At 42.9% G+C, this 69005-nt stretch overlaps 7 protein-coding genes across 8 annotated transcripts in view; 3 read left to right on the plus strand and 4 right to left on the minus strand.

The window, feature by feature from the left end:
- Positions 1-2902: 2902 nt before the first annotated feature.
- gatd3l (glutamine amidotransferase class 1 domain containing 3, like) lies at positions 2903-5688 on the minus strand (the record flags this gene model as incomplete). The annotated part of the gene is made up of 7 exons (XM_080499200.1): positions 2903-3089; positions 3123-3302; positions 4728-4820; positions 4908-5039; positions 5251-5364; positions 5440-5492; positions 5572-5688. 7 exons carry the CDS (start codon positions 5686-5688, stop codon positions 2903-2905), a joined length of 876 nt encoding a protein of 291 aa, XP_080355326.1.
- Positions 5689-7068: 1380 nt separating this feature from the next.
- tmem127 (transmembrane protein 127) lies at positions 7069-10047 on the minus strand. Its single transcript, XM_080499628.1, has 3 exons — positions 9348-10047; positions 8055-8219; positions 7069-7953 (listed from the first exon to the last, which is right to left on the minus strand). Exons 1-3 carry the CDS (start codon positions 9589-9591, stop codon positions 7643-7645), a joined length of 720 nt encoding a protein of 239 aa, XP_080355754.1. The 5' UTR covers positions 9592-10047; the 3' UTR covers positions 7069-7642.
- Positions 10048-11175: 1128 nt separating this feature from the next.
- On the plus strand, positions 11176-13886 carry ciao1 (cytosolic iron-sulfur assembly component 1). Its single transcript, XM_080499777.1, has 8 exons — positions 11176-11182; positions 11279-11569; positions 11977-12125; positions 12213-12324; positions 12414-12502; positions 12677-12878; positions 12966-13035; positions 13459-13886. The coding sequence occupies exons 2-8, from the start codon at positions 11431-11433 to the stop codon at positions 13691-13693; spliced, it is 996 nt and encodes a 331-aa protein (XP_080355903.1). The 5' UTR covers positions 11176-11182; positions 11279-11430; the 3' UTR covers positions 13694-13886.
- Positions 13887-13888: 2 nt separating this feature from the next.
- snrnp200 (small nuclear ribonucleoprotein 200 (U5)) lies at positions 13889-25808 on the minus strand. The gene is made up of 44 exons (XM_080499774.1): positions 25561-25808; positions 25195-25358; positions 24683-24854; positions 24386-24578; positions 24227-24282; positions 24007-24105; positions 23736-23888; positions 23556-23655; positions 23316-23452; positions 23146-23223; positions 22838-23011; positions 22572-22709; positions 22322-22477; positions 22040-22210; positions 21749-21942; positions 21512-21635; positions 21238-21387; positions 20906-21148; positions 20623-20811; positions 20337-20534; positions 20087-20239; positions 19896-19976; positions 19560-19643; positions 19172-19278; positions 18969-19087; positions 18721-18875; positions 18447-18636; positions 18187-18360; positions 17936-18096; positions 17550-17777; positions 17265-17456; positions 16950-17128; positions 16692-16843; positions 16485-16593; positions 16281-16389; positions 16013-16202; positions 15765-15929; positions 15554-15675; positions 15319-15462; positions 15046-15222; positions 14794-14954; positions 14533-14614; positions 14347-14439; positions 13889-14259 (listed from the first exon to the last, which is right to left on the minus strand). Exons 1-44 carry the CDS (start codon positions 25603-25605, stop codon positions 14110-14112), a joined length of 6411 nt encoding a protein of 2136 aa, XP_080355900.1. The 5' UTR covers positions 25606-25808; the 3' UTR covers positions 13889-14109.
- Positions 25809-31117: 5309 nt separating this feature from the next.
- zfand5a (zinc finger, AN1-type domain 5a) lies at positions 31118-39052 on the minus strand. 2 transcript variants are annotated; one of them, XM_080499518.1, is made up of 6 exons: positions 38852-39052; positions 35478-35639; positions 34673-34775; positions 34449-34534; positions 33830-33958; positions 31118-33141 (listed from the first exon to the last, which is right to left on the minus strand). In XM_080499518.1, exons 2-6 carry the CDS (start codon positions 35635-35637, stop codon positions 32993-32995), a joined length of 627 nt encoding a protein of 208 aa, XP_080355644.1. In that variant the 5' UTR covers positions 35638-35639; positions 38852-39052; the 3' UTR covers positions 31118-32992. The 2 variants fall into 2 exon arrangements, with proteins under 2 accessions (XP_080355644.1, XP_080355645.1); XM_080499519.1 differs by having other exon boundaries at positions 38780-39052.
- A 9318-nt stretch (positions 39053-48370) lies between these two features.
- tmc1 (transmembrane channel-like 1) lies at positions 48371-61662 on the plus strand (the record flags this gene model as incomplete). The annotated part of the gene is made up of 23 exons (XM_080499202.1): positions 48371-48430; positions 48498-48558; positions 49827-49888; positions 50313-50384; positions 50591-50772; positions 50850-51038; positions 51140-51230; positions 51331-51412; positions 51525-51631; positions 51725-51823; positions 51916-52058; positions 52144-52288; positions 52471-52665; positions 53144-53323; positions 53401-53553; positions 54240-54368; positions 54496-54563; positions 54686-54925; positions 55000-55125; positions 55272-55350; positions 55783-55906; positions 56119-56229; positions 61526-61662. 23 exons carry the CDS (start codon positions 48371-48373, stop codon positions 61660-61662), a joined length of 2835 nt encoding a protein of 944 aa, XP_080355328.1.
- Positions 61663-61795: 133 nt separating this feature from the next.
- The window catches only part of tmc2b (transmembrane channel-like 2b), a gene marked incomplete at both ends in the record, with an annotated part of 8868 nt that continues 1658 nt past the window's right edge, over positions 61796-69005 (plus strand). Inside the window, 15 exons of the mRNA XM_080500065.1 lie at positions 61796-61832; positions 62053-62446; positions 63814-63963; positions 65013-65103; positions 65193-65274; positions 65361-65467; positions 65540-65638; positions 65944-66086; positions 66165-66312; positions 66653-66847; positions 66953-67132; positions 67664-67822; positions 67912-68040; positions 68475-68542; positions 68752-68991. Coding sequence (XP_080356191.1) covers positions 61796-61832; positions 62053-62446; positions 63814-63963; positions 65013-65103; positions 65193-65274; positions 65361-65467; positions 65540-65638; positions 65944-66086; positions 66165-66312; positions 66653-66847; positions 66953-67132; positions 67664-67822; positions 67912-68040; positions 68475-68542; positions 68752-68991 — 2222 coding nt within the window. The remainder of the gene's footprint in view (positions 61833-62052; positions 62447-63813; positions 63964-65012; positions 65104-65192; positions 65275-65360; positions 65468-65539; positions 65639-65943; positions 66087-66164; positions 66313-66652; positions 66848-66952; positions 67133-67663; positions 67823-67911; positions 68041-68474; positions 68543-68751; positions 68992-69005) is intronic.

Genomic DNA, 69005 nt, shown 5'->3' on the forward strand with positions numbered 1-69005 from the left:
TGCGTCTGGTTTTAACAGCCTAAAATTGTAATTACTATTTAAATGAAGCATTTATTCACCTGCTGTTTGCCTGAAGTCTGTTTCATACCAGTTATCTGACCCATTAAGTCCGTCTCAGTTGAGGCTTTTTCTCTTTCCCAGTATTTGTTCAAAGTGTATAAATGTTCATATATAGTCTAATGTGAATGACTCCTGCTGTCGTATTGTATATTCTTCATTTGTTCATCAAAAGACGCGAGGCTACTTCACTCCACCTCTGTGATTAAACACTGTAAAACCTGGTGAGAAAAACAGGGAACGACGATTCTGCCTTATCTTTGGTCACATTTTGTTCATGTTCTGTGCAAAACGGCTCGAGAAGCGATCAACAAAAGTGAAGCAATGAATTCAAAGATACTGAACTCCTCTCTTCTTTTTTTTTGGCTGACATGAGTTTTTCTGTGTATTTATTGAGGCGAGTTACGATATGCAACAATGTTTACAATCACGTCGCTGATGTGAAGGCAACACTGTGAATTTTTCATCGACTTCTGATTCTGTACTTGAATCACAAGAAGTTTCGTTTTGTGCCCATTAGCCTGCTTGTTCATGTTTGTTTTTGTTTTCTACTGAATTACAAATACAGCGTTTTTTTGTTTTTTTTAACATCACAGAGATCTAAAGAAAATCTTTGTAGATTCACTTTACGAAGAGTCAACGTTTGTATTATATTTACTTAAAAAAAAAAAAGAACTGATGAAAAATCCTCATGTGGAGTGAGTATGCATTTCTGATGATGGCTTTGGAAGCTTTGTACAAACTGGAAAATTTTTATATCTTGACACATGGTTGTTTTTGTCATTTTTATATGTTTGTAATGAATAAACTGTTTTATTCTCAAAGTTGAAGAATGAATGCGTGATGATTGTTTTAGGGCTCAAAGGAGAGAACAGTTAACAAGACATACAGTTTTATCCTCCATAAAGTGATTTTACACATTTAATTCATGTGACTATGTACATGTTTCAAATGAGTGTGATACTTTTTTATTATTTTGGTTATTGTTAGGCAAGTAGTTACAGCTTGATTTAAAGTGTTCGTCTTTGTAAGTTCAAGTAATTCGCCATTTATTATCCCCCGCCGTGGCTGATAGGCCCCGAAGGGGGATCTTGAAACAGTCTCCGTACGTACGTACGTACGTCCGTCCGTTCGAACGTTTCTACCTATATCTCGGCAACCCCTGGGCCCACAGTGACCAAACTTCACATGTGGATACATCTCAGAGGGGGAAGGGATACTATGGTGACCTTGACCTAGTTTGCATATTAAGTAGGTCACAGGGTCACGAAGTGCTTAAAACACATTTTGGGCTCTGGAGGCCTAGGTTTTTGAGCTGGGCTCTGAAATTTTATACACACATGATGCACACTCCAGGGATAACCTCCAGTACACCAAGTGACCTGACCTTGACCTTGAAGATTGGTAGGGTCTGAAGTTTGCTCGTCATGGTTGCACAATACATGTATTTTCATCTAAACATTTCTCCTCATTTCTCAGCAGTTCCTGGGCCCACAGTCACCAAACTTCACACATGGACACTCCACCTGGGGAGAAGGGGCACCATGGTGACCATGACCTAATTTGCATATCAGGTCACAGGATCACTAAGTGCATAAAAACACCTTTTGGGCTCTGGAGACGTATTTTGACATAGCTTATGAAGAAGACCTTTCAGATTCTACATAATTATCTACTAGGACCCATGGAACACCCTCTAGTGTACCAAGTGTGCTGCCTTAGAGCTGGCTTTGTGAGAAAATATAAAGCCCTCCGACGGGGGATTAGCCGAGCAACGGCCTTCTTGTTATAATTGTATATAGTATAAGTGGAGATGCACGACAAGCAGTTTGTTGTCCTGTCATCCACAATATTTCTATCCTAGTTAATCTTATTGGTCATGTCATCATCAATGATGAATTCTCCATTGTGGAGCAAAAAGAGTTGTGAGGTTTCCAATATGTCCTCATATGTCACTCAGAAGTTGCATAATGCAGGATCCTGCAGTTCTCACGTTACCTGCTGTCTGAAACAAGCTGTTTAACTTTCCAGCTCTTCCACGAACAGCCGGTTTCTTGTAAATAACCCACTTTCATCTTTTTTGAATTGCAATGATTTCCACAATTTACCACATTTCAGTGCTTGTTATTTCACACCAGCCACTTAATGTAGAGTCACCAAATACTCTAATTTAACGTGTGTCTTTGGAGTTTTGAAGGAAGCTGGATCTTTGCACTCTGTGAGGCGAGTGAGCAAAACCACTAGATTGCCGACTGACAAAAACAGTATCTTTGAAATACATTTGCACAACTGTAGAATCTAAAAACACCCGGGTTGCTTTTGGGGCTGATCGCTGTCATGAGTCTGCTCATCATGCTCATCCCTCCCAGGTTCGTCTCTTTTCTTCAGCGCAAAGGACAAACACTGAACACAAGTAGCTTTTAGATTCCACTTTATTTCAAACAAATAACATGATTCGCTGTACGCCTAAGCACAAAGTGTAGCTCCTCGCTGACTCAACCTGTCAGGGGCCAAAGACTCGTTGTGTTGTATTATTAGCTTTGTGGTGATGAACTGTGTCTGTGCTTCACTTCAGCGGCACAACTACGACATAAGCAGTCATCAACCCACGTTGGCTATTCGTTAGTGTTTTTGTGGATGAACCTTTCCCGGCAGCCGGTCATAAAAACATGAGACATGGTAGATTGAAACGGAATCTTTTTTTTAGATATTATCTGGACTCACCGATAATTCCACTCACCTACAGTCGTATCCAGATAAACCATCAAGTACGTTTCACAAACCTTCTGCTCTTTAACTAAAATCACTGACATTACTTCACGTACATCTGGCCCGTCTCTACGTCTCACTTGGTAGACATACGCATGACATGCTTGACCATGTTTCCGATGCCATCGAAGATGTAGTGATAGTGCTGCTCCGTCTCCCACATGAAGGTGGGAGTGCTCACCACTTTGTTCTTCTCGTCCACATGGGCCTCGTGAGGGAGGGAGTGAGAGTCAAGGTCGAAGCAGGAGATGTCCCAGAACAAACTCAACACACTCACATTGGACTAACTGGGTGACCCGAGAAAGGATATGTATGGCTCACGGACAGTGTGGCGTGCGCCCATGCTCTTCACGGCCTGCACCAAGCTGGTCTGAGGCCAGTTCCCCCAGCGGGTGTTGTCGTCCCGCTCGTAGCCCACGGTCACCTCGATGCCGGGCAGCACGCGGCAGGCCAGCAGAGGAGCCATGCTGGCCAGTCTGAAACGTGACATTCACATATGAGGAATCAAAACAGCAAACGTGATCCATTTTGCTTTTTTTTTTTTTTTTTTTGCATAGAAATGTACATATAAAACATTAATTATGAGATTTGTTCAACAATGAGCAGCTGCACAAAAGCTCAGGGATCAGTTATTACCCTACTAATCACATGACACATACAAAGACATCTGTCATGTTGAAATTGTTATTTAGAGGCAGAACATACTTCTAATATTTCGGAAAAAACAAACAAAAAAAAACAACCTGTTTTTAAATTGGTTGAAATTGCAGGTCTCTATGTTTTTAAGCATCCTTCTGTGGGGAAACTTGACTCACATTTGAGCCACATTCTAAGTGTTTCAACCTCTGGTTTGACGTTGAAAAATGAAATCCTGCTTTTTGACACTGAGTTGTCCTCGAATCCTGCACAGCCTCCTCAGACTGCAGCTCTTTGACCTCTGTAATCCTGCAGGTCACATCAGACACCTGACCGGCACCTTCCTGATGAACTGCTGCTGGGAGGACCATCACTGCCCGGTGCCAGCATGGCTGGAGCCTCCCCACCGTCTCCCAGCAGGCCGTTACTGTAACGCTGCCAGAGTGTTGGAGTGTCGCCTCCGTCTCGCCCCGTCTGACTGACCCACCAGCACTTGTCTGTTCTGGCTGTCTTCACTCTGCACCTGCTCCTCCTGCTGTCTGCTCCCGGGGGCAGGAGCCAAAATGGAGGCTTCAGCAAGCCAGTTTCTCACGTCAAAGAATTTTTTTTTCTTCTTCTTCAAAACTTGCTAGTTTTACTAATTCTACTTTTCCAATACTTCTGTCTAATTGTTGTTATTATATAAACTCTGGGGTTCATTTCATGAGGTCATCATTGTCAATATTACAATGATTGTCGCAGCGCCGCCAAAAATTCGTCATATCCATAAAGTAACATGCAATGTTTGCTTTAACTTGAAACAAGAAGATTTGATTTAACTGCTGTTGTATTTCTGTGTGGCGCCGGACTGCTTCACGATGAGATGTGTCCCGTATATTCTGTTTGTTAACGACACTCAATGTAGAGCTTCCATGTTTTTATCAAGTTTCGGCCGGACAACAGAAAATGTGACCACACCACTGGCAACAAAAACGTTCGTCAAATCCACATTCCTGTTGTATTTCCATCTAATTTATTCCTCTTCACGTCTAATCAGCTGAATTGTCGGACGTTTCCCCCTCTACAGCTGCTCCGCCGTCCTAATTCCATTACAGGGATCGTTTAAATCTGTTATCTAGTTTAATGTAATCTGATTCAAACCTCTGGTGCAACTCCGGGAGAATCTGAAACGTGGACTCACAGTTTGAATTCAAAACCCAGATTGGAGGTGACTTCTGAGCGTGGCGCCGGCAGCGCGTCAACGCCGGTCACCCAGTCATACGTACCCAATGGGCTTACGTGAACGGTGGAAATCTTTAAGCACCCTCTCAACATCGTTGTGCAGCTTGCAGTCCTTTCCGTCCTTCACGAAGGAAGATCTAAAGAGGGGAGACATGAGCCGAGGTTAGTGTTTTTTTTTTTCCTTTATTAGATGTGGGATTACGTCACGCTGCGTTTCTCCTCACAGGTTCTTGGTGACGCCGTGGCCTCCGGGAAAGATGACGGCGTCATAGCTGTTGGCATCCAGCTTAGACAGGTCCTGCATTTGTGTCATCCCCTGGCCGTGGCTGAAGCGAGCCGACTCGATCATCAGGTTCCTGTACGACGGCCAGGAATAATCAGAAATGCGACCTTGTGAAATTAGTCGAGTGGGCAGGAAAACGAGACAGTCGATTCACTGTGAGATCAGACTTTTAATCGATTCTTTGACAAAGTGGGCTCCCAGGTCCTCTCCTCTAATGCCTAAACCACCACTGCTTTGTAAAGAGAAGAGATAGAAGGAGTGAGAGTGGTCCCTGGTGCTCCCACCTGTTCTCCCCAGACGACGGCTGCCTCTTCATGTGATCCATCACCTGCATCTGCTGCTGGTTGGGAGCGAACATGTGAAAGCGGGCGCCGTTACGGCTCAGGTGGTACATGGTGCTGCGGACAGAGGTTCGTTATGAAACGTCTCCATAAGCGGAAAAGGCCGACGCGACGACGCAGGGCTATACTTACTACACCCCCTCGTGGACATCGGTCCCATCCCACCATCCACATCCTGAGAAAACCTGGAAAAAACATGGAGCATCACACAGTGACCAGCAGTTACCTCTCCCTGGTCCCAGTTTCACAACTCCACACACTCACCACTGCAACGTTGGTGTTCCCCCAGTTGCCATAATCACCGTGGTGAGCGAAGCAGGCGGGCTGACGGAACAGAGCGGCCATGATCGGTTTAGACAGCAGGGTCCTGGTGGCCATCATGATTTCGCTTGAGTGTCACTTTCCGCAGCGAAGGAAACGCAAGTTGAGTCTGAGGAGACGCGAGCCGGACGGGATCTCACGCTGGACGTGTGTATATATATATATAGGGGCAGTGTGTGTGTGTGTGTGGCCACGGTGACGTCGCTACGTAAGCTGTGTTTTCTGAGAACAGCCATCTCTTCCTGACCCGACTCACCTATTCCCCTCCAGAACACACCCTGCCCATTAATACCTTGTTGATTCATCTGATTAACTTAAGTCATTTGGCCCGAGGCGACGCCGCAGCTTTGGAGAGCAATCTAAACATCTCAGCCATCAAACACGTCGACTCCTTCCCAGGTTCCTCCCAGACAGGGAAGGCCATGCATGTTGGGAACTTTAAAAAGCACAAATTGAAATAAGTGAGTGAGTCATAGTTCCATGTTTATTTTTGCACAACGCTTTTGGTTCCATGTGCAGTTAATGTAAAATGAAAATGTATATAGCATTTCCCCTGTAAGCCAGCAGTGTAATCAATGCCCTTTAAAGTCCATTAGGTAGTAAGGCTCTTACTCTCTGTAATGCCATGTTGCGTCTGCAGCGTCTAGACGGTAAAGCCAGAAATACCCTGCGCAGACGGAAATAATGTCAAACTCAATGTACCATTCAATCAAAACTGCAGCGTTTGCCTATAAGCAGCGCTCGGTGGGGACACACACACACACACACACACACACACACACACACACACACACACACACACACACACACACTCCATTCAACTTCAATTAACCAACAGGAGGCAAAATATGGCATTTAACTTTAATGTCACCATGTTTTTTTTTTATTTTTTATATATAAACAATCAATATTTACATACTGGTGGCGAAAGCATAGTGAAAAGTTTGGGGGAACAAAATGCAGAAAATGGCATCAACAGAACAATTTACATCCACCGAGAATCACGTCAGTCAGTTTCAGACCTCAGCCTGACGGCTTGAGAGGATCTGAAGACTAAAAGAACCCATGCATAAGAAACACATACTGAAACTGTCACGCATGTAATCACAAAGTACAAAGAAGGTTTTCGTTCTTTAAAAGAAAAACTCAAATTTGCGTGACACCGAATGTCACCCTCATTGTAAAATGCCTCCATTTCTCTGTGGCCAGAGTCGAAACACACAACATTCGCCACAAGCCTTTTTTTTTTCTTCTTTTCTTTTTAAAAACACCACAAAGACCTGCCTCACATTTTTGACAATTTTATCGCTATTTCAAGTACAGAAGTGAACAAAGAAGACTATACCAGTGACAAATGCATACAAAGCAAAAGAAACAAAACAAAAAAAATAACAAAAAAAACCAGACAGCACAGACAATAAATAAGGTCCATTTTGATCTTTCTTTTTTTTTTTTTATAAAATAGAAAAACAAAAAACAATCTTGTTAGTGTATTTTTTGCATCTATAATGTATCAGTGAATCAAATCAAGACACGTGGCAAGCACATCAAATTAAATCCAAACGCTGCTTAACAGAAGCTCCATCCACGTTCAATCAAGAGCAACACGACGGCTGACGGCTGACGACCTGCCGACGACCCGGCGTCAACAACCGATCCGCCTGTGGCCGTTTTCATCAGTTAGAGGTGACGAGCCGTGCTGCGCACTCTCTGTTCTTTAGGTTTTCTTTACATGTAAGGACCGAACCCTAAAAGCCATTTACATGCAAATCACTAACCACTTCGGCGGCGAACGTAAGAATTGCCTCCTAAATTTCTGTCGCCACTAGAGAAAGCTTTCATGCACCCGAGCACCGTCGTTCAAGGAATCTGTGCACCGGCGGCGCACACACGCCGCCAAGAGTATTTGCAAAGGTATCCGTTTTTTTGAGAGAGTGGGGGACTTCGCTCATCAAGCTAAGAGTTGTGCTGAGAGACAGAAATGAGTTTCGCAAGGCCGGCCGGCCTGGCGGCGTTAGGGCGTGTAGGCGGGCGGAGGTTGAAACTGGTTGGCGATGTCATAGTCGGCGGGGAAAGTCTCGCTGCTGTCCTCCATCTCCGAGAGCAGCTCCAGGGCCTGCTCCTCCTCCTCGGTGGGGTAGTGGCGCAGGAGGTTGGCGGCCGTGGCGAGGATTGACGCTCCGCCCGCTCCGGCCACCAGGTAGAAGCTGATGGCGAAGGTGACGTATATGAGGGAGCCGTGGTACTTTTTGTGCTGCTGCTGGAGGGACAAGATGAGCTCCGAGGCCCAGTAGCAGAACCCGATGACGGTGGCACACTGCAACACTGAAAGGAGACGGAGGCGCCAGTCAGACGGGGAGGACGGCACTTTACAACTGATTGGGGGGGGGGGGACAAAATAAACTACAAACTTTAAAGACTAATACCTGTGAGAATGTGTGCAAATGCATATCTGCGTGTGATCTTCAGGGCCGGGTGTTTGGGTCCGAACACGTCCAGGAGGAAAGCCGTCAGGCTGCACAGGATGCCCAGGAAACAGAAAGCAGCGATGACCCTCAGCAGCAGTATGGTCTGAGGGTTCACACAGTAATCTGGGGGGGAACAACACACACACAGCTCAGAGCATTCATGGTGAATAACCACATTAAATTTCTACTGAAGATGATGTTAACGTCTAGTTTGCAGTTTCCAATTCTGCAGTTCAAGAGGAAGTCGAGAGAAAAGTTGAATCACAGCCGATGTCACTGATCCTGAGCTTTTGTAGCCCTTACGTTGGGAAACGTGGATATTTAATGTAAGTTCTTAATTAAATGAAAGAAAGCATATAATATGCAAACCATTCATTTACTGGCAAACTCTTTAGTCTTATTTTATTTTTTTAAAATAAGGCCCCCCACTGTACTGGGTCCTGAATCAAAATCATTGTGACAACTTGTGAAAGCTTGATTGTGACAATAAAAAAAAGCCATCGTATGCACGTGGAGCGAGGACAAGCTGTTAGTCCACACAATGTGGTCCTACAGCTTTTATGGTAGTAATGTAACCCCAACCATCACACAACAGTGACGCACAAACCAGACGATCACACAGTCAAAAAGACGCCATATTTCCCATGGAGTGGGAAGTTTACATTTTTTTGTAACCTAATATACACAAGTGTCTGAATATCATTGATTCCATCATTTTATACATGTTCACATATAAACTGTATTTAACGGATTTATGATTTGCCTTGCTGTAATAATCTAATTGATATCAGGCCTGCATATCTTGCTTTTTAATGTGGACATTATCATTTATAAGCAACTATGATGGTTTGTCAGTGTTTGATCGAAAAATCAACAGGAGTAACTTCTGCAGAGGTGGCACAGTGGTGTTATTGGTATATATTCACAATATCATTTTCTGCATCTTGGCGTGCCACCTGGCTTTCCTCTGGTTTAATAGACCTAAAGATGAAGCTTGTCAGGTACAACAATGACTCTATATTGGCTCTTTCCCGACAGTGTTCACTGGGACGAGCGCCAGCATCCTATATTTAGCCTTATTCATCTGGACCTGACTGGGAGAGAAGCTCCAGGTGCAGATTATAGTGGACACGTCACAGAATTAACCTGCAGAAGAGCCAGAATCTGTCACTTCACAATAGGAGTCAACTTTCTCCAGCTCTGCTGCACTGGAGACTGACATCAGGGGAGGGGGCTTGTGTTGGTTCTTACCATCGAGAAGTTTGGGATCAATGTAGCCCAGGACATCTGCCACCCCCAGCTCCTGTCTGGAGCAGGTGCCTCCGTGAACCCGCAGCCAGGCGGGCTCCGCCAGAGCCGTGCACAGCGCCGTGATGGACAGAGCCCCGGGCAGAGCCGACACCAGGCTCCGCTCCGGCTGCTTGGGTAGGGAGGTGTTCCCTCTCCTCCTCCGGCCTCCGGGGACGGTGGAACTCGGCGGGGCGTACATGCTCATCCAATGTCCAGCGAGTTAGTTCGTTTTAGACGGAGGTTAGTCAAATCAGACCAGGCCAATGTAACCGGTGAGCCGGCGAAGCTGGCGCTCAAGAAGAGAAAACGCGATGACAGCCGCGTTGAAGTATTGATTATTGTCGTCCTCGATGTCTCCGGCCGACGTCCAGGCAGAAAAGGTCCGCCAATAGACCCAGGATGAGTTAAAGAAAGAAGGGAACACAATGGACAGGCGGCCTTCAGGCCTGTTAGCTCTGTTGTTAGCTTCGCAGGCTAAACCGCAGTTAACGCCAAATATCGACAACGTTTCCTGGAAAAATAAACTTCATAGAAACAAACTAAACCAACTACGACCTACCAAATCAATTATTGTACTATACAAATAAAAACAACCCTCAAAGTGGCACATAAAAACAAAGAGAAAACAAAACAAAAGGCAGCTTACGCTGGCTTCCTCTAAAACATCCACTTCCTTGTTAACAACATTCTTCTTCGTGGTTTGTGTAACACTGTTGACTAATACTCCCACCTAGCGGTGAGTTATAGAAACGCTAAATTAAAACAACACAAAACAATGTGACAAGAACGGCAACGGATGAACAGAAAAAGACACAGAACTGCCACAAAGAAATACAAAATCAACAATGAGGATACTTAAAATGCCAATAGGGTCACAAGTAATGAAAAAGTTAAAGAAAAATGTTCCACCGTTCTCCCCCTGTATTTCCATGTATGCATATATATTTAACTATGTATTAAATATTAAGATAATAGACTATGTATATATTATATACATAGTCCATTCTCTTGTGTGGAACTACCCTGTCTGTCTTTAAGTATTTGTGCAATGTTGAGCTGCTGTGATGACTCAATTTGTCATGTGAGATGAATAAAGTCCGATCTTATCCAACCTTAACTTAAATGGTCGTTAAGACATAAAATGACAATGATTCATGAAACAGCTGTCAAGGCACTGAAAGTGACGATGTCAACAAATATGCAAAAAACAGAAAAGGACACAAAACTACAGCAAACAGACATTAAACCACAATTAGGCAGTCACGATGTCAATCATTGCCTGAGTGAAAATCACCCAACGTTGATGCTCTACAGTTTAAAAATACTAACCTTGCTGCTTCGTTGTCAGCAGGTGCTACGTCGTTGTACTTGTCACAATATCCAAATTAGAGTAATCTTGAAGCAAATCAAATACCCAGAGGTCAGCACTGTTTTTATATTGTAACTGAGAAACCAAAATTGACAGAGAGCAAAGAATTGGACAAAATGAGGATGGATAGATGATTAGAATAGAAATGAAATAGAATAGAAGAGAAATGTATTAATCTGAGAGGGAACTTCTTGTAATCGCTCCACACAGAAAAGAACACAGAATGAATAGAATGGGAAATGTTGATATTATTTAATCAAAAATACATCGTGGTGTCATACACAAAGAAAAAAATCTTCATATTTTGTCTTTTTGCACTTGCGGATAATAAACATGCCACAGATGACCACCAGGGGGCAGTAATGCAACATTGAAGCTATTGCAGCTCCGTGAAGAGCAGAGGCAGAAGAAGTGGTTTACCTGACGGGTAAAGATGTCCGCGCTTCCGTTACAACTGCTTTTCTGAACTTTTGTACTTTGTTGTTTGTTTATTTTTTGTTTCTTCTTGTCATTGCCTGGTCAGTGATAACTGCTGTTTCGGACTGTAGCGGTACACGTGAGTGTGGCGGTGCAGGTTGGGTTCGCTGCGGCTGCTCTCCGGTGTCATCAGTTCAGTGGTTCAGGAGGAGAAGAAGAAGACGTTCAGGAAGCAGCAGAGTTTTTATCTCAACAGACATGAAGGAAGCTCTGACCCTGGTCCAGAGGCTCAGCGCGCACCCGGACTCTCGGTGCTGGTTCGTCAGCTGGAGTCCGAGCGGGACGCTGCTGGCTTCGTGCGGAGGCGACAAGGCCGTCAGGATCTGGGCACGAGAAGGTGAGCGAGCTGTCACACACGACCGGAAGTCACCCGCACCTGCACCCCCACCCAGGCCCCTGTACCCCCACCCAGTCACTCAGAAGATATTATGCTAGATTTGTCTGTGTTTTTTTTTAAATATTTTTTGCTGTGAAGGTGGATAAAGCAGTGTTCTGTTATGTCTGTTTATTCAGTTTTTGTTGTGTAGAAAATAAACATCCTGCCATATCCAGCTGAGGCTTTAAGCTTCAAACTTTCTTCGATGGTTCCCTGAGTAACAAAATATAATAAAACCAATTGCCAGCATTTTGTGGACACAGTAAAACGTGTGTTTTATGTTCAGTCAGAAAAGTATTGGGGACACTTGATGATTTGTGACTTGTTTGCGATTGCTCGATCAGCTTCGTGAGGCTTGTTGTTTGCAGGCGATTGTTGGGTGTGTAAGAGTGTGCTCCAGGATGGACACCAGCGCACGGTGAGGAAAGTGGCCTGGTCTCCCTGTGGGAACTACTTGGCCTCGGCCAGCTTCGATGCAACAACTTGCATCTGGAAGAAGAAGAACGACAGCTTTGAGGTGAGATGTGACGTTCCAGTCTGTGCTTCAGGACACACAATGTTGCGCCTCTGCTGTTTTTATTCACAGTCTTGTCTGTCCTTGTAGAGTTTGACGGTGCTGGAAGGACATGAAAACGAGGTGAAATGTGTGGCCTGGGCGCCGTCGGGGAATCTGCTCGCCACGTGCAGCCGAGACAAGAGCGTGTGGGTCTGGGAAGGTCTGTGTTGGAGATCTGTCATGAATGAATTCCTCATGTGTTTCCTTGTACCTCCCGGCTTGTTTAACACGCTGCTTTGTGCTTCGCAGTGGACGAAGAAGATGAGTACGAGTGTGTCACTGTCGTGAACTCTCACACACAAGATGTTAAACATGTCGTCTGGCACCCAAATCAGGAGGTGGGTCAAACTGTGCTTCACAGCAGTTCTGACTGTCCAGACAGTACTTTAAACAATCATTTAAACAAGAATGATATTGAAGACATGTTTGATTATTTAGATTTGCAGTCAAGAAGTTCTCATAATTAGAAGTCCGGGTAGGAATTTCAATTCAAGGTGAATGTGTCTCCACAGCTCCTGGCCTCGGCGAGCTACGACAACAACATTTGTATTTACAAAGAGGAGGACGACGACTGGGAGTGTCGGGCCACGTTGCAGGGACACACATCCACAGTGTGGAGTCTGTGTTTCGATGCAACAGGAGAGAGGCTGGCCTCTTGCAGCGACGACCGCACTGTGAAGATCTGGAGAGAGAGTCCCAGTGAAAGTGGACAGGGTGAGTTGTGAGGTTTGACAACTGTGTTATTATTTAACAAAAAAACTGCCTTGATAAAACATTTTTTTCTGCTCTGCTTGCTTGAAGGTGACTTGTCGTGGAACTGTGTTTGCACTCTGTCAGGGTACCACGGACGAACAGTGTATGATATTGCTTGGTAAGATTCAGTTCCACTCATTTCTAGATCATGAATAATTTCCACACAATGTGTGTGTTGCCAGTCACTCACAGGAAAAGGGAGTCCATCTTTTATATCTAGACTGATTCTGACACCCTGGACAGGACAAACAGACAATCACACTCACATCAACTGGATGAGAAAACTAACCGAGGCACAGGGAGAACATGAAAAACTCTACATGACCTTTTATAGCCGAGATGAGTCATGGAGGCTTTATTATTGCTGCAAATGTTTTCTGCCAGGAAGTGCCGTTCTGTGTGCAAATAGCATCTTGTATGTCTACATTCACCTGAACTTTTGTCCTTAAATCAGCCTGTGAGGAAGTCTTTAAGCAGTTCATAACGACCAGAGGAAGCATTGCGTTCAGGTTTGAGAACTAACGGGCCTCTTGTCATTCAGGTGTCGGCTGACTGCCGCCCTGGCGACGGCCTGCGGTGACGACGGAGTGCGAGTGTTTAAGGAGGACGAGACGTCCGACCCCAGCCAGCCCGTCTTCTCGCTGGCTGCTCAGGTGACCAAAGCTCACAATCAGGATGTGAACTGCGTCGCCTGGAACCCGAAGGAGGCGGGACTCCTCGCCTCGTGCAGCGACGACGGGGACATCGCCATTTGGAGGTTCCAAGAAGAGGAGTGAATGTAGAACCGCCGTCTTGCTGCGAGTTACACCGTGAACATTGGTCTTTAAGTTACATTGCCAATCTAATTGTTCTTTGGAAGTAGCATCCTGGTTACCAACGCATCTGCTTGTTTTTACCTTTGTATCACGCTGCTTCAGTTCATTTGGTGCATCTTGAGATTACATGTTTCTAATAAATAAAACTCATTATTAAAACATCTGGCTTGTCTTTATTGGAAAAAAGTATTTCAGAGTACATCAGACATGTTCAACCCGGTCCAAGAATTAATCTATAGACGTGAAAAATAACACAAAACAACTGAAGAAAACAAACGGTATCATAAGAGTAGAGTTGATAAAAGTCAAAGATTAATATCTACAAAAGAAAAAACCTGATCCCCTTCTTCTCAACAGAAGGGAGAGAGTCAAGACTCTTAATCGGAGTCGCTGTCTCCATCACTGTCGGCTTCCTTCACATCTGCACTGAACTTGTACTCCTGGTCGCAGCCCATGTAGGCGTCGCTCATGAAGTACAGGGTGTAGTGATGGACGCCCATTGCCGGAGCCACAAAGTCCAGTTTCACCTGAACACACGGAATAGGACACGTTCATACAAGGACGTTTTCCGGCAATTTAAAAGACGAGACACTTGCACTAAATAATCCACCGACCTTGGCCTTCTGCTGCAGAGTCAGTCTCTTGATGGAGATGAGGCTGTTGGACTTGGGGTCTCCGATCACCACCCACCAGCCCTCCTCACGTTTCTGGAACAATGGGAATTGTTTGTGTTAAATTTTCATTGAGAAATTTAAAACCAAAACCAAATAAAAACATGAGCAAACCATGGTTGAACCTACCTGGGGGAAGAGGGGAGCAATAACCGGACCTGTCACCTCTTCCTCTCTCTCCAGTTGAACCTGAACCAGAACTGGGCTGCCACTGTGGACAGAAACAGACATTTTAGACTCAAATGACTCTTGCAGAGTCATTTGGTTTTTGTGTCATTGCATATTTTTGGTTCAGTCCTCGTATCGTTACAAAAAAATTAATCATTAGTCGATTATTATTATTAATTCTGAAATTCTTGGAGCGCCACAGCAGCCAGACTACATTCCTACCTCTTGATGTTGTCTCTCTCGGCCACCTCGTACGACAGCTCGATGTTGGGGTAGCGGTTACAGAAGCGAGCGACGTCGGCCATCTGTACATCCGAGAGCTGCAGCAGAGCCGTTCTGTCTTCATCCTCCATTTCCATGATGTCGAAGATGCTCTCCACACCCTGATGACGAGCCCCGGGCAGAACACGGTCACTTTCAACCTGCGTGTACCTCAGCGAGGACGAGAGCGGACCGCGTGCGCGGCACATTTACCTTGTCGGTGCAGCGCTTGATGTGCTCCGAGGTGAAGAAGGGCAGCTGCTTGAGGTACGAGTCCTTGGACCACATGGCCTGGGTGACCATCTGAGCCAGCTCCATGGCGGCAAGAGCCGGACTCAGCCAGCCGTTACTGGACAGGACGTCCACGCAGGCCTGGATCAGACGGATCGCCTAAAAAAAACCCAAGAAAACCCCGAGGTTTAATTAGCTGGAATAAAGCAAGAGAATCACGAGCGGGTTGACGAGGAAACGCTCAGGAATATGGACCTTGCTCAGGATCTCCTCGGTGTCTGACTGCAGCTCAGCACTCAGCTGCATCCGGGACAAATGAGCCTGAAGCATCAGGTTGGTCTTCACGTGGGGATCGTTGAATTTGGGGTTGTTCAGCTTGTGCGGTACCTTCTGCGCCAGCTGAAATAATAAACAGAACCAGGAGATGAAGTCCAGCTCACACAGTGGTTACACATGTTGAGCATTTTACTGGCAAGTGTGGTCGGTTTACCTGTCGGAGGAGCGTGTCCTCGTGGTGTCTGATGGGAATGTTCTTGTACTCGGCGGCATTGGAGATGATCTCGATCAGCCCGCGGATCTTGGTCTTCGCATTCAGGGACATGCTGAACAACTCTGAGAGACACGACGGCAAAACGCCGCACTTTAGTCGGAGTTCAAAAATGACTTGCGGGACAAATCTGAGACGAGGTTCGAGCACAAACCGATGGTGGTGTAGTTGATGTAGTAGTAGGCGGCGATCATGCCCAAGTTGAGAGGCGCCACGTCCATTTCATCCTCGATGCTGATACACTTGGACGGCTCCAGGTCGTGCAGTGTGTTTTCCACCAGCTCAGACAAGTGATCCGACAGGTGACGATGAGACATGCCTGAAAAGGAGACGCTCGAGTGTCAGGTAACGCCGCCGCTGTTCAATCTGAGCTCACGCAGTCGGCACGGCGACGGGACTCACCCTGCAGGTTGTAGTAGTTTGGATTCTGCGTCATGCGCCTGTAGAGGAACGTCCATGTCAGGTAGTCCACGGCGTCCTGCTTGTTCTCCACTGTCTTGGTGACGATCTCGGCGTTGAAGTGGTCGTGGAGACAGTGGTCCAAGTGAGACTCCACCGGCAGCGGCTCGTACAGGAACTTCTTGAAGAAGTCCTGTTGAGAAGAAAGACACGAGAGCCATTTAGTATGTCCTTAAGTGTTGCCCGATCTGGTCTTTAGACGAGCTTGTACCTTCTTGGAGCCTTGACACATGATGACGCAGCGTCCCTCGTCGTCCAGCATGGGCCTGTTGGCTTTCCCCACCATTTGGAGGACGTCGTATATGGGATAGTCCACGTATCTGAAAGAAAGAGGGACAAGGCAGAAAGGCGTCAACAACGTGTTACTTTCTATTGTGCAAACATGTTTTAGTGGCGTAAATAATGAGGGGCTTACGCATGAATCTTGCCATTGTAGTACTGAGTGTCCATAACGATGACAAGGTGAGCGGAGATGTTGATGCCCCAGCAGAGTGAACGAGAGGACACCACCACCTGGACGGCCCCTGTGGAGGAAAGACACCAAAATAAATCACCTCTTTCTTTCTTCTCGTCCCTTACCGACCCACTGAGCTGACAAATGAAGCCCAGGACTGAGTCCTACCCGAGTTGAAGAGCTGCTCCACTATTTTGCGTTCGATAGCAGAAAGGCCCTCGTGCAGGTATCCCACGCCGTTGGCCAGAGTCTCTTTCAGAGTTGGGTCGTTGAGTTTGTCCAGGAACGGAGCCAAGTCTTTCTCGGTGCAGTGCAAGAACCTACAGAGACGTGGATGTTTGTGATTTGAATGCAAGGTTCAGTGAGTATGTTCTTTTTGCTGCAGATTTGGCTGCAGCTGCAGCAGCCGCCGCCACAGTCACTGACCTTTGAGGAACCACATCGGCAGCACAGAAAGTCAGGATGTCGATGGCTGTGAGGCGAGTCTGTCTGCGGGATGGAACAAACACCACGGCCGGCTTGGAGGGCGAGTGCTTCATGATGGCGTGATACACCGGCTTGGCCATGGAGAGCAGGCGAGTCTGAGTGTGACTCACATTGAAGCCCTGAAGAAACAAGATAAGGTCAAACAGAAGCCCCATTCAAGCTCAACTCTGTTGGCTGTGTTCATATCAGCGAACAGCAAATATTTAATCTTTGAATTGTAAAAAAAAACAGTTGACCGAGACTCTGCTTCCAAACCTGAATGTGCAGCTCCAGAGGAACGGGTCTGACGTTGGGGTGGAAGTTGAACGTGGCGGTGGTGCTGCAGCCCAGCCAGTGGGCCACGTCTTTGGCGTTGGACAGAGATGAGCTGAGGGCCACGATACGAATCGGGCGCTCAATCTGTGAGGAGATGTATCTCATCCTGGAGCAGATGACCTCCAACACGGGCTAGAGAACACACAAGTTGTGTTAAAAAGCCATATAGTCTGGAACCCAAACTGCAGCAAATGGTTAGTCGTTCAAGCAGCGTTTAGCTCTTACTCCGTTTTCCCCTCCGATAAGGTGTGCCTCATCCACGATGAACAGGCTGACGTTCTGGACGTTCTTCCTCTGCTTCCATCGACGCGAGAGGATGTCCCATTTGTCTGGAGTGCTGACGATGATGTCACCTTTCCCCAGCAGCTTCAGATCGGTGCTGGTCTCTCCAGTCAGCAGCACCACTTTCTTGTTCAGGATGTCCTGAAACTTCTGGTGCCAGTCAACAAACACCTGAAAGAAAAGAATTGTCATACTTTTTTTTTTACAATTCAAAGATTAAATATTTGCTTCTATATATATATATATATAAAACTAGACAAATTTTATTTTTAGTTTCCAAACAAAACAGAAAAGTGTGAGCAATGTTAACAAATAGCAGCACTTCCTACCTGTTCTGCCAGCGCCTCCATTGGTGTGATGTACACGCAGCGACCCTCTGCGTTGTGCAGCAGCATTCGCAGAATGGCAAACTCGGCACAGATGGTCTTTCCGCTGCCAGTGGGGGCGCCGACAAACACATTGTCATCACTGTTGTAGACGGCGTTGAAAACTGTGGAGACAGAAATAAGGTTCAATTCTAAACAGCAGACCCAGGAGAACTACTGTATCTCTGAGAGAGCAGTAGTTTGTCATGTCTTACCTTGTGTCTGAATGGGGTTGAAGAAGGGGAACTTGTTCTGGTAGAGAGCCTCGAAGGCAGAGTTCCTGAGAGCAGTGACGGGCAGCGGCTGCAAGTCCAGCAGCTCAGTAGGTGGAGGGTACTTCTCTGGAAGGATCAGGTGACGGAAGGACACCGGGAGCTGAGTCTCACAAGCTGAGACAACAAACGAGTTAGTTGCAAGGCTTCCTCAAGGTCCATATGATTTTTTTAAAAACTCGACTTTGAATAGATCGTCTTACAGAGCCATCGGTCCGACACCACGCGAATGAAGTACTGTGGCGGCAGGGGCTCGAACACGGGGACGAAGAACGTCACCAGATGCTCGTCCTGGGCGTACTTGGCTTTCAGCAGAAAGTACTCGTGGTGGAGGATGACCTCACTGTCCACGTCCTCCACCAGGATCCAGAAAGCCTCAGATGATCCGTGTATCTGAAAGAGGGATGAAAGAGTGTGAGCAGGCTGAGAAGCAGCTCAGTTAAGAGGGCCGCAGGTCACGGGGGTTTTACGACTAACCTTGTCGTCCCACTGGAAGTCAGGTGTGATGGTGAGCTCCACTTTGAGCGTGGAGCGAGTGATTGGCTGCAGGTGGACAGCCAGGTCCAGCTTGGGGAACTGATGAACGTATTTGTGGATGGTCTTGCCCATTTTAGGCATTCGGATCAGTTCACCTAAATACGGAAAGCGTGACGGGTTTTGGTATCACACGCAGGCCGATAAGAACAATTCAGAGAAGATGAAAGTTGTGGAAGAAGAAATCTCACCGATCTCGTTGTGGTTGAGGTCATAGAGGCGCTCAAAGGGGAAGTTCTTCTTCTCGATCTTCTTGATCACTTCTTCGGGCAGCTTCTTGAACTGTCGCAGAGGAGACATGGACTGCCACCTGCGGAGGGCGAAGAAGCAGAATATTAGAAGCCTGGTGCGAAACGCAAGGTTTCAAAACAGCGTAGGCGTAAATGACACTTACATTCGCTTGTCAATCATCTTGCAAAGGTTCAGGGTCTTGTCTGTGAGCTGAGCCCAGCCTCTGTTCAGCACGATCTCAAAGATGGCTCGCATCAAACGTCCAGCACTCTGAAGGCGATCCAATAATAAAATCAATCTCACAAGAAGTTTGAGTTACATTTTTGAAAACTAAAGTCAAACAAATATGACAAAAATCCTACTAATCTTTTATACCTACAACACTTTAGGAATGGGCGTTACTCTTTCTTGGATAACAATTCCCCCCCCCCCCCCCAACCCCCAATCTAAATAAAAATTTGTGTCAAGAGGGCATGCTTATGAAGCGTTTTTTTCTTTTTATTCAAGTTGAAAATTTTAAATCTTCAGGTAACAAAATGGCGTTTTTGTACCTGTGTGACATACACCATGTCGGCCATGAGAGCAAAACCCTCCAGTTTGAGCTGAGAGATGTAGGCCTGGAGAAGCACGTTGATCTGAAATAAAACAAGCAAAGCATTAATCAATGCATTTTGACATTTGAAACAGCAACAAATATGACACATTAAAAAAGATGCAACAACAGTTAAAAAAAAAAGAAAAGAAAAAAAAGACTTATTACACAAATATTCTAACTCTGTTATATTGTAGTTGATTACTATTCAGACTTGTGTCAGAGAACCAGAGTTTCCCTGCATTAGCAAGGCCTCAACACCACAACTGCCAGTAAAGTGATCTCTAAGTCTTACCTTGGCGCTGGGCTCTTCGATGCTTTCTTTCACAGGGATGGGAACTCTTTCCAGAAGCTTCTGGAGCTCCAGTTTCTCCTCCTAAAACACAACATTTTGTCAATATTTACAGTTTAAGAGTTTGAGTTTTAACTGCAGATTTGTGGTGTAGTATCAGATACTTTCAACAACTCCGTCTGGACTCTGCATACCTCTCTCACGTTGATGTTCCTGAACTCTGAGGACAGCGAGAACACTCGGAAAAGTTCGATCTCACTGAGAGTGGGTTTCAGCAGCTGGTTGTAGGTTTGAATGGAGTCGTGAGTGATGTAGAAATGACTGGCGATGCGGCCCAGGTCTGTGACCTTCAGGCGAGGAGGCGAAGAACACACGTATTAGGAATTCGCCAATGCAGGAATCACGTGAAGCATAAATCCCATGTTGAGCACAAAGTGTTCCGACCTGGAAGCTTCCGGTCCTCTTGTCATATTTGACGAGGGTGTTCTTGTCCAGGACGTTGGCTGCCGTGTGGATCAGATCCATCCTGCGTCTCTCCAGCAGGGGGTCTGAACTCCGGTCATCGTGAGAGACGCCGTAGAGGGTGGGGTTACGGAGCATGCGCACATACAAGTAGGTGTAGCCGAGCCAGTTCACAGCATCCTGATAGACAAACACAACATTCATTAAACAAAAAATAAAATAAAATCAAAAGACCTTATAGTTGCTCTTTTATATGGTAGTCACTAACCTTTGCGGTCTGCACGTTGCCCAGGACGATTTCTGCGTTGAGCATGTCGGCTAGTTTTGCCACCATCTGACTTTCGATGGGCAGCTGCTGGTTGAGGAGGGACAGATAATACTGCAGCTCTCCGTGGGACGTGATCAGGATTCCCTCTCCTTTGGTGTCATACTGAGGGCGACCGGCTCGACCGAGCATCTGAGATTCCACAATTATTTGAAGTCATTATTACCAGCGGGTGCATAAACTAAAGTTTAGTTTAGAAAAAAATTATAAAGAAATAAAGACAGACCTGTAAAATGTCCAAGGCTCCCAGCTCAGTCCACCTGCCCTTCTCCGGGCTGTACACCTGCGTCCCTTTGATGATGACAGTGTGCGCTGGCAAATTCACACCCCAAGCCAGTGTGGCAGTAGATACCAGGACCTGGATGTGTCGATCAGCAAACAAGTCCTCCACCAGTGTACGGTCGACCCTGGTCATACCAGCGTGATGGATGGCAAAGCCGTAAGGAAGCAAATCCTTCAGCTCGAGATTCTAAAAGAGAAAAAAAATTAATAAATCATGTTCCACGGAACATTGACGTATTCCAAAACCGCGGCCCGAGAGTTGAGACATCAGCTCACCTTGCACTGCTCTGCTTCAGTTCTCAACACCTCAGTGGATGCAGAGCCCTCCCTGAGAAACAGACCCAGAGTGTCCTTCTCCAAGCACATGTCCCTGATGGCTCTGGCCGTCTTCCCTGTCTCCTTCCTGGAGTGAACAAACACCAGCACCTACCGGGAACAAAGCAAGTTCAGGATATAGTCCGGGGCGAGAGAGTCGTTAAGCACCAGTGTGATTGTGGGTCAAAGGTTTTCTGTTACGGTAAATAGATTAGTGAACTGAACAAGGAATCACCTGGTTCTTTCCAGCATGCTCCATGATCTTTTCATAGACGATCTCATTCATGATCTGAAAGCGCTTGATGGCCTTCTTCTCCGTGATGCCGACATAGGTTTGCTCCAGGGGCACCGGGCGGAAACTACAGAAACATAAACACGACTCAATCTTCACGGCAGACGAAGCACAAACGGCAAACGTGCTGTGGCCATCATTGATATAATCATATTTTTAGGGCCATTATCAAGTGCAGACCTGTTGTCAAAGTAGAAGAGTCCTTTGGCTGGATCAACACGCAGACAGGTCGCCACATCTTCGTAGTTGGGCAGCGTAGCGCTGAGACCCAGCAGACGTACGTCCTCCTGGGTCAGCTCCACATTGCGGATCGTCCTCGCCACGAGAGACTCCAACACGGGCCCACGGTCATCGTGGAGCAGATGGATTTCATCCTGCACAACATGCCATGATTTCCCAAGTCAGATCACCTTTCACATTTATTTCAAGACTGAACCGTCTTCAGCCCCCCCCCCCCCCAACAACACTTACTATTATAATCAAGCGCACAAGCTGGGTGTAGGTACGCTCTCCTCCTTTGCGGGTGATGATGTCCCACTTCTCTGGCGTGCAAACGATGATCTGAGTGGCGTTTATCTCCTCTTTACAGAGCTGGTGGTCTCCTGTCAGCTCAGACACTATGATGCCGTAACTCGCCAAGCGCTAGGGAAACATTTTTTTAAGAAAGTATTTCAATATTTGTGCTCCTCAATGATACGAATTGTATGAAAAAGAGCAAACAAACATCTCTGGAAGCTCAAACAAAAGATTCACCTTGCCGAAGCTTCCCACCATCTCCTGCACCAGCGAGCGCATGGGAGCGATGTAGATGATTTTGAAGTCGTCCACATTGATCGTTCCATCAATGTTAATGTGCTTTCCAATTTCCCTCAGCATTGCCATGAGGGCAACATTGGTTTTTCCAGCTCCCTGTGAACAGGAAATAAGTGTGTTATAGGAGAAACTACTGTTGGGTAAAGTGGTTGCGCTACTGTTGTTTTTGTCTTGAACAATGTCTGCTGACCGTAGGGGCACAGACAAGCAGGTTCTCATCCGTCTCCATCGCCGTCTTGAACAACTTGCTCTGGATGCGATTGAGAGTTTTGAAACCCTCAAATCCAGCCTGGGCATACTTAGGCAACTTGTCGATGGCAACGAGTACCTGGTGATTAAACAAAAATACACATTTATTTATTAAACAGCCCAGAGCTGGAAATTTACCACCAGTTGCCGCAATGCGAGGCGACGACAGTGCTTTGTCAAACAATAGCAAATTAAAAATCAACAAACCTCATCATCAGAAAACGGTTTGGGTTTGAGGGCGGGCACGTGGACTTCCTCATAGCCTTTACGCTGTTTACGAAAAGAGCCATCTGGCAGCTGACAACGTTTGTTGGCCATGAAGTGACTTCCCTGAGTGAAAGCCAGGTCCTCCAGGTCGAGAAGTTGCCGAGGTGCCATTGACTGTTGGATAAAAAGCAGAAGGCCGACTTCGGAGTTAAGCATCCTTTTCTGCTCGCGGTCAGTTTGACGAAACAATGGAAAGATACCACCGCTAATAATCCTGAATAAATGTTGACCCCTCTTATAAAGCTTACCTCTCCGTGTTCAATATCCATTGCTTCCAGGTCATCAACACGAGACTTCCTCACCCTCTCTCGGCGGGATCGTTCCTCCTACAAAAACCACAAGTTTTAAACATTGTGTACTGATCGAGAAAATAAAATGTGCATAGAGGACTGTAGCAATTTCAAAAACATTATCTTACTCGAATGATGTCCTCCTTCTCGGTTTCCTGCAGCTGGTAAAGAATCTTTGACAATTCCTGATCGGACTCCATTTTTCCAATTATCCTCTCCTTCTCCGCCTCGCTCTGAGCGCTCGCCAGCATGGTACAGTACTGAACTGTGTCCAGGGAAAATAATAATCAACAAACAAAAAGAGGCATCGAATTGACCAAATTGAATAGGAAAAAAACCCAAAACGGTAGTTCTGCGAGACGACATACTCATGCGGCGGTGCTGACGAAGGATTTTAATGAAATCAAAGGTGTTGAAGCCCAACAGAAGCACCAGCTGGTTCTCACACTCTCTGTCGTCGCTGGCGGTCTGTGGAATAACAAGCAAAGTCAGGGGATCTGTGCCATTCGTGCATACAACAACATGCACACGGACATGAGAAAAAGTACCTTGAGGATTTCTAAAACTTCATCGGCTTTCTTTTGGGAGACGATGGCATCATCATAGAAACGGCTGAGCTGCCGCTGGAGCCAAAAGGCATCGATGTCTCTGGGATGCAAATCTTTTTTCTTCACCGTCATCACATCACCGGTGGCGCCGAGCTGAATTTTGAATAGAAGAAGTTCTTGTGACGTAGGTCCAATGGTTTAATAATGCTCAATTAAAAGTACATTTTAAAAGCACACGCACACAAAAAAAGGATTGCGGTGTTGGACTTACATTAGCTGAAAGAGCGCAGCCCACACCCGCTTCTTCTCCTTCACTGTCTTCGTCCGAGTGTTCATCTCGCACCTCGCCAAACTGGTCTTCATCCCCCTCCTTCAAAGAAACAAAAGAAAAATGAGTGACAATGATGCACACTGTTCTGTTTGCCTTTTTTTCAAGCTGTAACAGATCTGCTAATTGGCTACAAGTCTCAAACCAGAACGAAAGAACTCACCTCCTCATCAGACTCAAACTGGACATTGACTCCATACGTTTCATCAATGTTGTCATCTATAGATAAAACAAGATTTGCGGTTGCATGAGAAATTAAAAATAAAATGTAAAAATGAAAAGAAAAAGGGAGTTTTAAAGAGGATGAGTAACTTATTCTTACCCATATTCTGTAAATCCTTGTCCCCTCCATAGTCCGAGATCTTCTTTCCCAGATTAACCAAGACGTGGTATCGTGTGTCATCGGCAGGTCCAAGAAGCTGCTCGACCTCACGCCGCCGTTCCTTATCCCTCATTTTATCATTTTTCAACACTGCCAAAACTTCATCTGCAGCTCCACACAGAATGTCACGTGGCTATACACAAGGAAACAAAGTGGAATGGAATATCAGGTTTTGGTCCACGAGCCAAGGTGTGAGATGAGCCTTTTTAAACGACAGTGGCTGGAGCGTTCACTGACCTGATCTCCCAAAGCAGCATGAATGAAGCTCAGCAAGACTTCATAGGTCTCCCTGGTCTCTTTGGTCTTGGGTTTGTAGACAATGCCCACCATTTCATCGATGCCCTCAGACAGAAGAGTAAAGCCCTTCATCTTGTTGATGTCGTGCCTGTCCTCGTCTCTTTTCCGTCTCCTGTACAGAGCAAGAAAAAAAACACCCCACAAAATTAATGTGGAAACAAATACAGTTTTCAATTAACAGCCATCAAAACAGGATTACTCCGAAAACAATACAACCAACACGGAATAACATTTCAAAATCTATTTGGGTTTTGGTTTCAATACATTTGACAGTTCTAGAGCTTCTAGATATATTCTTCCTGTTTTCACAACAATTTGTAATTCTAAGAAATATGAATAGTTACTGAAAATGTCCAAAAACAGAGGCTATAAACTCAGACTACCACTGAGTTTGTAGCAAGTTAGTCAAAGTCAGTAACAGTTAGTGATTAAGTGTTATTAAAAGCACTGACTTGTCACGTCGCTCCTCCAGCTTCTGAGGTTTGGTCCTCTGAGCCTTGTCACCCATCTTGGTCCCCTCCAGCTTCCCCACCAGGGACAGCACTTCTCCCGTGGGCTCATCTCTCCGTGTGCGGTCGATCAGAGATCGATCAGCTTGTAGCACCAAGTTTGAGTTCTGAAAAGTTCCACACCGAGTCAAGACACGTCCTGGCGGCTAAGCTAACGGCTCGCTAGCCGCGACGGGTTAATAAAGCAGAAATTACATAATCATAGCAATTCAAAACAAAAAAACACGGAGAGCGCAAATGCGTATCAATATTAATCACAGCTATCTTCAATGTATTGCTGCTAAGAAGCTTTACTGCAATTCCACTCACCGCCTTGTACTCGTACTGCAGGCTACGAGCAGTAACATCCGCCATGGTGCCGCTTTTCTTTCAGCTCGCGCCACACGTCCAGGAGCCGCGCCGCAGCCGGTAAATATCCACAGAGTTAACTTCGACTCTGTCGCTTTATGGGAAAGATACGAGCATCGGTTCCGTGTTTACAGCTGTAGCATGTAGCTGCTTGTTTAAAACTTAAAGTTCCATTCAGATTAAATGCGTAACTCAGACGTTACAATGGCCCTGCGACGAGCACGAGCCGACTGCTTTCTTCTTCCTGTGCCAGAGGTGACAAGCCGGGCTCAGACCTAGACCGATGAGCGCCCCCTGCAGGACAGGCATTTCTCTCACGAAAAGTAAAGACCTTCTAAAATGTAAAATTCTACAATAAAGTAACACATCGGAGATATTGATATTGGTGTGATTAGGTTTCATTATTTAATTATTGTACTTTTTGTGTGCGTGCAACTTCAATTGTGTTTAAACATTTATCAGGTGAGTGACGACAGGATTTGAGTACAGTCACTTTAATAACTTCTACACTTATTCCAAGCAATTACTGATACCAGTCAGGGATCACATGCCAAGAGTGGATATGTGCTAATCATCATAGTAGTTGTCAACATTAGAGTACCTTTATTAATGACTTAAAAACACCAATCGACTTATTTAATTCTTTGAAAACCATTTTAATTAATATCGGCTTGTTTGTTTGTTTGTATATCTGTTTGTTTTTATTTAAATTAACACATCTAGCTAATGTATTTACTTTTGGTGTTAACAATAATCAGATGTGTTTTATAGTATCATTTCAAAACATTATTTAGAATTTTAGGAAGTGGGTGTCTGAGCACATGGTGAAAGGGGAAGAAAATAATTAGGTATAGAGGTGGATATACAGTATAGGAAGGGTATGGAGGGCATCTATCTTTCTCTTTTTTTCCTTGTCTTATTTGGATAGAATATTTTTTGGCAGACCTTCAATACATGTGTTTGTATGGAGGACCTGCTGTTTAAAATATAAATGGATTAATTCGTGGTATTTGTAAATATAAATTTTCAATTATTCATTTTTTATTTACTTACTTAAAATGGGTATTGTATGCATGTAGGTATAATATAAGAATACTGCATGTACCATACACATGCTTATTTGAAAAAATAAATAATGATAATAAAACATTATTTGAAAGTAGCACTCAATGAATCATGTTTAGAAACTTTCGTTTTTACGTAGTTAATTGGTGGGTGCCTAATTTTAGTCGGTTTTGCATTTTAAAACAAATATGAATGTATGGACACAGCTAATGGTGTTAAAGCTTTCATATAGCAATTATTAAGTATATACTTGTTTCTATCCATCATTAACATCTCAGAAGAAGTTTCAGTTTGCATATGTTCCTATCAATGTCCTACAACTGGTTCGGTGCAGTTCAACCAGGTAATTAACAACTTAAAAAGTGTAAGTATAATTATTAAAGCATTTTGTTTCAGGTTTATGTGTCAAATAAATGCCCGCCCAAAATCTATTTGTTCATAAAAGAAATGGCTGTGTAAATTTTTAACACTTGATCACTTGTCTGAGAAATAAGATTAATACAGATGTTTTTCACATGTAACTGGGATGAAATGCCTGCTAGTGCCAGTGTAATGTAAAAGTAACAAATGTAATCAAGTTTGAGGACTACGTTGTACTTTTACTTGAGTATTTGCAACAACAGTACTGCGTACAGCTTTTCAACTTAATTTGTACTTGAGCATTCAGTATTATTCACAGATCTGGTAAACATCTACTGTACATGCTTGGAAATATATTGCAAACTTGCTGCACTCACACAGCGGACACCCCCAGGGGGCAGCAGTGGGTAAACTTTGGAGGGAAATGTCCTATTAAAGGCCTTTTGAGCATGGTCCTCTCCCTGTATCTTCTGACCATTCGATTGTCTCAGTGTCCAGAGGATATTGAGCAGTTTGATGCAGCTTATGTACCATCGACTGGCATCGGTTTGTCGGCCAGTCAGGTCATGGCCCCTCACAGTTTGAGCTCCCCACACTCAAGGCTTTGGCAGCAAATAATGATGGTATGGACGCTGACCTGAGCTTTGCTCTATCTGACAAGACACTTGACTCTGTGTCAAGCACACTGGCTCCAGGCAGGCCTGAGTTGGCAGAATGCAACACAGAGCCAGCTACTACAGATGTTGAAGTGAGGAGCCATACAGTGTCCAGAGCAGGCAAGACTTATTGAGATGATGCTCCAGAAGACAGGGACGCATTCATATGATTTATCTTTGTTTTGCAATATAAAGAAAGTAGCTAATGCTTTTGCTTTTACTTTATGTTATCAATGAGAGATGAGTTTTATTGAATCTGTTGTTGTTTGTATTTCCTGAATTGAGGTAAATTATAGTCACTCTGCTTATTAATATATAAAACGGCATATTTCTTCCCCGGTGTGTGTTGAGTCCGGCCAACTCCTTATCGCACCAACTCTTCTATTGAGTCGTATTGTTACTGGGTTATTGTGACTATGATTTTATGTATGTGTCCTCCTGATAAAAAATTTATTTGTGTTTGTGTTATGAATCGTTATCGTTCCTTGGTGTCTTTGTTTTTGTTTGTACCTGGGATGTCTTGCTGGTCACATTTTTTTTTTCTCTTTTCCTTGATTTTTGAGGTGCAAGTGGAATTTAGCAGGGGGCATGTAACAAGGTTTAAGTGGTGTACATTCCATTTGTTATGATTCGGTTTCATTCAATTATTCAATGGCTCTATAGCGCCTCCTTCAGGAATTATATTCAGTTCACATGAGGTCTGCACGAGGTGGGTTGTCGAGAACAACACTGTGCATGAAACTGTATATTATTATTATGTGTACTTGTTCATTTTGTAATTGTGTTTGTACTGTAAACTACCGTGTTTGATGTAGTGTTTGAACACATCACATGAGCTCACGAGTTAGCCTCCAGTAATTCATGTGTATTTCTGTTATAGTGTGTTCTGTGTGGAAAACCCATAGCGGCCGTGGACCTGACCAGCGCATGTTCAGTTTCATCTCCAGGACATTTAAATGGTGACACAAAAAATGTTCCAGCCTCCTGTCTTCATTCAATCACAAAACACACAACGCAGAGTGGGTGAGGTTGTCTGAGCCAACCAGTGAAGTGTGCTTGAGCCTGGTTACACTCGCTCATGTGGATTCGTTGGGTTTTTCTTTGTTAAAAGCACCTAGAAATTACTGTTTTATTCGGTGCTATATGAATAAAGTTGAATTGAATCGAATCACTACGTTCAGCTTGCTAAGCCTTCTGGGTAATGGAGGCTTGTGTGTGTGTGTGATGTCATAATTAGCCTTTTTCCACACTTCCGCGTTTTAAACCGGATGTGGAGTTAAACAACTTCCGGTATCTGTCACTTTAAGCATTGTACAGTCACGACAACGGGTCAGTCTGAGCACAGTTGTTTCTATTGTGTTCCTGGTTGCTCTTGTGGGGCAAGAAAACAACCATACCTGTCTTACCACGCTTTTCCTACGTACTAAAGGAGGCAGTGGACCCAAGACAATATCTCATGTGATTAAAACACAAGAAAACCATTTCCCCCTTTGAATCACACTTCATTCTGACTAAATGTGGAATCACTGAGGATATGATGTAGAAACAATATTAGTTTTTTTTTTTTTTTACAGCTGCACATAACAAGAAGATGCAATGAATATGGGTGTGACTGTTTCTTCCTGATAGACCAGTAGCCTATCATCTGCTTTATATTTACACTCTGTGGCCTCATATAACTTTTCAACCCCGCTGAACATCTGGCAATGACATCTGTCATCAAAATCTGTGACGTCTTACATTTACTGCAGCTTTTTAACCTCTGGTCACACCCAGTGACAGGATGAGAGAGAGAGAGAGAGAGAGAGGCAGGCAGGCAGGAAGAGCGAGAAAGACAGAGAGAGAGAGAGAGAGAGAGAGAGAGAGAGAGAGAGAGAGAGAGAGAGAGAGAGAGAGAGAGAGAGAGTGGCACAAATAAACAACTGCTCACATCAGTGAAACAAATTATAGGTTGATGTGTGCGTGAGAGCTCAGTGACTCTGGGAGAGTGTGTGCGTCTTATAAAAGAGCAATGTTGGACGCCTGCAGTTGTTCCAGGTCATATTTGGAGTGTGTTAATCCTCTCCTTGTCTGTCACTGCGTCACTTATGAACCCTGTCCTCTCTGGTTCAAAGGAACCTGCAGACCGCAGGTCAGCAGTCAGGGTTGGTTGATGTGGTCAGTTGTTTATTTGCTGCGGAGGCGATGGGGCTGATTTTACGGGCCCCAGTAATCCTCTTGATTCAAATCGCTTGGAAGGACATTTGAAGCTTTTGGGTCTCGATGGGCCTCGTTGGGAGACTCTTCATTGTATTTTAGACTTGTGTCCAGACAATGTGATCCCTCTCTTTCTCTCTCTCTCTGTGTGTGTCACAGGAACACCACATGAGCACACCTCAGCTGTCTGAGCAGCTGTTCCTGTGACGCCATCTGTGAACGCACTCTTGGCCTGGAGCTCCCAACACGACTGTGAGAAAGCACATTGTGTCTGAAACACACACACATGCACACACACGAGCATCCTGCGTGTACTGCACAAGCCCATTTAGCATCAAACAGGAGTGCTTTCTTGCAGGGTACAGGGATTAAGCCCCTCCCTACGTGACCCAGACGAGGTTTGAACAGGAGTTAGGCGAGGCTTGCAGCGCGAGGCCGGGTTAGCCTGGGTGAGGTATTACAGAGTAACACTGGAGCTGCTGACGTGTGGCACCGTTCGCTCATCTCGCCATTCATGCTTAACTGTGCAAAACTGCTGTGTTATATTTACAAGGAGACGATTTATTAAAACTGCTGACGACAGTGAAAGCTTCCCCTTCGTGTCTGACATCTTGTTACCATAAAAGGAGGTAAACATTTAGTGGGGTTTTTTTTTTTTTTTTTACACCGCCGAGCCAAAATAACCAAAACTTCCTCTTCCGTGTCATGGCATGTTTTAGCGTCACATTTCAAAGCACATTTATCATCGCAGCAGAGATTAATTTTCCTGTGTGCAGAATAAAGTAAACATACTTTGTGCGAACAAAAAAAAGTCTGTTTTGGGTTAAGTTTTCTGGCTTCAAAATAGGAGAACTTGGCACAAACAGGTTTGTAGGTCAAGCAATGTGAAAAAAACAGTTGTTTGTCTTTTTTTTTTTTTAAAGCCATCATTGATACTTGTTAAATATGGCATAATCTTCTCACTGAAATGTTTTACTTCTGATCTCTTTCCTTAAAATATACTTTTGCTGCATGAAAAAAGAAAACCCCCCAGTGTCACCTCACTGGTGGCGCAGTGGATTAAGTCTGGAAATCTCAGCTTCAGCAGCAACGGCATGAAAACTATCCAAGTCTCCAGCGCAACATTACAATGACTTACTGTTGCGACCTCGGTTGAAAGGGGGCAACTGATATTGAGGAATGATATTCAGTTCCAGCCCTGGAAGAACAAGCCGGTCAAGTAAGCACACAACAAAGCCTGCTAATGTCTCTCTGTACAGTTTTATTTACATGATACTATTCTGTTGTAATGCTGGATAGCAAGATTATATGTAATACATAAATATCAACACAGTTTGTTGTTTTTTTCATTTTTTGTACAAATTTGCATATAACTAAGAATCATAAAGGAAAAACTCAAACGGATACAGTTATCTCTTAAATGAAAAATACATCCTTACAGGGGTAGGGGGAAAAAAAGGAAGGGGGGGGGGTAACACAAGTCACAAACATACGTGAGTTTTAATGTGTCAGGCAGCTTTGAAAACACACCTCTGCACAGTTATGTGCACATGCACGCCCGCAAACACTCGCACAAAACACTCGCACACACACACACACACACTTTTCTAAGGTGATCTATAGCAGACACACAGACAGATAGCTGTTAGACAGATGAAGTTACATCTAATCTTGGTATCTAGTATTTGTCATAAATCTAGCTCTGGCATGCTCCTGTAGTTCTGTAAACATGTGCTGATAAACCAGGTAGCTCCACAGTCAAAAGGGGGTTGAGGGAATGACACACACACACATACACACACACTTTGTGTTAGCGCAAAAAATAAAAATGGTTCACATGCCCTAATTCCACAAATGCACTGAATACATGTGCTAACGTCAGGGTGATGGAAGCGAAGGAAAAAAAAAAAAATAAAGCAAATAAAAACATAATTGTCTCTTAGCAGTAAAACATTTCAAACCCTAACGTGAGTGATAATTCTGAAAAACACTAATGCAGATGAAGAGTAACTCATGCATTTATCCCATTCTTTCTTTCTTTCATTCATTCACTCATTCATTCATGCCCCTATGATAATGAAGCCTAACTTCACCCCCCCAGGCCCGTCAGGAAAGGGTGCAAGCCTTCCTCTCAGGCCACACATCGGTACACACAGCCCTGCGCCAGGCGTCTGTGATTACAATCCACCAACTCGGGACCAGCTGGTAAACTCCTGAACACGACTGTCGTACACGTTTGGATTCGGTGAAATGTGGAGTCGTTTTGTTCGTTCCCTCTCCCCCAACGTCTAGCAAGACACCTCCGCGTACAAACCGAAGCAGCTACATAACAATTGAGTTGACGCGGGCATGCTGTTCAGAGGGCCACCGGGGCCCCGACCGCCATGACGAGCCGCTGCCCCGCTGGGGTCGGAGCAAGATGACGACGACAAAGTAAAAGGGAAGACGACGTAGCTTAACACAGCAGGCGTGAGGTAGGTAAAGCTAGGAAAGAGAGACGAAACGACACATCTCCTTGTGCACCGTGAGAGATATTGACCGACTAACGTGTACCAACGGAGCCCGCAAGAAGCTGGGGGTTGAGGGACATGACTACTACGGACTGTGTGTGTCGTCTGAATGCTAGCAGTGTGTGTGTGTGTGTGTGTTTGTGTGTGTGTGTGATGCACGACGGGGTCTGGGGTGACATGGTTGTTTTACGGTTTGGCACAAAATGGCGCCTGGTAGGGGTGAGAGGAGCACAGCATATCCTGGACATTTTTAGCCTGGTCTGTCCTTAGTAAGACGATACATATTCTCAGAATTAAAAAAAAACAAAACAGGACTGAACAGCGGCAAATTCACACCACAGAAAATAGGATAAAACAAACTAATGAATTAATCAAAAAAAAAAAAGGAGAAAAGTGATCATTCATGCATCTTGCTCGGACAGGATCTTTTCAATTGTATCTTCTTTTCCCACCATTTTTCTTGAGGTTGCAATTTGGTAAATCAAGTCCTTTCGATCCTCACTTAGCCACTCATGCCAGTGCTCATTTCAAAGGTTCACACGCATACTCCAGTCTTTGTCAATGGTGTTCCCATGTGGCGGCCGTGCTGTTCTTCTGTCTTCATATCTATATTCTCTGGATCTTGTCAGCGACCACCACAGGGTTTTCTTTGCGGATTTTGGCGGCAGCCTCGGCCTTGTAATCGTAGGGACAGTTGTGCTTGTCAGAGTACCGGTGGATACCACAGAACAGGTTGCCACAGCGACAGTCGAAGCCTAGAAACACAAAGGTCAAAAGGTTGAAGCTAAAAATATGGAGGTTGACCAGCATCAAAAGAGATTAAACACCCAGGAAAAAAAAAAAAAAGGAATATACTTCAAAATTGGATAAACTTATGTGTTCATAACATATAAACTAATAAAGTTGACAAGCATTCTTTAATTATGTTCTCCAGTTGATGAAATAAGAAAAAACAGCTGAACTTGGGACATTTATAATAATCTCAGATACTGTATTTTGGATTTTCATAAATTATAACTGAAAATGATGAATATAGCAAAAAAAACCATCAAATACATGGAAGTTTTACTTTTTAATTGTATTTTTATTTTTTCACCTTTAAACATTGGTAAAAACAGCACAATTAGAAATATTTAACAACAAACTCAATTCCTTGCCTTCATAAATATATTTTTCCAACCAGCACTTTTAATGCAAGACTGGATTTTAATTAGAAATAAAAACAGTGACTTTTCTCTTTCCTCTAATGCCATATATGAAGTTAAACAATGAACAAAGACAGAATGTAATATTGTAGAACAGCATCGACCACTATTATCTCACATATGAAGACATGTTGGTGTATTACAAATAAAGATGTTTTTCCCACAAAGCTATTGGAGCTGGTAAAATAAAAAAAAAACAGAGGAAAATGAGGATGCATTGAATCTTCCGGTTGCTCACCTGTGAGGCCCACCCTTTTGCGGCACATGAAGCACCTGTTCTTCTTAGGTTTGGGGGTGTCGCCCTTGCTGTCTTCACTGCTGGAAGAAGCTACAGGAGTCGGGCTAGAAGCAGCAGGCTGGCATACAACTACAGAGAATGAAAGAAAACGTGTTAGAAAGTAAAAAGTGATAATCCTCGTAATTTACGAGAGCAGACGATCAAGGCAGCCATCTGGACTTAAATATGATTACCAAACACCAGGATCTTAAATGGTGTTTTTTCGTCTCACATGACAATATTTAGCATGTTTTGTTATCTCTCAATTGGCCTTCTTGTTACTGGCAGAAAACAGTGCAGAACTCAGCCCAAGGCAGGCTGCTAGAAAATCTGAGAATGCCCGCTGGTGTAGAGATATTTTTAAAACGGGTTTAATTTTAGGCACCCTCTATTTCTCGGAGGCTGTAAGTAAAACCGACAGTCTCGTTTGAGGTGCGCGGCAAAGCATCAAAAATAAAACCGAGGCGAGAGTGATGCTTTTCCTGAAATGTCCTGCGTGTGAGCTCTCCAAGCGGCCATGTGTCAGATGTCCTGGCAGCATGCCCGCCAAGAAACCGGTGTGTTTATACGCGTGTCTCACCAGGCTCTAAGGGTTCGGGCTTGTCCTCTCTCGAAATGCTCATCTCTGTCATTTGTTGAGTCACGGGGAGAGATCCTTGAACAGTTCTGCAGGGTGAAAAAAGGCAAATGGAAGATCAATGAGTCAGCGGGGGCACAAATTCTCCAAATTTTAGGAGAACTCACGAGTCACCCGAAGGGAAGGGGGGGAAAAAAAATAAAAAATCCATCACAGTCAATACTGACCTAGACATTTCTGGTGAAGAGGCAGGCGAGGCGTCGACCTTAGCTAGACTGGCTTCTAGTCTCTGGATAGCCGAGGCCTCTGAGGTAGGACTAGCAGTTGATCCTGCACGTGGGACAAGGTGGACTCAGTGAGACAAATTAAACATTTGAAAAGAGTCAAAGCAGTTCTCATCATTGCTGTTTCATCCTGCTTTTTGAGGTCACATATTTTTTTAACCATTTTATCGCTTAAAGCACTACTTAAGAGTTGCATACATCTTTTAGATGCATTATACATAATAATCGCCTTTAACTTTCTCCTTTTAAAATTGCATACAAAACAGCTTATTAGGGTTCGAAGTAGTCATTTAACAGTGAAACCATCTTGCTTTGTTGTGTTTCATCGCAAGCGAAACTTGTGTTTGACCTTAAAAATGTCCTAATGACTGACAACCCCTTAACCTTGAACACTGTAATGACAAAAACGGCTGCCTTTCATTACCACGGAGTGGAAAAACAAAAGGGTGGGGGAAAACAAACTTTCTCGAGTCACTTCTTATCTTTAGCCGTCAATATGCAGCATGCAGGTTAAGGTATTTGCATTTAAAGCTGTGCATTCAAGAAAAAAAACACTATTTTCTGTGGGTTTCTGTTCACATAAAAATAATGCTCTTGTTATTTTGTACCTAGTTAAACTATTAGTTTTATTATAACCAATCCCCTGGTGATATTTATTTTGTTTTCTACCAAAAATCAATTGTTTTGGTCTTTTAAAAAGCAAACAAACCCAGCAGATACGTTTCCTGTTGGCGTGCTGTGGTCTTACCCATGGGGCTGAGGGGGCTCATGCGGTCACTGCTCTGCTGCCGTGTCAGGTGTTCCTTATAGCATACAGAGCACATGCCATTGGTTCTCGGGTTTCCATAGAAACCGCAACCTGTGGCACAAAGCATGGGCACCGGGCTCTGGTTGGTTTCTTGAGCCATTGCTAAGAGAGAAAAAGAGAGAAGTGTTTATTAGACCCATAGACATTTTTTTTTCTGCACAAATGCCTCAATGAGAAAAGCAGCACGTGAGAGCTGAAGCACGCTCCTCCACGCAGGTTTTCCCAGCTGCTACCCTGCCAATCTGGTTCTGGCGAAACTTGCGGTGACAGACAGCGCTGTCATGTTACGAACAGTCGGGAACAGCGTGCCTCGTCTGTTTTGACCTGCCCTTCAGCCCGAATACAGTAATGAACTCCTCTCTCCGCGGGAAGTCAAGGGAACAAACAAAACTCACTGTGTTCTGCTCACCACCTTTGGCAGACGCTGGACACTCTGTTGTGCTTCAGCTTTGTTCACCCCCCCTTTCCCTCCCTCATCCTCTCACCCCTTGTGGTGAAAGAGTTCATAATGGGAAGAAAAAAAAATCCCCATATCTAACCCCACTTTCAAATGAAGACACTTCTTTTCAAACTCTTGTCTTCATTCTACAGTTACTTCCCAACAGCAAAGGTACGTGTGAATATAAACTCCTATGATCAAACAGTAGAGCTCAATTGCCCAGACTCATTTTGGCAATAAAGGTTTCAGGATCATGTAGAGGCGCAGTGTGATTACAGACAGATTTTACATTTGGATTTTCTTATTGTTTGTCATGTTAACCGATATAGTCAGAGCAGATCTACACTCAGCAATCTAGTCTGTTAAGACATCAACCTTCAACGTTTTCCTTCCATTGCCGAAACAAAAACAAAAAATCAGTAAGTGACATTGCACAAAGCTGACTCAGTGCCAGGACCCTTGCCACATAACAATCATGACGCACAAGGTAAAATCATGCTCTGTTCTTTCCAAATAACGCAAGATAATAACGGAGGATGAACAAAGTAGGTCAGCAGCTACAGAAAGTGCTCCTCTCCCTCCTACCACACAAGGCATTTCAGAACTTCCCGAGTCATTTCTCAACACACATACGCCCTCAGACCAAGTGTGATTGTGCACGTCTTGGCAAAACAAAAAGCCCTATGACGTCACCCGCCTCTGCTGCGACGCAATACAGTAGGAAGTTGCGTAAACAAGAGGCTCTGACTTTCCTGAGGCAACAGATCAAAAAAAAAAAACCAAACACCTTGATGAATGAACAAACCGACAAGACAGGAAGCCAGAGATTAGTTGAGTAAGAAGCGTCGTGCCTGCCAGTACTGTGTTGGTACAATTTCCCTGATCACATCTGACAAAACCTCCTCCGACAAATACCAGTATACACGTTACCAGTATTACACTTCCCTAGTAAACAACCACCGGCACTGTTCTGCTGCAACATGGCAGCTGGTTTGCTTGCGTTGGTGTGCCGCCCCTCGATATTCTGGTCACGGACACAAACAGGGCATGCACAGCTTAATGTTCCAGGAGACGCTGGCAGTTATTTCCGAACGTCCTGTCAGTTCAGCTGAGGAGTCGTGACCTCCCCAACTAACAAGAGGCATTCAATCTCCAGCTAACCACCACCCCCCCCTTCCCAGCTACCCGTCTGTCCTCCCTCCATTTCTCTACCCTCTCTGCATGCTATCACCGCTGTGTCAACAAAGGGTTTCCTTGGAAAAGCCCACAAAGACCTTCTCTTCCATCAGCGTCACGTGTTCAGCTGCTGACTGCTGAAAAATACCAGACAGGAGGACCGAGGGAGAGTCTGATCGCCACTGTGTAGTTCGAAAGGAAATTATTTTTTATTTTCCACACACAGGAAGAGCATCAATAAAATCAATGTTATTATGTAAATAGCTGCATGTGAGCGTAGCAAAGACAGCGCTTTAATCTGAGACTACAGTAACACAATTACACCCCACCCACCCCCAAAAACAACTAACAGATGTGATATACAAGTTGACTTTGCTACACAGAACCACAGTGGACAGTGTGGCTCAGCTGTCACCTTTGGCCCGGCTGTCAGACAAACAGCAGTGGTGCTGACCTGACAGTTGACAAAAACCACCTTATGAACAAGTAGATGAACTCATCTCGAACTGGAACAGTCTTCAACATGGCATCAATAAAGTGAAAGATGCCTTGTGAAATACATCTACGGAGGGTAAGTCAGGGGGTTTCCAGCAAAGGGCATAATAACTACTGCTTCCTTTCACACACACACACAAACCCCTCACAGGACAGAGGAACTGGCAGGGCTGCAATTTGGACGTGGAGCCTCAGGAGGAGGACGTGTGATAATCTGAGGCAAACAAAAGGGGAAGACAGAGCTTCTCTATCAGCCGCAAGCTGAGCTCATATTTCAGGCCTTGCTGGGCTGAAAACTCCTGAGTCACACTGAAGGACAGAACAGGAAAGAAAGAAAAAAAGACCCTCTGTTGTTGTTTAGTTACAAGCCCTAAAATACTCTCTTTGAAAAGGGGCATGCAGTGCTAAAAATACGGATCTGGGACCGACATTAGAGGCAACAACAGTGATGTTAGGTGAAATAACCCACAGTCTAGACAGTGTGGTCTCTGCTCCCCTTTGTTTCTTCATTCCTCCTTTGTCTGCAATCTCCCGTCCTTCCTGTTTAGACATCGTTCTTATTCACCTCAATGCCAGCAACTACCACAGGTTTTTCCACCACCTCTTTTTTTCCCCAAAACCAAGCAAACGTGTACGATTAAACGATCACATTTACAGAATCCACTCGCTGGTGCCACACAGTTCTCACCACCCAGCAGAACGTCGCCTTCGTCTCACCCCCATGCAAACGCAACGCAAGAAAATCCAGGCTGGCACTTCATTGAATATTTAGGGAAACGCTCGGTTGTCATTTCTGGGGAAACTCTCTGGTTCGACTTGCCCATTCGGCTTATGAATTTTCTATTTGTAGACAGGAATTAGCTGGATTTGGTTCCCCATCCCCCAGCTCAGGACAAACAGAAAAACAGACAAGCAACGAGCACTACCAAGCTCCCTCCCTTGTTTTTTTTCCTCCCAGACGGAGTCACGTTTAAGGGCTTGTGATATCTCGTTAAGTCGACGACGCGGTGCCAGCGGTGGCAATTTAGGGGGAAAAAAGAAAAAGAAATACCACCTGACCTTTCAATCCACCGTTAAAGGTCGCCAAGACCCACCATCGCTTATTCAAACACTCAATTATCTCCGTGTTTACCTCAATAAAAGACGAGATCACTTCAAAATGCATCCTTGTTGTTAAGAAAAAGCAATAATCCAAGATCATCACCTGCTAAAAATCGAAGTTTCTCAGAGATGAAGGGGTAAAAGTGGGCGTTTGAAGGAAAAATGTCGACCTCAGCGGCGGCGGGGGGCTTTAAGCTAGCGTCCTGTTTTCTTTTTTCCTGCGGCCCTCCGTGTCAGACAGGTTTAGTGGGGTTTAATTCTTCCTTTCCTCGGCCTCCGAGCCCTCCCACCTCTTCCTCGCTCCGTCTCCCGTTTCTTTCTGGATGGATGTGTTTGTTTCCTTCTTTAGTAAGAGGAGTGTCGGATGATGTCACGGGGAAAACAACGTGCCCTCATTGGCTGCCCGCGGAGCCCCCGCGCGCATCTCACGCCTCTGCCAGACGGCGGTGCTCGCGCTGTGCGCACTGCGCATGCGCGCGCGGCCAGGAAGGCGATATTACACACACATTCGTCATCCTCCTACATGGACACGCATCTTTTTTTTTTATTGAGTAATCCACCCAAAAGAAAAGGATGAATGAATAATCGCGCTGACATGACTGAATAATGAACGTAATAACCGGTCAGCGATGAACAGAGGACCTTTTTTTGCACGAGATCTTTAAGAGGGGAGTGTTGTGTTGGTGAATCAGCCTCACCCTCCCTCCTGCCACCAATGTTTCTATCAGAGGCACAACACAAGTGTAGATTTACAACCTGAGAAATATACAGCCTGTTTGTTATGGGTGGGCTCTGGATGACACCGTGCCTCTCAGGGCAGTAAACATGTTTTCCAGGGGATAACGACAAACAAAGGACAAGGGTTAACAGTTGGTTATAACCAGGGGCAACTTATTAATGCTGCCTGTTTGAGGCCCTCGGGTAGATGCATAGATGCAGATCAACCCTCAACATTGCGAGAGATCCTGTTCTTAAGGTTAGGTATAATTATATGAAGGATGGTTTAGTTCAGGGGTGTGAAACATACAGCCGGCAGGTCAAAGTGAGCTTGCGAGAAAGAAGACATCAAATGTATTTTTCAATCAAAATCACTCTTCTTTTTGTTTTATTCAAAAATGAATAATTTGGGAATCATCAGAACAAGAGTGGGCCAACACAGCACTGAAATAATGCAGCACCAAAACAGGACTTACCACTAGCAAACCAGCATCAACATAAACATCATCAAAAAGAGTCTCATGTGAAGAAAATCTCATCTTTTGCAGAGTACATAAATGTTTCAATTACAACTGTGGATGTTTACTAGTTTCCAAACCACTAATCTTTCTAGTTTGGGGTTTAAATGAGCATTTCCAACAGTTGTAATATATTTTTCAATCAACCACTAGAAACTTGTGCGATACGAGAGTAGGATTTTATCAACTCAAAGCAATGCAATTTTATCTTACAATTACCTTAACTGAACATCCTTGTCTGAGGATTCATATCGGACTTTAGCTGTTGTCTTGTTTGATATGTAGTATAGAGTAAATTCCATTAATTCCATAGTTCAATTCAAAGCTGTTTGATTGAGCATGCTTCTGTTTCAGTTTGTATTTCCCTCCAGCATGTGTCAAGAGTTATTTATAGTGATGACATTATTTAATGTAGTATAAATGTATAACTATGATGAGATTAAAATAAAACAACAGACCTCTGGGTACATACATGATAAGGGTTTCTAATCATTGTCCAGGGACAAAGCTTGTGTTTTTACAGCTGTATTTGTTACTTCGTGACCTTTGTACATCTGTGTGATTTTATTGGTCAACCAACAATTTTTTCCCATTTATTCCCAGTCGTTCTATGCATTTAGTGCTGCTGATGCTTGAAGTATGTTTACCCCCACACTGTGAACACCATAGCATTGTCTTGCCTACAAACCTTAATCAGATCAGGACAAACAACCCTCCATTATGTTCTTTACTGGTTTATCTTGTTCAGGATCACAGGCCCAACCTGAAACTTACCATCATTGTTCATTTGAATCAAAATCTTTATATGTAAAAAAGCTGAGGACTTCCTTCTCAAAAGGTGCTTTATTTATCATTACAGTGATAGATTTACACACAGAACTCTTAAAAAGATAAGAGTCCACAAAGAGATTAGGTTACCTTGAAGTCTCTTTTAGAGAGAGGTTGTGAAATTAGTTTACCATTTGTTTGAGTTAGTAAACGGGGACACAGATACTACCGAGGATGGTAATTTCTAGAATAGTTTCCTGTGACTTTGTAGAAAATGATTAACAAAAACAAATTGCACAAGTTGAATGCTGACGACTCTTGTGGTAAACATGATGAAACTCATTTGACCTTTCTTACTATCAAACATTTGCTTTGACCTCCTCATCTACTGAACCTATAACATGTCCTATTTGTTGTTATTTTTTGTTCTCCTTCCACTTGAACACGGTGCCATGTGTGCTCTGTGGTTTTGCTTTAGGCTCCAACAAGCCTGAGCATATCCCCCCACTACATCAGTGTAACGTCACACACATCCCCAGGCACAACAGACCACACCAAGCATGAAAACAAACACTTGAAGCTGAGAGTCGAGGTGTCTCTCCGAGGGAACATACTGTCGTCTATCAGTGGGTGGATTCGTGGAAACCTAGAATGAGAGTCTGGAAGGCATTGGCTCATTTGCTCAATCTCGCCGATCCAGTTTGAACCAGAATCCCGAAACTGAAACAAAAAAAAGAAGAGGTGTCGCAAAGTGAAAACAAAACTTGGGTGCTGGTGGTATTCACCAAACTTTTCAGAGGAGAATACACTCTATGGTTCTCCGTCTCCCTCTGACACACACATGCAGAGGTTTTCCTTTCATTTAGTTATCAGTTAAACATCAACAGAAATAGACACAGGGGGAATTTGTCTACGTATCTCATCTACACGCAAGCTCTATATAGTTTGAATGACAATCTGGCTCCAGTGATGTTTATTGTCGTTAAGTGGAGTTTCAAGGAAGACATAAAAGAAGGAAGAATGTTTTTGTTCATGTGATCAAAAAGACCTGGCAGATGCTATCTCATCATCAGTGTGACTATATGACCAATATTTGCATGAACATAAAAAACCCTGGGGAATGTCTGGGTTATAGTGGAGACCTGAATAACACATTCACACATTACTCCATTGTGTTCCAGCTCAACACTGTGAGAATATGTAGATTTTGTCTCCTCCTGTAGACTAATATGTATATTCTCTCTTTACATTCCGTTTTGTTATCTTGACATGCAAATATCTTTGAAGCGCCTCTACTGTTTGGTCAATAGTCATAGTTTACATTTTCTGCAAGGACAAAGGTGAATAGTTGTACAAACTCATCACCTTGCATTCCTATGCAAATTCTCTTGTGTGTATCATACACAGCAACGCTTGGGAGCTTTTCACATGTAAGTAAGGGCAAGCAGGGGAAGGCAGAGAAACCTTGTCTGTGCCTCACACTGAGGTCTTTGTGTATGACTGTTGTCTACACAGCCTTGCACAGAGCAGAAAAGAAGGAGCATGTGTAAGTGAAATGTATATCTATTTAGTATGTGAAGGTTCATGAGTTTCAGTGAGAGGAGGGGGCAGCTGAGGAGAGGGAGAGAGAGAGAGAGAGAGAGAGAGAGAGTGGGTGGCGTTAAGTATTGAGTATCTTTACCCTTCCCCCTCGCTGTCATTGCTCGCCTCCTGCATGCATGTGTGTTTCTAGATTGTATTTGTGTGTCAGTGTCTTTTTTAATAACCATGGCAGATACACGTGAGATGTCATGTCTCTATGACAACCATTGTATCTGATTGATAGATATTTATTCTCCCCCTGAATAAAATTGTTATTGTGTCCCCATGTGTGCTTGTGTGGGTGAGAGAGGCAGTGAGGATTACTTATGTGAATCTGGAGCAGCCCGTCTGTAGTTACTAGGCAGATACTGGCCCACCCGACACACACACACACACACACACACACACACACACACACACACACACACACACACACACACTGGGGCACAGCTTGCCTGTGTCTGGCGTCGGTGTGGTGAGACATTGTTGATAAAGGAGTTCGTGGTGAAAAAGGCAGCTTAACCATTTACATAAGCTGTGTGCGGGGCTTGATAAGCTCTACACACTGAGGTTGAGTAAAACCATTGCCTTAAAAGTTAAGCACCCACCCTGCTCTCAACAGACCCAGTTCATGTGCTTCCCCCATAGGATGAATCTGCATCGGTTAACCCGACCATGGAGACCCAGTTTGCACCTGATAGCTGTATGTGTTTTGTTGAAGCAACGGTATTTGCAGCACTGAAGGTGGAGATAGCTCTCTGGCAAATTAGACAGATATCGAGAAAAAAACAAGATGCATGAAGCATTGAAAAGAGAGGCAGTGAGAGAATAAATGTACCCTCTGACCAATGAGATTCTCAGTTGTGCTGCTGAATAACTGTGCCTCTCATGAATGTGTTTCTTGTTATATCTGACCAGGGAGGAGTTCCCCAAAACCTTCCCAGCACCCACTCTCTCCCATAACTCTCTCTTCTGTTCTTTATTTCACTTTCATCCACACACACATAAGACTCCCCATACATGGACGTTTATTGGACTACCATGGTGTGTGAGCCTACGTGATCCCTGCAAAACGGTTCAGGAAAATCCAATCAATGTATATGGCTATAATAATATGTTCATGGTGCTGAAAAAACTAAAAAGAAGCAGCCCTTTTTACAAGCTGCTCAGGGTGCATTTGCCCCCTGTAGCTGATATCCGAGCCTTTATGTGTGACTGCATGCCTGACAGTGGTAATCTAATGTGAACCTCTGCATGTGAGTGCAGGCGTGTGTGCGTACATGTGTGTGCAGCAGATGTCCTGTGTTCTGTTCTGTTCCTCAGACTGGTTGGTCTTTGTTGCTGCTCCCTCGTGCAGACGGGCCTAGCCACGTGCTTCTCTGACTGCAAGGACAGGCCACGCCTCCGCCGCTTTAATCTGTCAATTGCAGCCGCCAAGCCAGGCCCCTTCACGACACAAAGTCCACCTCCCAGCATGATGACGCTGTTTTACTCACGCATACTCACCATGCTCCCTATTTGTCTCTCCTTCCCACTCACAGACCATCTGCAGCTGAGCCGTACACAGAGCGTGTACAGTATTGAGCAACACACCTCCACTTCCATATGTGTAACCGTAAACGGACTCTTTCTCTGGTTCTTCTGTTGACATGCCGAAAGATGGAATTTCCTTCCTTTCTCCTGTATTTTCTTACTGGAACTAGGAGGCAGTTCTCCTCATTAGAAGCACCCAGAAACAGGAAGGAGGAATTTACTGAAGGGGAAAACAAGGGAGGGAGAAATTCAGCTGTGCAAGTTTCAAAGTAGACACATGTTGGTTGGTATTAGACTATGAGAAATTCCACATAACATCCATTGAAGCCTGTTTTGTCAAGTCTCATTCCCAAAGGCAGTCAATCATCATTGTAATTCTTGCAGGTATACCACCTGTATGTAACAGAAATTATCCAAAGTGTTGTGTACTTTCAACATATCTAATGGCAAGTGTTTGAAATGTCTCTTTTTCAATCCCTCCGGCAAAAACGTGTCTATATTCTTGAGTCACACCTGGACTAACCTGCCATCTCCTCTATGAGTTCTCTGACAAAAACAACCCAGGGTTTCCCTCAGGGCCAAAGCTTCCTGCTGCTTCACATTTTAGTGTCAACAGTCGTATAACTGCGGAGACTTTAATGCTATACAAAGTTCACAGGCGGGTTGTTATTGGCACAGAAAGACAAGTTCGCTCATATTGTGTTTGCCCATATGTGATTGGACTACCTGGACTCAATTTAAAAAAAGGGACAAGTCGTCACAAAATGGTGCAAATACTTTGTTTTGAAGTCATTCATTTCACGTTGGCAATTGTTCCTCTTGATAATCTGTCTCATAAAGCGTTTTTAAAAAGTCACAACCCATTATATTTACTTAGCAAAGGACGGGACAGTGTCTTCAGGCCTCACTTGACACACTGTTTGCTTTTTACATTTCAGGGCACGAAGCATGGTGAAAGACAGATTATCTGTTACGGCGCTTCTGTTTGAGTCATGTGGTATAATGTATGCAGGCACTTTAAGGGGCTCAGTCGTCTTTTATCTGGTCAACAGATGGATGAATTGCAGTATAAAGCCTGCATGCTGATAGTTACAGATTAATTCAATGTTACATATGACAACAAAACAGTACAAGATGTGCCCTGCAGACTCCCTGGAAATATAATACAAATTTAAAAACAAAGGAAACAAAAAAGCACAAGTGTTGCTCTACTATTTTTATTATTTTGAAACTTACAGAAGTGTCCAATGATTACCATATTTGAATTGTGTGCTTATCTAAAAGACATGTATTTCAATGTTAGCTTTACAAATGTTAGGCACATTTGTAAATAGTATGCGTTTGTGGGATGAGCAGATCTGAAAATGTGGGTTTCTCACGTGAAACATTTACCAAATCTTCTCTGGCTATGTCAAAGAGCTTGTTTCACTCTTGTTTGCTGGATTGGACGATTGAAGTGGAAAGACACAAGACATACTGGCAATTTACCAACTTGACAAACAGGAGCCTCGGTAGCGTGTGGTGGAACAATGTACAGCCATCCCAGCCTGGCCACACAGTGGCTGTGGCATGTCATTCCATTCTTCAATCAGTATTTATCACATGTCAGCCAACATGGCTGTGTTGGTCACTTCCACAAGTGTTTAATGAGTTTGAGGTCAGGACCACTGGCGGGCAATTAGATCCTCTCTCCTCCCAAATTCTCGAGGTAGGCTCAGACAAACCTCCTGCTCTGTGGGGTTGAGTGTTGTGATCTTGGAGGATAAAGTTATATTAAGACTGTGGTGATCTGGGATTGCCACTGAGAATCTCGTCTTGATATCATGTTGAAACCATCATAGTGCCTCCGCCACTTTGACTAGACAACCCGAGTGCCATAAACAGAATCTGGCTTCAATGCTGAACATCCTGTTGAATCAGATGTGTTATTGTCAGCACTTGTGGGGATCAGACGCTGGAAATAAGAGCCAAATAGCAACTGCAAAGAAAAGCTGTTTGGCATTGGCAGAGAAGGGGAAGGGGGAAACCTGCATACTTAGCTCTGCTCCACTCCAACCAAGAAATAAATACTGCATTGTTCCTAATAAATACTGCATCATTTCAAAGGTAAAAAAAATCAGGTTTTCCATTGGTAAAATATTCGGTACCAAGAAATGATGTTACAACCTAATTAAAATTAAAATATTCTTCCAGTCACTAATGTACTTACTTTTCATGCAACGTTTAGTTGGGTTGAACATCAGTGTTGGCTATGTAGGATCTTTAGAATGTGTAAAATCATGGTATGCACGACACCTCTGCTTCTCATAACACTCTCTACAATACATTCACTGTAAGAGACATATTCGAAATGCATCTGGTAGCTCAAAGCAAGCATACTTTCTTTTTTGCAAATTACACATTATCATGGAGTACGAGCATAAAAAAAAATTAATTTAATCTTAAATTTCTATAAATCCAATGAATGTTTGTACTGACATCAAAAAATCATGAAAAAAAGTCTTGAAATACCAAGAAAAGATAAGTTGGATTCTCAGTATCGCTATGAGGGCCCTAAAACGGGGGTGAAGGAAAAATGAGGTAACCTCAATCTGTAGCCGTGCATAAAATGTAGGTTATATTTATTGTCTGAATACATTTCTCAGCTGCACTTCAGAGAACTGTCATCATGCAGTGAGATAAATCTTGTGGTGTGTTTTGATGTCAGTCACTGATCGGGTGACCTCGACGACCGGGCTCACTTGACTCCCTTGTAACTGCATCTAACTTTAGCACTGGCGAAGTGATCTCTTTCCTCGTCTGCCTTTGTACCCTACAAAAACAGCTGATGCACAGATACCCTAAACACGTGCCTGGGACACTGGCTTCCTCGATTAACAAAATGAAGTGTGCATACACAAAAAAAGAAAAATTATAGAAAAAAAAGTCACCGAGGGGTATAAACCCATCTTGAAGAGAGTTCCTGTTAAATTCTCCTTGTTGCTGCTCTAAACTGCAGTCAAGCTTAGAGCAACACCACCCTCTACAGGCTCACTGGCCATGAACTTGACTCCCCGTGCCCAGTTCACTGCTTCGTTAGCCTGATCCTACCTCTCGTCATGCTGTTTCACATACAGTTGAAATCAATAAATAAATCGTGTTTATAGTGCCAAATAAAGACAATCAGTTTGAAATGTTCATATGGCTTGTTATTTCATTTCAACGGCAGTGCCCATCAGTTGAAATTGACTGCTTTTGAGATGCCCCAGCACAGAAATCCCACACAAGCTATGAACTTGAATGGGAATCTCTTTTTTTCCCAGCACCTCTAAAAGGTATGGGTGCGAGACATAATCAGTTTGAAGGACAACGTTAAAGTCACAATCTTCGTTCGATCGCTCTTCCTTGGGGATCCAGATTTCAGGACCCGCTAAATTTTATGTGAATTTCTAACACTGAATTCAAACTCACTTCAAATTAAGGATTTAAAAGAAGATTCATTGGAAATAATTACAATTTACTGAAATCAAAATGAAACCAGAAAATTCTAACTCATATAAAGAATTTCCAATTATGCTTATCAAATTCACTTTTACAATTCAGATTCAGATTTTGTCAGATTCTTTTCATGGCATTAGCCGTTGTCTGCTTTGAAGGGTGTTTAAATTAGATTAACTCATGTTACAGGATACCTTTGGAAGTCGCCTTTGACCTGGGATGCTTGCCATTGCTATTAATTTGAAGCCTCCAGCTTTTGTGTGTTACTGCGATGCTTCTCATACAGTAAGTCAAGTAGGAGGGTTGTGAGGCGTCTCTAGCAGCTGTTAAGGTGGACTCAGTAAATGAAGGCTGGAGTCATGGATCTAACTTATGTATTTGGAGAATGCAATGTCGTACCTATTGTGAAAGGCATTGTTCAAAGGAGAGTACACACATGCTGTGAAGTGCAAAGGTAAAAGTTGAGTAAGCCATAGAAGAATTCATCGGGTATGTCTGGGGTTAAAGAATAAACGGTTTGCATCTTGGGCATCAAGTTAACGCAGTCACAAAAAACAAACAAAAAAAAAAAACAACACAAAAAAACCAAACCCCCAGTGAAAGGATTTAATTTTGGTAATAACTTGACAATTTGCCCACAAAGCTGTCTTGAAGAGCCTTGGCTCCAAACCAGGATCACCATACTGGAGAACAGATAGAGGGACTACAATGATGAGAACAGAAACTTTTTAAAACATGTAAACTACATCCAGGTGAGAGGTTGAACAAGGACACTTCTCACAATGACAATAGAGTAGGTGAGAGTCGATGTACTTAGAAATGCACACACACTCATAAACATTCACAAATGCACAGGCATAAAGGCAGTCATAACTGTTTTGAATAATTGATTGCCGGTGAAATTGCGTAGCTCTTGGGTTTCCATGCAATCATTGTTCCTGTTTCGGGTCGATGGGTGACGAGGAAAAGTAAACTTCTCATGTGAGTTACTCATCATGTAGCAGCCCCCTCTGAGCACCCACGCTCGCATGCACACCTGGACACGCTGCATCTCCATCTCAGAGGCGGAGGATGCAGGGGAGGCACCAGTGAAAGTCTGCAGCTCCATTCCTTTTCATCTCACATGACCTCTGGATGCTCCGCTGACAATTGGAGGAGACACAGGACCATGAGAGGACGATGCCTCGAGACGGTCTGATCATCTCTGAGAATGACAGTAAGACACTGCTGATATATTAATTTTCACACCTTAACATACGAGGGCATTTATACAATCAGGAAGTACAATGGAGATGAAAATTGTAAAAAGATTTACTGAGAACTATCCTTTGTTTATGTCAACAGCTGCATCAAATGTATAGTTCAACTGATTTCAGTTGAATTGTCACAATGATTTTTTTATCCGTTCTTTTGGAAAATATTCAGATTTATTGGGTTCTAATATTAATAAATGTGAAGACATGTAAGCAATACAGATATACTAACCAACAAATGATTTGAACAAAATAAAATCACTAAAACTCGTAACAACTGACCACTATCAGGTGCATTGTTGCTCCATTCTCACTCCACTGAATATTTTGGAGCTGGCTTCTGGCCTTTGGCTGTCTTCCCCATACTTGTGGGCACAGCCACCCCGTCTCCCTTCATTAGGCCATTGTTTGTCCTCCTTTGTGTCCCTCTACTGCATGCGGCCATAATGACCCGAGTGCTGGCCACTCCGGTTACAGTAAGGACACATATCAAAAGGCCGACTACATATATATCAGTTCATGCTGTCAGGGTCCCCTTTGTTTTCCTCTTTATCCCCCTTTATTGCAGTACAATAGTGCCAGGTACACAATGCGATAGGTCAGGCTATGCCAGAGAAAGGGGGACACATGGTATTGAAGATATATCAAAGCTGAGGGGATTTATAAAGGTCAGGAGAAAATTGGATATAAGGCGCAGGACTAATTGCAAAAACTAAAACGTATTTTCATAAAAGAGTAAAAAAAAAACGACAGCCATGACTCAATTCATGAAAACTAAATAACACATGAAGTCATTCTAAATTTCTCATTTGAGAGTTACCATGATTAATAATTTAATCTGAACCTAAAAACCAGGCCAGTCTCTGGCTTTAAGCCACTTCCTACAGTTGGCATACAGTTTATATCATAGCAGTGTGAAATATCATGTTTTATCAAGTTTTACTTGACAGAATCACTGTTGTTATGCATTTGTTACAAAATTGTACACTATATCGTTGTGATTTCAATTTAATTTCACAGTAAACACAAGTATACTGTTTTACCTTTGGCAGTGGTCACTCCTACTGTGCAGCTCATCTTTCTTAATTGCCATCAAATATAAAACTTCCCCTTGTAAGTCAAATAATAATTATTTGAAGTTAAGCAAAACAGGTTTTTTTTTATTGTGGCAAAACTGAATAGAAAAGCAAAACAGTAAGCCGGAACTTAAGAACAGTGTTTTTTCTTCCAGACGTGAATGTTGACAGTAAAATCATTTACCCTCCACAGTTGACATTGGACTGGATTTGGCAGGTGAGTCCACTCCTTCAGTCTTGATGCAATAACGTGTGTTTGATAGTTTGCTTACAAGTCACTGAAACCTGCACCTTTACTCTTACTACTGCAACAAGGATTTAAACCTGTGACCCCTCTAACCAAAGTCTAATGTGATCCACCACCAGCAGAGAAAAACACTTCAGTTGTTATTATTCGCTCATTTTTCGTAGTCTTCAACATGTTTGTACAACAAAAGGGATGTTTAATGATGTTAGATATTAGATCCCTATTATTAAGTTGCTAATCTGTAGTTTCTAAAAATTATACAAGTGACAGATAAAAAAAACTTCAAGATAACTTGGTAGTTGTGGGTTTATGGCACCAAAAACAGCATCAAAAAGATTTAAGTGACAATAATATAACAGAGATTGAGTGTGTGAACCGTCTTTTTTAATTACAGGTGACCAAGATGAAGGGTTGTCTTTCCAGGAAAGACATGGCAGGGAAAAACCCAGAGGAAAGAGAAGAGAAGGTGAGAGAGAGAAAAAGAGGAAGGGAAATGGACGGCGGAGCGAGTCATCGAGAAGCAAAGATGGGGACGAAGAGTTGCCACCCAGGCCAGAGAAAAGAGAGAAGAGCAAGCGAAAAAGAGCAAAGCACAAACATGAAACATTTGAAGAGAGAGACGAGGCGGATGAGTCTCAGAAAACAAGTGAAAAATTGATAAAAAAGAAAAATGTAAAAAATAAAAAGTCAAGAAAAATGGAAGAGGAGGGAGAAGGAGAAGCGAAAGAGAGAAATGAAAAAGAGAGAAAGAAACATGGGAGTGTCAGTAAAGGGGAGAAGAAGGATGACAGGAGGAAACAGCCAGACAAAGTGCAAGAGGTGAAGAAAAAGAAGAAGAAAGTGGTTGAAACAAGGTAAAGTCATTTCTTAAACCTTTGTCTGTAACAAAACACATTGAGGCATTTGATGCAGCCTGTTGTCGATGCTTCAGTTCAGAGCAGGAGACAAGTGAAGTTAATGATGATGAAGACGAGGAAAAAGAAGAGGAAGAGGTAAGACCTGAATGTTTGTCACCCGAAGAACTGGAGAAGCTGAAAGAGGCTGTGGACGAGAGGAAGAAACTGATCCAAAGTCTGAGGGGAAAACCCTGGCCGATGAAAAAGAAACTTGTCACTTTAAGGTTTGTTCGTTCCTTAATACTGTATTACAATAACAAATCCCCTGAGTTTCCGAGTTTAGATTCAATCGTCAGTATCTCATAAAGTATTTTCCTTCTAATAGGGAGTCTCAGGAGTTTGTCGAGAAATATGAAGGAGCCTTGGGGAAAGGGAAAGGCAGGAAGCTCTATGCATACAAAGTCATGATGACAAAGGTAAGGAATCAGTCTTAGTGGGGCATTTATAAAATAACCTGAATAATCTGAATGAAAGCATGATTGATTTTTTCTTTTTTTTTTTAATTCACGTCATCAGAAATGGATGAAGTTTGAACGAGACTTTGAAAACTTCAAAACTGCCAGCATCCCTTGGGAGATGAAAATAAAGGAGATTGAAAGTTGGTTTCAGTTTGAGTTCACACAACAATGCAGGACACTGGATGGACTCAGATTTAAAATATTTACAGGTCCCATATATAGTTCTGCTCCCGTTTCTCTTCACCCCCTCAGGTCATTTTGGCTCATCAGTCGCCTCTTACTTCATCTTCCTGAGGTGGATGTATGGCATCAATATGATTTTGTTTGGTTTGACCTTTGGCCTTGTTATGGTACCAGAGGTAAGCTGCTTTTGTTTTTTACAGCATAGTTTTCTGGAGTTGCATCAGTAGATGTATTTGTTCTTACCTCTCTTCATTTCTTATATCTAACAGGCGTTAATGGGACGGCCGTATGGAAGCATCCCGAGAAAGACCGTACCGAGAGCTGAGGCGGGAAGTGCCATGGACTTTGCCGTCTTGTGGGACTTTGGGGTCAGTTGATTTATTATTAGTATTTTTTTTTTAATCAGGTACCTATTCCTATGTATTAATGATGGTATCACACTGACGACACAACTTCACAGGGTTACGCTCAGTATTCAGTACTCTTCTACGGTTTCTACAACAACCAGCGTGCCATTGGCTGGCTCAAGTTTCGAATGCCCCTGTCATACTTTCTGGTTGGCGTGGGAACGGTGGCTTACAGTTACATGGTGGTCATAAGAACGTACGTTTATTAAAGTCACAAACAGTTAATGAGTCTGCCTTATCGGCACAGTAACCCCGGGTTGTGTCTTCACTTTTATTTATAGCATGGCCCGTAACGCCAACGAGTCTGGGGTTGGCGATGACAACAGCTTTAATTTTAGCTGGAAAATGTTCACCAGCTGGGATTACCTGATCGGAAACACGGAGACCGCAGATAATAAGTTTGCCTCCATCACCACCATCTTCAAGGTAGGTGCAGGAAACTGCTCCGAATGGGTCAACCAAGGTCAACTGCTCCACTCCTACTGGACATCCATCATCCACCCATCAATAGATATAGTTGTCTTGTACCAGTTCTATGTAACTGATGACAAATGATAAGAGATGCAATGAAAACCACAATTGAATCTCGAGTTTGACCTCTGCTGCAGGAAGCAATCTTGGAGGAGCAAGAGAGTCGGAAGGATGACAACATCCACCTGACTCGTTTCCTGCGCGTGTTGGCCAACTTTCTGGTTTTGTGCTGTTTGGCTGGAAGTGGATACCTCATTTACTTTGTGGTGCGTCGCTCTCAGAAGTTTGCCCTCGATGGACTGGAGAATCACACCTGGTGGGAAAGAAATGAGGTGAATATTAAAAACAGATATGAGATGGAATACGAGATGGATATGAGATGGATTTGGCTTCAGGGTAACATTTGTATTTAATTACAGACCACAGTGTTCTGCAGCTTTTCTTATATGCACATTGAAAGGACTTTTGGAGAAAAAATATTTGGGCATGTGCTACATCTGAATCTATCTTATGACAATTTTCAATTTTGACAAGCTGTTGGACGCTCATAAGGAAAAAAAATAAGTACAACTTAAATTTCAATACAAGAAAAAACAACTCATACTGTATGTGTATGAGCGATTGTAATTACTAAGCCTGGCTGTTTGACAAATAAACAAAATATTACTAACATGTAAATAGCTTTTTTGCAGTACTCACAATACATCGAAATAAGAAAAAAATGTATTACCACTACACTCCTACATGTTAGTTTATTGTGAAACCGTTTTAAATTCTTTGAGACTAAGATTATTCACATATGTTCTATAGGTGAATATGGTCATGTCATTACTGGGGATGTTCTGCCCCATGCTGTTTGACGTCATCAGCACCCTGGAGAACTACCACCCTCGTGTCGCGCTGCAGTGGCAGCTCGGTCGCATCTTTGCTCTCTTCCTGGGAAACCTCTACACCTTCATCATTGCGCTCATGGATGAGATCAATCTTAAAGTGAGAAACCATACACACATATGAAAACTAGAGATTGTGAAGGTGCCGTAAAATTAACCTGAAGTGTCTCTTTCAAGAGAGAAGAGGAGAAGATTGTAAAGTTTAATATAACTATGTGGGAATCCAGTCTGTACAATGTCACGACATCAGAAAATAGCACTGCTCCACCCGTCACTATTCACCCTGCTGATGTACCCAGAGGGCCCTGCTGGGAGACCATGGTGGGGCAGGTCAGTGTGTGTTTGTGTGTGTGTGTGTGTGTGTGTGTGTGTGTGTGTGTGTGTGTGTGTGTGTGTGTGTGTGTGTGTGTGTGTGTGTGTGTGTGTGTGTGTGCGTGTGTGCGTGTGTAAACTGTTACATAACTGTAATGCAATTGTAATTACATCATGAAACAGTATGTGGAATCAATTTGCTGACCAAAATCAAATACCGTATAATACAATATCATAACACTATTATAACAAAGCAGTGATTTTATAAAGTTATTTATTTTAGACAATGTGACAATTAAAGGGTTATTCTACATACAGATGCATTATTCTCTTACAAATGCATGTGAAACAGATGGCATTTCAATCTTTCACAAATTAACCGAACGACCAAGTTAAGCAATAAAGTTTAGCTTATTGTGGGATCTGGGATTTGACCTCAGTGGCTTTGAATTTCAATGGGATTGTATTGTAATACTGTGTTCATTGTGAGCCTTATAGACAGTTACAGACTCTATTACCATTTCAAAGGGACAGTGCAGTCTTTCTTTTCTTATTTTCTTAAAACTTTAGCTTTCTTGTTGTTTGGGTGCCTTAGAGTTGTTTATGTCCAAGTTGAAGGAGATCCATGCTAGTCAGGCCTTTGCTGATATTACATGCAGACACTCTTATATTTTACTGACATATTTGATTTGTTTTTTTTGCAGGAGTTTGTACGACTAATTATATCTGACACCATGACAACATACATCACGCTGCTTATAGGTGATTTCTTGAGAGCCGTACTTGTTCGTTTCCTTAACTATTGCTGGTGCTGGGATCTTGAGGCTGGATTTGTGAGTCATTTGTTCTCTAAAGTTTATTTGCTATAATACGTTTGCTTTTATTTTTCGGGAGCTGAAATTTAAGCTCAGGTTTGGTAGGAAAACTGACTGCTGTTTTCTTCTGTACCGTTGCCAAAAGCCTTCCTACTCTGAGTTTGATGTAAGTGGGAATGTCCTGGGCTTGATCTTCAATCAAGGAATGATATGGTAAGAAATGTTGTTACTTGAATTAATTCAAGACGTCGACGTTAGTTTTTAGTTTTCAATCGGAAGCATTGATGTTGGCTAATGAGAACTTTGCTCTCAAAGCTTCATCTCATATCTTACAGGATGGGTGCTTTCTATGCTCCCTGCCTGCCTGCCCTGAATGTCCTCCGCCTTCACGTCTCCATGTACCTGCAGTGTTGGGCAGTGATGTGTTGCAATGTGCCACAAGAAAGGGTCTTCAAAGCCTCGGGCTCCAACAACTTTTACATGGCCATGCTGCTCGTCATTCTATTTCTGTCGACTCTTCCTGCCATCTACACCATCGTCACCATCCCCCCCTCCTTTGACTGTGGGCCCTTCAGGTAAGCATGAGGACCGCCGGCTTTTCAAAATATGAACACCTCCATGTCAGCCACCAGCATTCGCCCTTCAACAGTGGCAAGAACCGCATGTTCGACGTGATCCAGGAGACGCTGGAGTCTGACTTCCCGGCCTGGTTCAGTAAAGTGTTCAGCTACGCCTCGAACCCTGGACTGGTGCTGCCTTTCATCTTGCTCATGGTGTGAGTCAACAGCACATCATATGAATGCAATGGATGCTGTACGCTGAGAAATAGACTGTGTATTTTGACTATGGCGCCAGTGTTACTTCTTTAGTCACTAAGTTCTATGTTCTTTGATTGTAAGTATCTCCCCTTTGCTCTGACAGACTGGCCATTTATTATTTGCAATCCACATCTAAAAGCTACAAAGAAGCTAATGTGGAACTGAAGAAGAAACTGCAAACGGTAAGTTTGCACATTTAAGTTTTGTTAACCAGCCACATGTTTGAATATACACTCATATTTCGCTTAATTAAAAGGTATAAAGTACTTTGATTTCAATTGGGATATCAGTCGCTCTGAATCTGTCATACTTTATTGATGCACAATAAAAAACAACAACACTTGAGGCCACTACTGAATCTAATAGGCCACTATTAGAACTACTGAAGCCACAGCACATAGTGTGCTGTGGCTTCAGTAGTTCTAATAGCAGCGTCAATCCAGCAGAGAGCAGCAGTGTCCCACATGGCAGCTCCTTTTAATCTGCAATCTTCCGTATGGAGAAGGTGGCGTCACCTCAATTAAAGCAACACAGTTTTAATTGCATTCCGTAAATATATTATTGTAAAATATATTAAGATAGTTGCTGTTTTTTTTATTAAAATTTTTTTTTAGCAAAACGAGGAAAATAAGAAGAAGAACAAACGAGCGGCACTGAAGGCACAGATGGATTTAGAGGAGGCCCGAAAAGCAGCAACAGAACAAAAGAAGAACAAAGTTTCACCAAGAGACCAAGAGGGTGAGAGAAAATACACCTAGAAAATAGACCAAAAGGAAATATACCAATAGAGTAACACAGAGGTTTGAGTATGACAAAATGGATTGGAAGGTTATTTTGGAAAATCTAAGAAAAATGACACATTTTGTGAACTTGATAAAGTTTCAACTTGCTTACATGACGTATTGATAATCCCAACAGAGTTTAATTAACCATTTCATTACTGGCTCCAGCAGATGGTGATGAAAAGCACGGCAGCAGGCTGTACCACAGTAAAAATGGACGAAACCCTCCTGATGGAGGCAAGGAGCGCCACCTGGAGGCCACTGGAGCCCATTTCCCCAGTACCCGTCACCAAGGAGCTCCTGGTTACTTGCCTGGTTTCCCTTGTCAAAATGAGCCCAGGATGTACAGGGTGCCAAGCCCGCAGAGACACTGAGGAAATACTCGTCGCACTTTTCAGAGTAATTCCTCTTAGGAATATAAACTGGAGATGAAAACCTCGATATAATGGCTCTTGGTGTAATTTCCTCTTCAGAATAAATATAAATGTACTTTTCTTTGAAACTGTGTTACAGTATAAAACAAAACTAAGTATTTCAATTTGCAGTTCAGTCATCTCCTACAAAGTGTACGCTAGAGTGAGTTGCATTACATTAGTTCAATTCATCTTGTCCAGTGTTGATATTTAGCTGCTAATACATTTGCAGAAAACTACATAAAGAACAATAGAACAAAGCAAACGTTCTTTAGAGATTTGGGTCACATTAACATGATAAGGATTTGTCGGCTGCACATGCATGATGGGAATGTCCCATCCCACACCCCAAAGACTGTCTATTGGTGTGAGGCTGAGTTACTGGGGCCACTGGAGTGCAGTGAAGTCTTTATCACTTAGCAGGAGCCATAGTTGGAGATTTTTCATGGCACAGAAAATCATCCTGCTGGAAGTAGTAGAAGATCAGTAGACTGTGATCATAAAGGAGTGGACATGGTCAACAACAATACTCCTGTGTCATAAAAACAATGCTAAATTGATATTAAGGTGCTGAAACTGTTATAGAAATGATTCTCTCACACCAACACTCTAACAGCAGCAGCCTGAACCGTTGATACGAGACAGTACAGATCCAAGCCTTCATTATGTTGATTCTATTCTAACAGCACCATCAAAATGGTGCAGCAGAAATTAACCCACGCCAACACCAGTTAGACTTTTACATTCTTCAATTATCCATTTCCAATTTTTGTGAGTGTGTGAACAGTTTTGTGTTCTGCGCTGATAGGGTGGCTCCTGGCGTGGTCTTCTGCTGTAGACCATCACCTTCAGGGTTGAATGTCGGTTATAGCAAGTAGTGATTAGAGATACGTTTGCCATTATATCACTTTGAACCGGTCTGTTTATTCTTCTTTGATCTCTGGCATTAAGAAGATATTTTCTTTGTCAATCCTTGAGATAGTTGTGCATGGAAATCCTAGTAGATCTGCATTTTTTGTAAAAGCCATTCAACTTTTACATCTTCTGATCTTCCGACACACAGACACAGAATATTCAAACATACCCAGGCACGCACAGGTACCAAGTAAAGTAACAATATCAGAGGTGAGCGCATTGCTTGCTATACTGATCTCCACATGAGCTTTGCTTCTGATGCTTTCATTTCACAGCCACTTCTGACTGTTTTCTTTGTGTCGTTATTATAACTGCACTACTGCTAGTCTCTGAAGATAAGAGGACATAGACAAACTGGCTACATTTGAATGTCACTCCTCAACTTTACAGATCCTCTTTCTGAACAAAATACTTAAGTCATGTTGAAAGCTAAAATAATTAAAGCCCCATTATTTTCCTCGTTGACTCCTAAAACATTAAGCTGTCGTTTGAACTGTGACTGGGCCAAAGTTTTAAACTATTCATTAGACATGGATGCCATTTAACTTAGTAAACCAGGTTCAAATGAATCCTTACTTCATCATTGGCTTGGGTTACATGCTGAAATTGAATCTGTTTTTTGCATCAATCTATTATAAATATACTCTGTGAGTTTACAATAACAAAGGGGTGAAAGCGTTTTTCTTTGGTGAGCATAATGAAATAATTGAATCCAAGTCAAACGTTCAGATTTGACTTTCACCATGTCACAGATGTCGGACTCGCTTTATCTGATAAGTAAATGGCGATATTGTGTGTCACAAAGGCAGATTGTTGTCTGCCCTGCTGAAAAAGAGCTCAATTGTAGGTCAGATACACATCCGTCTGTCTAAATCTCAGAAGACAACATGTCAGTGAGCTCATAATGCTACTGACGTTTCATTACGGTGCCATCAGCCCCTTTTTCATTAACACTCATGATAAATTCATGGAAGGAAAGCATTAAGTTTTAATCCTGCAGTTATCGGAGATCCAGAGAATGGACTAATTCCTAATGTTACAAAATGGCAAATCAAGTTATTCAGACAAAATATTGACAAGGAAGAACCAGTGTGCTTCTTCCTTACCATAATCTGTCGCTTTTCATTAAAGAGAAAGAAGAACATCAATCTCTGTGAAAGGGAAGAGGCAGAGAACAGTTTTATTTACATCTGAAGGTGAATATTTTTTACGAGACATTGTTTACTAATGAATTACAACACAACTTAAGGTTCGATGAAACAGATTTTATTGATGATATCATTTGTATTTGCTTTATTTAAGTTTGAAAGTGTGCGCACATCACTGTCAAACCAAATCAATAGTCAACCTCTCACATCCAAAGAAGACAAAACTAAGCGCGTAAAAAGCCCCTTCAAAAGTCTTGCGTAAGTCTTCCCTCTTTCTCACTGTAAATAAATGCTCTTTTTCTCCTCAAAAGAGAGAAAAAAATCCTATAGCAAAGGAATAATACTTCTTTGAGTAGTACTTGATACTTCATCAAACAGGAATCAAAACACTTTGCAAGTCATCTGTTTGTGTGATATTGAACCCAGGATGTGTTCAACGTGGCCCCATTATACACACAAATCCTGAATACATGTCTTTTCAAGGTCTTTTGATGTCTAGTATGTGAGATGAATGTTCTCACCACTCATTTCGTTTAATAAATCAAGCATAACCTCTGTTGTTCCAGCCGATTTCCTTTTAACAGGAACTAGTAGACCTTTAACCAACTGATTTAAAAACATTTTAAACACTTCTATGCAGCAATAATTTGAATTCACTGGTAAAGGTTTCAACTTGGGCCATTGAAATGCTTCTAGAGATGCGTACCGAACTTCCACCAACTGTTTTTCACGAAGAAAGTCAATATTCAAAAACCTCCTGCATTTTGTCAAATTGCGTAATGTGGCCTGCAGCCATCCTCGTCTCCTTTTGTGATGCTGGACTCTCATAGTTTACTATCAATTCAGCAATTTAATGAGGTGAATTACTCATAATGTACTACTTAGAATGTTATGGTCATTATGCTGTCAACTCCTTCCAGGCTGAAGTGGATCCTTCTATATATTCTGGTAAATTTACGTTTTCAAACAAAATCTGTTTTGCAGCCATTTCATATTAATATAAAATACAGAGTTTTGTTCAAAGTGGAAACATTGAATTTTGAAATGTTGGATGATTACAATGAAATATTGTATTACGTCTCAAACACCTTTCAACTCCTGTCAGTCCTCCTGCTATTTAGCCCCACTGCTGGTTAAATCTCATATTCCAGTGCTGTGCGATTAGTTGAGCTTTATCTGCTTCATTAAAATGTTTTTATATCATATTTTTTCTCCACAGGCATAGACGGAAATATAGGATCAATGCTGTTTTGGGGCCACCATTGAGACATAGTAAGTGTTCTGTCTAAATCATTCAAAACAACAAGTCAGCAAGCTCATAATACCACTGACATTAGATTACAGTGTCAGTCAAAGTCACTTCCATTGATGCTGGAGATCAATACATGGAAAGTAAGCATTAAGAATTAATCACGCAGTTATCTGAGATCCAGACAACAGACTTCACCCTTTTGCTTTCTTCTTTTACCAGGAGCCAAAAAGTGTCAAAGTGTCACCTTATTTCTCGAAGACTGGTGAGACCTTGCAAAGTAAAAAAAACAAACAAAAAAAACCCCCTGTGCCTCTTCTTTTCTTCTTCTTTGCAGACTGCTCTGCCATAATCAGCCTCACGTGTTATCCATTACAGTAAGGTAATATCAACCACTTCGTGCCCCCGCTTTTCAACCTCTCACTGGAGTTGTGCCAGGGCTTCATCCCGGTCTCTCTCCATGTGGCGGGAAACTGAGCCATGACAGGCTGCCCATTACTGGATATCTCAATGTCTTATTCACTAATGGTAATGATGAGAGGATTGATGTGCTGCCGTGTTACAGGCACTGATTTGACTGCTGGGACGATATCCAGTTTTGCTTTAGGGAGGGAAGATTGGTGCTGAGCCTTAGTGTTGAAAGTTACAGATGGATCTCAAGCATCGTCCTTAAGCGTATGTACATTATAGCACAAGAGAAGAGTGACACTGACGAAAAAGGAAGTGAGATCCAGGAGATCAACCATGATTAAAGGCTGGGTTTGTTTTTCACTCAATTCTTCAAGCTGTCATTCGTGTAACCCGCACAGAAGTGCACCATCTCCTGTTTCCTTCTGAATTTTTCAAAAGGTCAGATCTAACGTTTGACCATAACCACACAACTAGTGCATGAAGCACATTGAACACTGTTCATACACCCGGACTCACTTTCACCTTATTGATCATTTCATTTCTCCTCTTTTTTCCCAAATGTCTGTTGGCCAGCATAAAGCATAAAGGCAGAAAATCATTCTCAAAGGACATACAACAACACGATTAATAAAGGATTGGTTTTGTTTGAGTTTTGTTAACAGAATCTATTGTTCCATGTTGCTAAAAGCTTTTATTAAAATATATTGACTTTGACAAAACACTTGCCATATTTTAGTTTGCTTTTAATTCGGTGCTCTGATAATGCCATCGTCGCCATTGTGAGCAATGAGTACCAGTCATTTTCTATTTCTGTAAGTCTATCAGTATTGTTTTTACAATCCAGTAATCAGCTTGTCCCACAAAAAGAGACTGTACAGTGTTTATATAGTGACGTGTTTCACTTTTCACTCAGGATTACTTAAGCTTTCATCCAATATTAATGCGGCCTGCCCTGTATGTCATCCTTGCTCGGGTGACACCTCATCCCTCCATGAGTAAATAACATTGTCTTCCAGCTTCTGGTTTCCTGTTATCGTTTCAAGCTGCATATAACAATGATGCATTTTAATCATCACAATCTATTTCAGGTTAACTCCAAGAATGAAGTGCATATGTTCCCTAATTCCTCAAGTCAGTGAAATATTTATTAACATTTTGAGTGACAGGCCTATTGTGTGACAGATTCCGTTTTTTTTCTCCTCGAGCTCCTGATTATCATCTAATGGACTGTGTGTCTCTGACGGTCGTCAAGGAGCCCGCTCTCTGAACAGCTCAACAGAGACACACCTGTTCCTACCTGGGTGTGTGTGTGTGTGTGTGTGTGTGTGTGTGTGTGTGTGTGTGTGTGTGTGTGTGTGTGTGTGTGTGTGTGTGTGTGTGTGTGTGTGTGTGTGTTATGTATCCTGGCTTTTTGACATTGTAGCTTCCCCGTGTCACAGCTGCCAGCACGGAGCAACACAAGGATGGAGATGAGACAGAAAGTCAATTGAACTACGTGGAGCAAAGGAGTCTACAAATATCTCAGCGGAGTCCTGTGAAGAATGCCTCCAAAGAGGAAAAACCATGTTTCAGTTAAGGTTGAGGATGGTGAGAAAACTTTTTTTATGCTAGTATATTTAAAACCCATTTTTCAAAGGTGTCTTTGAAACGACTGACGTGTTAAATATTGTAAATGTGAACGTATATGTCTCTATGTTCTTTTAGTTGGGATGGAGGTTGATGCTGAGGTAGACAGTGGAAGTGAAGGTTTGTCCTTTCAAACAACTTCAGCGTTTGAAGTGAACTGTCAGTTCAACCTGCCTCACTTGTAACATCTGTCTGCGTGTTTAAAAACTGCTTTCTACCAGATGAACGTCCTCTTTTATTTCACAACAGTCTGACTGAATGAATGATCTTTGGGGTGTACTTGTCTTGCTGTGAATGTTTCAGCTATTTCCTTCTAAAGGTATTTATATGTTTGTCTCAGATGAGGCCAGAAGGAGAATGAAAAACAGAAAAGCCAAACAACAGCGCAAAGCCAAAAAGGTCAGTGATGATGAAGAAGACGAAGAAGACGAGGATGAAGCACCGAGGAGAAAAGGGCGAAAGAAGAAAGCCAAACCCAGAGACAGCGATGAAGACGATGAGGAAGACAAGCGGAGTGTGAAAAGCAAAGGGTCGAAAGCTTCCAGGAGGAAAGCTGCCAAGGAGGAGAGCGACGAGGAGAGCGATGAGGGGAACAAGAGGAAAGGAGGAAAAAATGTGTCCAAAAAGGCGAAAGAGGAGCACAACAAGGAGAGAAAAGGCAACGTGAAAGGGAAAGGAGGTCAGAATAAAGCAGGGGAGAAGGACAAGAAAAAGAAGAATGGGAAGTTCAGCAGGTGCAGTATTCTCTGAGAGCCATCGCTCATCCACCTGCACCCTCTGCGCACCGCAAAGGTCGTGAGGCTTATATTCGGGAGGTGAAAGAAATGACAGTCGAGGAAATTATAATGGAATTATCACAGCAGAGAATACACACCACTTTGAATACATGACATGCTGTACGCAAACAGTATATCTGGCTTTTCTGTGTGTGTGTAAACAACATTACACTGTTTATGGCCGTTCTGATCAGTTGCATAATCTCATTCGTTCATCCATTATTTAGTGCTGCAAATTACCCTTGGACATCCTCCTACTGAAATGGGAGTGCTGGCTGCATTTAAGATTTTCAGCCAACCACTTTTGGCTATCCTGTGACAAGACGGACGATTTTATTTAGCTCCGGGACAAAATTGAAGTAAATTTTGTCCATAAATACCATAAATTTTAAAGTCTGAAATTGGTCATTTCTGAGATTAAACTCTGATTTTAAAATGAAAAACCACTGGAGCAGCACTATCACCTTTAAATGCAGAGCGACAAAGCAGATGTGCACAAATGGTCCAAATTGTTTTGGAGGTTAAAAGCTCTGTGCAGGTCACACAGGTTTTAATCTCAAACTGGTGCCTGTGTGAACTTGCATCATTGCACTAACATGTGGGGTACAGGTGCATCTTCAAAAATGTTAAAACTATTGAAATACAGTTTTTTTTCCGGTAGCCAACAACAACAAAAAAAAATCTGATCTCATGAAACATTGAAAAATTTGAGATACCGTGATTTTTATGTCGTTTATTTATTCACAAGATAAAGAGCAGATTAAAACAGAAAATTCTTGAAATATTTCTGTTTATCTGTAATACTTCTGAAATAATGGAAGAGTTAGTGTTTGAATTAAAGCATGACTAAACTTTCCTTTTCCTTTTCCGATTAAACAGAAAAGGACCTGTACGCCACATATTAATGCACAACTTGTGTCTTTCATCGAAAGCTATCTTGCAAACAGGCCATTATCTTTAGACATTTAATGGCAATGCCAACTACAACATTTGACCTCATAACACTTTATGTTAAGTGAGTGTTTAATAGCAAGTGGAATTACACGACATACTGACACACAGGGCTTCTCATTATAAAACAACAATATCTAAACATTCATTTTACTTCCAACCAAAAAAACAACTTCTGGTAACCAAGATGCTCTTGAAAACACCATGATAGTATTTTGAAAGGTTGAACTTCTGCTACACATCTGTTGATAATGTAAAACTGTTGAAATTAAGCTGGGAATTTTGTTTTTGTTTTGTTTTGTTGCTCCCACCTTATGTTACGTATAAGAAGAACATTGTCAAAATCTAGGCAAGTGATTGCTATTTCCTTTCAGCAGCTCCTCTTCTTCCTCTGAGTCTGATGAAGATTCACTGTCGGAGGGAGAGATTGCAGCCTTGAAAGAGCAGGTAGAGGAGAAGAAGAAATTGATCGCTACATTGAGGAACAAACCCTGGCGCATGAAGAGGAGACTTGTGCTTCTAAAGTAAAAAAATACATCAATGGCCAACTTTAACTCACACCCTCTACCTTGTGTGTACTTGTGATTACTGTAACCTTGTTTGGAGGATGCTGCCTCATTGTGCTCTTCATGTATCTTTTATTTGACCTTTTTTGTGTGTGTTACTTTCATGAACTTCGACCATCACTTATGTCATGCGCATGTGATGTTGTTCATTCATTATTAAAGCTTGTCCAGCGTTACTTTAGCTGTTTGATGCTCTCCTTTTGTATGCAGTCCAAATTACTTTGGAGGAACGCAAAGTACGTCTTTAAACAAAGATATTTGATGGAGGCATCCAAGTATCTTTGAAGTTTTGTTATACTGTGATAGAGCTAGTGGTAACACAGCACAAAATTGTAACTGCTGACTTTAAAAACTTTGAAGAACTACATTCAGACCGATTCTTTTTGTTTTATCCCTCTATTAAGGCTATCTAGTCCTTTCCTATGGGATGCACAATGAACATTTACCTTAAATCCCTGTAAGGCAGGCATACAAACACTATAGTCTGGCTGCCTTTCAGTCTGTTAAGCACCTTCTTGTAAATGTGAGAACATGGCAAACAGTTCTGGCTCTATCCCTGGAACGAAACAGTTAGTTTGTGAGCCTGTGTGCTTGTGTGTGTGTGTGTGTGTGTGTGTGTGTGTGTGTGTGTGTGTGTGTGTGTGTGTGTGTGTGTGTGTGTGTGTGTGGTGGGTGGGTGGGTGGGTGTGTGTGCCTACAGCTCAGCATCAATACACTTGAGGAAAAGGAACCTGATCGCTGAGCTGCTCTAACTTTTTAATGAGCCTGACACTGTTTGATACATGCTGCTGTGGCTGACTGACCTCCCTCTCGCCAAGTCTTCCTGCCGGCCATCTGAACATCTTTACATATGCAGCGTATCATCAATCAGTAAATCATCCCATACCGGTCGTTTGAGCATCCTGTGCACTAATTAATTAATTTGCTGGGTACATAGGCAGCGGTGTTGACCTGGATGTTGGACTGGATTTCATTTCACTCCTTCATTTTTGTGTTTTCTCGAACAGGGAGGCCCAGGAGTTTGTTGAAAAGTTTGAAGGGGCTCTCGGGAAGGGAAAAGGCAGAAAGCTGTATGCATACAAGGTCATGATGACCAAGGTAATCTGAGCATCACTGATGATACTTTACTGATTCGTGAAGTGGAAGATACTGTTGAACAAACCTTTGTAAACGTTCTCTTTACGTAGAAACTGATCAAGTTTAAACGTGACTTTGAGAACTTCAAAACAGCGTGTATTCCCTGGGAGAGGAAGATAAAGGACGTGGAAAGTTGGTACCACAACAAAATGACCTGAAAAAAAAATGAAGAGCTCCAATTTTCTGATATGCAATCTCCATATTTCTTTATTTTATAGGTCACTTTGGATCATCTGTGGCGTCCTATTTTATTTTCCTGAGGTGGATGTATGGTCTGAATCTGGTTCTGTTTGGGTTTATGTTTGGTCTGGTAGTACTTCCGGAGGTACGTCCTGCTTACAGAATGGTTTTAAAAATGCCCCCCCCCCCCATTTTTAAGACTTTATTTCATGTTTAGGTCCTGATGGGTCTTCCATACGGATCCATTGCAAGAAAAACTGTTCCCCGACCGGAACAAGATACAGCTATGGACTTCTCAGTGTTATTTGACTTTGGTGTGAGGATCTTCACTTTGATGTTTGTTTTTTGTTTTTTTAAATTGTGCAATACTCCTTTAATCCTTGAATAGAGTATTAGAACAATCAATTATGATCCAGACTGATTGAACACCTGATATATTAAATAATCTTATAGCCTAGCTACAATTAGTTTTTTTTTTTTAGCTTGTTTTTTTTTTAAATAACAGTTTGCTATCATGCTACGTACTTTTAAAATAATTTGGTAAACTTTCCATTTCCACGTGACTGTGCATGTGCAATATGTATGTCTCTGAACACATTTCGTTTTGCATCTCCTTTACAGGGATACTGCAAGTACTCCTTTCTGTTCTACGGCTACTACAACAGCGAGCGGCAGATCGGCCTGCTGCAGTTCAGACTCCCTTTATCGTACCTGCTTGTGGGTGTTGGGATTTTTGGATACAGCCTGATGGTCGTCATTAGAACGTGGGCTAAACACATAAATGCGTGTCCATTTTGGAAATGTTTTCAGGGTTCTTCATTTGGTTCTGCTCGTCCTCTCAGGATGGCTCGTAACTCGAATGAAGGGGGAGACGGGGCAGAGGAGGGGGATTTCACCTTCAGCTGGAAGATGTTTACCAGCTGGGACTACCTGATAGGAAACCCAGAGACTGCAGATAACAAGTACGCCTCCATTACCACCAGCTTCAAGGTTAGCAGGTGTACATTAGTGTTTGAAGGGTGAGCATTGAGCCTTATGTTTTGTTTTTTTGTTGCTGAAAAGAATAGATTTTTTGAATATCACAGTTTTTTTTTAAACCAAAATTAAGTTACCAAATGAGTAATGCCCAGAATGTTGTGAGAGTACACATATGGCTCAATCCCTTTTCCCTGCCATGCCAATAAATCAACACCAATCTATGAAATCATTGTGAAACTGTGAAAAACTAATAAATTAAAAATCGGTAGGTTGTTTGACTTTAAATGTACTGAATAATAGACAAATATAAATAGACATGAATCAATGTTCTTTGTTTTCATCTGCACTGCAGGAATCTATTGTGGACGAGCAGGAGAACCAGAAAGACGAAAACATCCATCTCCGCCGTTTCCTCAGGGTTCTGGCCAACTTCATGATCCTGTGCTGCCTGGGCGGCAGCGGCTATCTCATCTACTTTGTGGTGAAACGTTCTCAGGAGTTCGCTGAGCTGGACAACGCAGATCTCTCATGGTTTGAAAAGAATGAGGCAGGTTCACACACACAACCTTTTTCGTGGGGTGAAAATGTGCCGGTCCTGAGAATGATGCGGACCACAAGTAACGGAAACTTCTTTTGTCATGTGTTGCATCAGGTGGAGTTCGTGATGTCTCTGCTGGGACTGGTGTGTCCTCCTCTGTTTGAAACCATTGCAGAGTTAGAAGATTATCATCCTCGCATTGCACTCAAGTGGCAGCTGGGGCGCATCTTTGCCCTCTTCCTTGGAAACCTTTATACCTTTCTCTTTGCACTGTTTGACGAGGTCACTGCTAAGGTATGATGGATGTGCCTGTAGTGCAGTTAATGCAGTTGAACTGCTTTTCTAATAGTTTCTTTTGATATAATTGAGCTCACTTTTACCTCTCAGACACACATTTCCTCGTTGTGGATCATGAACTCTTTATAGATTTTGCTCAGGAATTTTAAACTTACATTTAACTGAGGTATAGATCTGACTGCATTCATAGCAGCAGTGAAAAAAAACACCCTGATCACATGATTCTGCTGTTTGGTGGTTGCTTGAAAAACACAGAATTCTTGTTAAACAGTCATGTAGCAGTCTCCTAACAACAAAATACTCTTTTGACCTTTACTAAAAGTTTATAATGAACAATTTTCAATTCAGAACTTACCTTTTGATGATGAGCTAAATGATCCACTGTTGAGTGAAATCGTCTTTTTTCAATTCAAAGTGAAAGCTAGAGTATCTTTCCAATCTAAATCATAAATGTAAACTATTTCTACCTCCTTTGTGGGAATGAGACTCACACAGTTTTGTCTTCATCCAATGTGTTGTGCTCTTCAGCTTGAGAGAGAGAAGTCAATCAAGAATGCCACCGAGTGGACTTTGAGTCAATACTATTCCAACTACAGCTCCTTCTACAACACTACAGACGTGCCTCCTCCAAACGTGCACCCGGCTGACGTAGTCAGAGGACCGTGCTGGGAGACTGGAGTGGGAATAGTGAGCAGTGGATCCATGTGCAGTACTCTATCCCGCTCTGTTGTCTGCACTTGTTGTCTTTAATAATGTTTTTGAATTTTGCTCTGCAGGAATTTGTGAAGCTGATTGTATCGGATGTGCAGGTGTCTTATCTGACCATCCTGATCGGGGACTTTGTGCGGGCTGTGGTCGTTCGCTTCCTCAACTACTGCTGGTGCTGGGACTTGGAGGCGGGATTTGTTAGTATTTGTGATCGTTTTAATTTTGTCAAAGTGACCCCACGTCTGTTACAGGTGTCTGGCTGGAATAATACAAGCCACAGCTTTCAATGCCATTAAAGATGTTGCCATGTGGCTAAAAGTGATTTTAATGTAGATGCATCAGTTTGACAATTGTTTATGTTGCCACTGTGTCATGCCAGCAGCATTGAGCGGAGTACAGCCGTTTGGAATTAATTCATGTCAACCTGATACCACAATACAACATCAGACAAGACAACTGATCCCAAACGGCGGAAGAAACCATACACGGCATTGAGAACTTAATTACAGAGAGAGAGAGAGAGAGAAAGAGAGAGAAAGAGGCACAGAGAGATGACTAAATGTAAAGTGTATTGACCTGCTGTTTACTAATTCAGGTGAACATGCTAATCATGTCCGTATGCTTCTTCTAGCCGTCCTACGGAGAGTTTGACATCAGTGGAAATGTGCTGGGGCTTGTCTTCAATCAAGGAATGATATGGTGAATTACACATATAAACATATTATTAAGTTTTGAATTCATCTTCAGTGAAAACACTTATTTGATGAGTGTCTTTATGTGCAAAATGTGTATAATTACCAAAGACTGCGAAGCTCTTGCTTCCTGAAAAAACAAAAAAATCCCTTGTTTATTTCAGTTTGCTGCAGTTCCTTTGAAAGGATGTTGCTTAATCAGTTGTTTTTCCTCAGGATGGGAGCGTTTTACGCTCCAGGGCTCGTGGGTCTGAACGTGCTGCGTCTCCTGACCTCCATGTACTACCAGTGCTGGGCCGTGATGGCCTGTAATGTTCCTCATGAGCGGGTTTTCAAGGCTTCGCGCTCCAACAACTTTTACATGGGCCTGCTGCTGCTTGTGCTCTTCCTGAGCTTGCTTCCTGTTGTCTACACCATCATGACCCTGCCCCCGTCCTTTGACTGTGGACCATTCAGGTCAGGAGACGGAA

Source organism: Blennius ocellaris, assembly GCF_963422515.1.
Source record: "Blennius ocellaris genome assembly, chromosome: 7".
In the NCBI taxonomy this organism is placed as follows: domain Eukaryota; kingdom Metazoa; phylum Chordata; class Actinopteri; order Blenniiformes; family Blenniidae; genus Blennius; species Blennius ocellaris.

Coding starts and splice junctions, on each gene's coding strand:
- tmem127 (XM_080499628.1), bottom strand. CDS start 9,591: ATGAGCATGTACGCCCCGCCGAGTTCCACCGTCCCCGGAGGCCGGAGG. Junction 8,220..9,347: donor TGATCCCAAACTTCTCGATG/GTAAGAACCAAC, acceptor GTTCCCCCCCAG/ATTACTGTGTGAACCCTCAG. Junction 7,954..8,054: donor ATTTGCACACATTCTCACAG/GTATTAGTCTTT, acceptor GTCTCCTTTCAG/TGTTGCAGTGTGCCACCGTC.
- ciao1 (XM_080499777.1), top strand. CDS start 11,431: ATGAAGGAAGCTCTGACCCTGGTCCAGAGGCTCAGCGCGCACCCGGAC. Junction 11,570..11,976: donor CAGGATCTGGGCACGAGAAG/GTGAGCGAGCTG, acceptor TGTTGTTTGCAG/GCGATTGTTGGGTGTGTAAG. Junction 12,879..12,965: donor TCCCAGTGAAAGTGGACAGG/GTGAGTTGTGAG, acceptor GCTTGCTTGAAG/GTGACTTGTCGTGGAACTGT.
- snrnp200 (XM_080499774.1), bottom strand. CDS start 25,605: ATGGCGGATGTTACTGCTCGTAGCCTGCAGTACGAGTACAAGGCG. Junction 24,579..24,682: donor ATGCTGCTTTGGGAGATCAG/GTCAGTGAACGC, acceptor CCTTGTGTATAG/CCACGTGACATTCTGTGTGG. Junction 14,260..14,346: donor CTCTGCAGCAGAAGGCCAAG/GTCGGTGGATTA, acceptor CCGTGTGTTCAG/GTGAAACTGGACTTTGTGGC.
- zfand5a (XM_080499518.1), bottom strand. CDS start 35,637: ATGGCTCAAGAAACCAACCAGAGCCCGGTGCCCATGCTTTGTGCCACA. Junction 34,776..35,477: donor GAGCCCCCTCAGCCCCATGG/GTAAGACCACAG, acceptor TCCCACGTGCAG/GATCAACTGCTAGTCCTACC. Junction 33,959..34,448: donor GCCCGAACCCTTAGAGCCTG/GTGAGACACGCG, acceptor CATTCTCTGTAG/TTGTATGCCAGCCTGCTGCT.